Source organism: Rutilus rutilus, assembly GCF_951802725.1.
Source record: "Rutilus rutilus genome assembly, chromosome: 5".
Classification (NCBI taxonomy): domain Eukaryota; kingdom Metazoa; phylum Chordata; class Actinopteri; order Cypriniformes; family Leuciscidae; genus Rutilus; species Rutilus rutilus.
The window spans coordinates 6,617,212-6,689,300 of NC_140213.1; the positions used below are offsets into that span (position 1 = coordinate 6,617,212).

A 72,089-nucleotide genomic window follows, 5' to 3' on the forward strand; every position below is an offset into this window, starting at 1 on the left:
CCTTATATTCTCTTCTACAAAGACACAATTAGGCTGTGCCAATAAGCTGAAAGACCTTTTTTGGTTGTTGTTTCTCTGAGTATGCAACCGGTTGCCGAACAAAGTTGTGTTTAACCGGTTACCTGACCTGACTCTGTAGTAGTTTTACAGAGACGTCAGAACAGCACTGTTTTCGAGAGGAGCAGGGTTACAGCAATAATCACGCTGTGTGGGCTATGAAATACTGTGAATGAAAGCAAAGGCACAAGAGAGAGATAACGAGACTGAGGTACTGAAGGCCGTGAAATACATGCCTCAGTGGAAAGCGCTCTTTATTTACTTTTAACAGGCCTGTAAACTTACTTTCAATGCCCCAACCAGGACACCATAAGCCTGGGCTACTCAAGCCTGTGTTTCCAGCAGTCGACAAGAGAGTCCGGTCAATGTTTAGTCTGTTCTTGCGCTCGGCCAATGGGCAAGTGATACTATCTCATATGCAGAGATATTATATAAATACAAGGACTATCAGGGGCTTTTTGAGATGTTTTTCTTGGTGACCTTCTGTCCTGCAAAACTAATTTGAAACAGAAGCTTCTTCAGACAGTTTCATCTCTTTTTTTTTTTTCCTATGGCCGGCTGTCTCTCTATCCACCCCCAGGGAGCTGCAATTTATGCCCTAGGAATAGGCACAGAGAATGGGGCTGAAACAGGCGCAATGGCCTGGAAGGCTGGAACCGATTGTCCACGGGTTGAGAGGGTCTCTCTGGTGGTGAGTGAGGCTGAGAGAAAGAGAGAAAGCATGGATGAGACCATTACAGAGAGACAGTGGGAGAGAGAGTGAATGGAGATTATTATGAAGACATCAGTCCGGGTCTCCGGTTTCACATCTGCCTAAGATTCCTGCCTCACATCCTGTTGAAGGGAATCTTTCATCGCCAACATGTTCTAACCTCTCGCCTTACACTTCCTCACGCTTAAAACCCTGACAAAAGTACCATGGTAATACCATTTTATAATACTGTGCACCATAATGACTTATTATTGCTTAAAATATTTTCATGTTTAAATGCCATGGTATACGAGTATAGTTATCATACAGTACTATGGTATTTATCAAGATACCATGGTGCTAACACAATACTTTTTACAGGGAAATGTCTATGCAATAAAACATGCTAAAAAATGCAAAAGATAAAAAAGAAACTGAATGTTTTGCAATATGCAGTGGGCTCCAAAAGTCTGAGATCACATTGACAATCTGTAAAAAAAAAAATATATATATATACATATACATACAGTAGTCAAAAATTTGAAGTGGATCAAAACCTTTCATCAAAGTTATACATGAATTTTGAACAATACCCGTTCTTGTCTTAAAACTTTTTTGATCCACTTCAAATGTTGACTACTGTATATTATATTATAATATATATTTCATATATATTATTTAAACCTGGAAGTACACAGGAAATTTTAGGATATTGAAAAAGTTGGATGTAAAATGAAGAAGAAATGTTTTAGATTATGCACTAGGTCACTTATCAAATACTGTAAGCACATTTGTGGCATTTTGTACAGACAGTCAGATGTTCTTGCTTCAATTGCTGCTGTCATTAAAGCAAAAGAGACAAACCAAATACTAAAACATTCTGAAATTTACGTAATATTTGTTCAAACGTTTTCTCAAATTATGTCGCTGTTTTCACTCACACTCTGTGCTGTAACAGTTTTCTGTTTGCGCTTGCAATATGCTATGCATGCATTCATGTCTGTATTCTCAGTCTCTGCAACGCCTGCATGTTTGCATATGTTATTGCTTCTCAACCCCATCCAACGTGCCACATCCCTGTCCAACCAAAACTCTGAGCAACAGGCCTGCAGCATAACACTGAGTAAACACGCATGACATTCACTCAGCAGCTGGGAATACTGCTACCAACGGCACAGACCGGAGCAAGAACCATATTTAATGGGCAAAGAAAACATTTGGTCTCTCTTGGCAAGCGGGGTGTGCAATGCATGAGAAGATGTCTGTTCGTTATGAATATATTTTCATACAGAGATCCGTGATAAAATAATACGATTTCATAAAAAATGTCAAAGTAAATTTTGATCTGCAGATTATATGCTTTACTTGTTTATATATATTTTCATATATTTTACTTATTAATTTATATTTATTTTAATTTATTCCTGTGACGCAAAGCTGAATTTTCAGCATCATTACTCCAGTCTTCAGTGTCACATGATCCTTTAAATTTATTAAAATAGAAAACAATTATTTTAAATTGCAATAATTTTTCACAATATTCCGTTTTTTACTGTAATTTTGATTAAATAAATGTGGCCTTGGTGAGCATAAGTTCTTTCAAAAACATACATTTTTTTAATGTTTCCAAACTTTTGACAGGTACTGTATATAGTTTGTACTAAATTAAATACTTACTAAATACTAAAGTTATTCAATGATGTAGTAAAGCTCTGCTGATTGACAGACGTCACAGTTCAGTGCAGTATTGCGAGTTCCTGAACTCTCTTCCTCCAGTCCTTCACGGAGCGACACGGTTGAGGCCCGATGGAAAAGCCATTGTTTGTTTAACTACTGTTTTATGGAATACCTAGTGACAGGAAGTTCTTAAACAGCAGCAGTTACTATTTATATAGTGTCCCTTTTGGAGTAAATACTCACTAAAATCACCTCCTCCCCCCGTCAACCACACACAGACCCAACGGGACACCCCTGCACTGAGGAATGCACCCATTCACAAGCTGGTGGCCATCTTGAAGGCTTGCCTCTCACTTCCTGTTACCATGACAACACCCAGCCGCCTCCGACGGGTGTGAATGAGGGCCGATAAGCCCTCTCTCTCTGAGTGTGTGAGCAGTAATCCCACTCATGTTCAGCCCATTCAGAGTCACAACCACGACGGTAGCCGTGTCTGCCTCCTTTATTGCTTTTATTAGTTTGCCATTGGTCGGCTGCATGACAGCTAGTAAGTGATGTCATCTAATTACTTCCCTCGTTCTGTGTGCCCTTCGAATGCACCCTCAGGTTAGCTTCATGCAGAGCAGGTGTGTGTAGCGGGTGTCATCAGCTGACGGATGTGATGAAAAGAAGGCAATACTTCAGTTCGAGGGATTAGCGGTTCAGTTAGAAGCGGGAGTCTGAAACAGTATTAGCATATGTGTGTGTGAATGTTTGCCTATGTGATGTGCTCTCTAACCAACCAATTACTTGTTTTTTGCAAATGAATGGAGGATTTCAGAGGTTTTAAGAAGAGTTTGTTAGCATCAGCAAGGGTGTGAATGAGAGTCGGAATGGGATTATATGTATGTGTGTGTGTGTGTGTACAGGTTTCATATTACAAGGAGTAATGCCTGATATCACCTACACTGTAGGTGAGGGAAATGGATTAAAAAGTTTTTTTTTTGTTGAAAAAGTAAAAATGCAGAAAGTTTTCTGTGGTGAATAGGTTTAGGGGTAGGGTTAGTGTAAGGGGACAGAATATACAGTTGGTACAGTATAAAAACCATTATGTCTATGGAGAGTCCCCACAAAGATACAGTAACAAAACAAAGTTGTGTGTGTGTGGTCCAGGTATACCCTACGTTACACTCTCAGAAAATAAAGTACATAATTGTACCTTTAGGGGTACAATGGCTTGTCACTGGGGCTGTACATTCAAGGGTACAATATTGTACCTTAAAATGCTTTTTGACCCTCAAAAAGGTACATATATGTACCTTGAGGTCCAATAATAAGCCCTATGGGGTACGTTAGTGTAGATTGTACCTTGGGGGACAGAAATGGACTCCTTCTGTACCCCTATTTCTGACAGTGTATAGAGACAAAATGTCCCCATAAAGATGGGTAATATCTGAAATCCTTGTCTTTGTGGGGACATTTTTTTGGTTCCCATGAGGAAAACAGCTTATAAATCATACTAAGTGATGTTTTTTGAAAATCTAAAAATGCAGTTTTCTGTGATAGGTAGGTTTAGGGGACAGAATATACAGTTTGTACAGTATAAAATCATTATGTCTATGGAAAGTTACCAAAAAACATGAATACCCAACGTGTGTGTGTTTATGAGCTCCTAATCGAACTCTAATTGGGGGCAAAATGTCTGAAAAATGTCCCCAGAATCTACCGTTCAAAAGTTTGAGGTCTGTAAGATTTTTTTCATCTTAAGTCGCTTATGCTCACTAAGGCTGCATTTATTTGAACAATAATCAGTGTCACATGATCCTTTAGAAGTCATTTTATTATGCTTATTAGGTGCTTAACATTTATTATTATAATCGATGTTGACAACAGTTGTGCTGCTTAATTTTTTGTGGTAGCTGTGATACATTAGCAATATTACATGAAAGTATTAATTTCTTTCAAAAACAGTACAGTAGTGTATATGATTAAAGGAATGTTAATACAAGCTAAGCTTTGTTGACAGAATTGTGACATAATAAATGATGACCCAAACCAAGCAACATTACTATTGTTTAAATTTGGATGTATATCAGAAACATGGTGCATTTAGTTACATTTTATTTTGTGATTTAACTAGAACCGAGGGAAACAAAACTGGACATATCAGAATATGGAACAGATTGACACACAAACTGCCAATATACATAAAGGGCCCTGAACACTGATCCAGATTGTTTTAGCCTAGTTTAAGAACAGTTGACAAGCGAGTGTATGCGTTTATGCTCCTTCCTGTCCCCCACAGCTTATACATACTTCCATGTGTGTATCTCCGCATGTTCTCACACACATGCAGCCGTGCGAATGAGTGTGTTGTGATGTTCTCGGCTATAAATCAGCGGAGAGGTCGACGCTGCGGGACTGAAGGAGACATTACTGAACCCTGTGACTGTTCACTCTCTTTACCTGCTTCCTTCCCCTCCGTTTCCCCTGTTCCACATTCACTCACTCCATCACGGATGAGTCCTGTTGTGTCATCCCTTTCCAGCTTATCTTTAATGATACCCTGTCTACAATATCCATGTAATGTCCTCCAGAGAGGAAAAGACAGCAACATTTTTTTTTTTTTAAAGCTGCCTCATGTATATGTTACACAGTTGCATTCTGGGAAACTTCCTGATCACACAAGAATATGCCTGTGGTTAAAGTTCACATGTGAATTACATGTGTCCTTCACAGAGAATCCCAAAATGAATTGCAACAAGCTCAGTGAAAAAATAAATCCAAGATGGTGGACCAACACACTCTTCTGGCAATTCGTATCTATTTTATGTTTTGGGGAAATTGGTCGCTAATTATGAATTCGTACAATCTCATTTATACGGTTTTGTCAAATCTGCGTACGCCAATTGGGTTTAGGGACATTCAGGCTTACCTTCTTCCTAGAAATCGTACTTTTCAGTACAAATTCATACAAAATCGCTACCTTGTAAAATGATTTTATTGGGTGGACTAAATGAGAGAAATAAGCTTATATTTCATTAAAAACTTTAAGTTTCTATAAAACAGGTCAGTGCAATACGTTTTTATTTTACCCATTTGTATTTGTATTGGTATTAAAGGATTGTGCCTTTAGCTTAGCAACAAGCTAATGCCATAGTCTACTGAAATCAATTCTGTCTCCTACTTGGAGGATTATTTGTGCAGCGCAAAAGTTGCTGCCTATCTATAATGTTCAGATTCTCTAAGTTTATCACAGTGCATTCTGGGATTGCCTTCTCCCTGAGGGTGAGTAGGTGATTGCTTCCTTAAAGTTCGGCCAACACAAGGTAACTTACAACGTAGCATAACTTACAGCTTTTGTGAAGAAGCACACCTATGATGCCTTAAATCGCTGTCTAGGTTTTGAAACAGAACAATTGTTGTTTCTTAACAAAGTGTAGTTGGTCCGAACATAATGATAGGATGAGGGGAGTAAATAGGGCAAACACTCTGCAGGCTCTCCAGGGAAAGAAGTGGGGTTCTGAGTTTGTGTATGTGAATGAATGACTTATGTTTGAGGCCGAAAGAATGTATGCGAGTATGTGTGTGAGAAAGAACAGAGTGCAGAGAGATGAGTGAATAAGTGAGATGTAACATTCTGATGAAATTCCCTGAGAGGCCAGAATGGATAATACAATCTCAGCCACTGATGCACAAACCAGATGGGTGGGGGGTGTTTAAATCCACACACACACACACACACACACACACACACACACACACACACACACACACACACACACACACACACACACACACACACACACACACACACACACACACACACACACACACACACACACACACACACACACACACCTGTCTGAGTTAAGAGATATATGGCGTTCCTGAGGGATATTGGTTACGTATGTTGTACAACAGTAAAGGGAGTTTCTTTACATACTGTACTGCGACTTTTACAAAATATGATATATTATATTATATTATATTATATTATGGTCATATTGCAATTGCAAAGAATTAAACAGGATTTAGACTCACATTTTGTATTTGGAGCAATTAATATGTGTTCAAAAACTAGTACAGTATAATAATATAGCTTTTTATTGTGGGATATAAATTTCTTTATGGGTATATTAGTAAATTAACTCTGTATTATTTTCTGTTTTATTATTATTATTTTTTTTTTTATTTATTTTTTTGTTAATTTAATAACCTTAAAGGGATAGTTCTGTCAAAAAATGAAAGTTTTGTCATTACTTATTCACCTTCATGTTGTTCCAAACAAGTTTTTTTCTTCTGTTGAACACAAAAGAATATATTTGAAAGAATTTTGGTAACCAAACAGTTGATGGACCCCATTGACTTCCATAGTAGGGGAAAAAATAAACAGTTTGGTTACCGATATTCTTTAAAATATCTTCTTTTGTGTTCAACAGGTTCATTTTTGGGTGAACTATCCCTTTAAAACCAGCATGAAATGTACTTTAATACACTTAAAGTCTGGTGCACAATTCATTATTCCAAAAAATATATTTATATTTGTAGTGTTTTATCAAAAAGTACCTTTCTCTGCCTCTTCAATGACTTTCCTTCTTGTCTGATGTCACTTTTGAATCATCCTCATCTGAACCCGTTATATAGTGAACAATTTTAATGATCCAATTTCACAATGCAAAATACCTACATCAGGTTGCAAAAAGGGTTGAACGACATTTTACGTTGATTTTACCCATTTCTGCTGCTGCATTCCACTCTAAAAATGTATATTCAAAGTAACTTTATATTTATATTATTGTGTTTGAAATCCAAACCCGTACAGTAGGATGAGTTATTCCAGACAGGATTTAATAAGCTAACCTTTGACATAAGGACACACATTCCTGTGCGAGGTTGAGGATTCTCGCAGGTTTGATTTAGCTGTGTACTCTGACCTCTGACCCCTGAGTCTAACCCAAAGCCCTGATGGCACTCCTGCTATCTCTAATGACCTTTTGATAGTGGGAGAGGAGGAGAGACAGTGGAGCATCACGGCCCCCGCTGGAAAAGTCAACACTACCCTGTCTTGCTTTGCAGCTCGTAAACACTCTGTTGACAGCGATCAGATCCTGATTATCCCGGGACACACACTCACACGAAGCAAACAATAAACAGGGCCGTGGGTTGAGCACCTGACAGGGATTTGTGATACAGTGGCTAATTTTAAGGTGCTTGAAGTAAGGAGGTCTTAGTTTTGGGTCTGTTTGTGTTTTACAGTTCCACTAAAAAAGCAGGCGTGAATCAAAAAAAAAAGGTTTAGATTATATTTCATTGAAACATAATATTCAAACAAAAAACATAATTCATGAATTGACCATTAATTGGCATAAAATCATTGCAGTACTACAAATACAAACATAATGTATAAACATTTAACATTTTAAGTATACTTCATTGTTTTTTTATTCACATTTAATGAATATGAGATTCATTAGCATTTTGGTAAAATGTGTGTAATTTTCATAAAAAAATACAATAAAATTAGGATACAATTTCTATTTTTAAGCAATTTTTTTCTTCTTTTGATATTGGGGTAAATATGACCTCAAAAGGTTTATTTGCAAATTCAGGGGAGGGGACTTATTACCACAACATTTCTAATTTATTGATTTAAAACAATCTTATAAGTTGCACACATTATTTGATGAGTTCTGTTGACATGTTTATCAGTACATTCATATTTACAAATTTCTGTGTTTTTTTTTTTTTTTTTTTTTAATAGTAACTTAATGAAATTGTCTTGATAACTTTAAAAATCAACCTGTGGATTTTTCTAGTTCCCAGCATGCTTTGCATAGGAGTGGATAAGGAAAATATATATTCAATTTAAGTGTTATTTTATGTGTTTTTAGTAAAGGCAAATTATATTTGAGTTTCTGTTATGTTGATTTTTTTGTGGTTGTCATTGTGCTGAAGAATGGAGCTCATGTTGTGAGTGGCTAATTGAAACTATATTGAGTGTTAAATGCCAGTGACCAATAATATCTTACTTTGTTATCAAATTTGCAAGCAAGTGACAATTGGTATTGCTATGTTAACTGTTTATTTGAACTGATATAGATAAGATAAAGGTTCCAGAGCCAAAACTCAATTATGTGGATAATCAGCTTAAAAAATATTGTGTATATGCTATTAATTATTAAAGGAATAGTTCACCCCAAAATGAAAATTATCCCATAATTTACTCACCCTCAAGCCATCCTAGGTGTACATGACTTTCTTATTTCAGCGAAACACAATCAGACTAATATTAAAAAATATCCTGGCTCTTCCAAGCTTTATAATGGGAGTCAACTTCTCAGTTTAGACTTTTAATAAGTGACTGGTGTTTTGTTTCGCTCTATCCTTCGCGCTTCCGTGTTCGTCAATACATCATGAGTCGGGTCAGAGGTCACTCTTGCACCGGAACTAGACTCGAGTATGGCCGTTACAAGAAGCCAGTGATTATAGTTTATAAAGTTATAAAGTTGGAGCCATATAGATTACTTTTATGATGGATGGATGTGCTTTTTTGGGCTTCAAAATCTAGGGTACCATTCACTCCCATTATAAAACTTGGAAGAGCCAGAATATTCTTTATTATAAAGGTCTTTGCACACTGAGTCCAACATTTTCATATATGCGTTTTTTCGTATTTGTCATTCAGTGGCTCTGACACTGATCTGTCACTGAACTGTCAAAACACCTCTAAAAAGGCTTTCTACGTATGCGAAAGATGCAGAAAATCAAACTCGATCCAAATTATTTTATGATGTATGAAAGTTTCGCAGGCAGTGTGTAAATGTGATTGACACAAAAATTTCGGACGGAACTTTCGGACTCAGTGTGCAAGGACCTTAACTCTGGTTGTGTTTGGCTGAAAGAAGAAAATCGTATAGACATAGGATGGCTTTAGGGTGAGTAAATTATGGGATAATTTTCATGTTTGGGTGAAACTTTTGGAACTTAATGTTCTAAAACATTTGTTTTAGGCTTTAAAAAGTCAGTAAAAAGTCAAAAGGACACCAGACACTAAGATTAGTTCAGAACTCATATTTATGAATAAAATAAAGGCTTTTCAGAAGCGCACATGGCCATCAGAATGGTTACTCATTCTGAACTGACATGTTGGTATGAGAAACCGAGACTGCAGGACCAGAGGGGAATCTCTGTACCGGCTTCACTTCCCAGCATGGCTCCGGCCTCTCTAAGTCTCTCGCTGCTGTGCCTGACCCCCTCCAAACTCTTTTGTATGAAGACCCCTGCTCGCTGTGGACTGCCAGCTTTCTGGCCTTTCACATGAGACTGTGTCAAATTATTCCCCTCGAACTCCCCCTCCTCTGAGCAGTAGCTCTCTCTTTCTCACGTGCACTCACACACTCCCACCAGCGCAAAACACAAAGCCAGAGACAAGGAGGGCAAAAGAGAGGTAATGAACTAGAGGAGGAAAGATCTCCGACCTGAACAGAGAGATGTAACATACATGAGCAGTGTGTGGAAAGGTCTACACTTACTCTCCAGGAGTCTGGTTCATGCTAACAGCTTTGATTTCATTCCAGGACCTGTCGAATCCATGCAGCCCAACACACAGGCCTTTAGAGTCGGCGCAGGGCTCACGGACGGCATGCTGCTCTTGGCTTGGGCTGAGCTTTCTTCCCTGACAAAATCCCATTCAAGAAGACGAAAAGCTCAGAGAGGTGAGAGGAATGGAACTGTTGGGGCAAAGGCCGATAATATGGACTGGAAGAAATGTTGAAATCATGTCCAGAAACACAATGTGTGTGGAAAATTAAAGCTACATTCTTAAAAAGAATGGATCCATTTGGGTGTTTTCGCAGCGATGCCATATAGAAGGACCATTTTTGGTTCCCCAAAGAATCTTTCAGTGAACAGGTATCAAAAGAACTTAGTATGAAGAACATTTGAATAATCTAAAGAATGTTTTTCCCACTATAAAGAACCTTTTGTCCAGTGGAAAGGTTCCATGGATGTTGAAGGTTCCCCAATGAACCATAGATGCCAATAAAGAACCTTTATTTTTAAGAATATTAAACATTAAATGTAAGAAAATATGAGGGTTGTTGTTGGTGGTCATGCAGCTGTTGCCAAGCGGTCAATGGGTGTTCAACTGAGTGGTTCAAAAGAGCCCACCTCAAAATTCTATGCTAAGATAATAATTCCTATAATTATATTATATTCCTATATGGCTCAGTTTTCATTAATATTTGCCCTTTTTATTGTTACCAGGCAAAAAGGCTTATCACTAGGAATTGGTGATACATTTTACTTTTTGATCCAACATCAAGTACTAGCATAAATACCAATACCTGTATAAAATTGTAGAGCATTTGAGTGATTTGTGGGATTAAAATGGGTTATTATGGTCATCAATATTAAAAAGCAAGTACTGACATTACTCCTTTGTTTTCAAAGAGAAACAGAACATATTTAAATAGAAAAAAAGCTCTTTTAAATTGTAATAATATTTTGCAATATTACTGTTTTAGTGTATTTTTGACCAAATAAATGCAGCCTTAGTGAGTATAAGAGACTTTTTTCAAAAATAGAAAAAATAAATCTTGATTATTCTAAACTTTTGACTGGTAGTGTATACTACACAAACCTATGAATAACCAAAAGAAAAAAAGAAGAAGAAAAAAAGTAATATTTAGCTTGGTTATTATTTTCTCTATGACTTTGATAAGCACCAAACTGTTTTGCATGAGCCACTGGAAAAATAGTTCCTTCTGAATGCAGATATGGTTAATTTTTCCCCAGTTCAAAGTTTATAATATGCATTAACATTCAGGTAAAAAAATATATATATATATATATATATTTTATTCATATTTTTATGTGAGGATTGATCTGGCCATCCTTTCAACACTAACAATGTGTGACAAGTTACATCCCAAATGTTAATACTAATAATTCAATCACTATATAGGTATCTGCAAATAATAACAGTGATGCAACCACCACTAACAAGTCTATAAGATTTGATCATTATTTCACAATATGTATTGACAACAGCTGTAAATCTGTTTCAAATAAAAATCAAAAGGGAGAAAAGTGGGGAGCTGGGGGCATGTTGGCATGTCCAGATCCTCTCAAGCAGAATAAAAAGCAGCAGTTGTCAGATAAGAGGGCCTTCACACTCCATCAGCGCGCTCTCTCTCTCTCTCTCTCTCTCTCTCTCTCTCTCTCTCTCTCTCTCTCTCTCTCTCGTCAGGAATATATAGGCTGTTCAGCTTGGCCGAGACCACAAACATTATGTTTCTCTGCAGACCTGGAAGGAACTGAATCACTCCTTCCACTGGAATGGGCTGTCAGAAAGCAGGCGGCACCTGCTGTCCTCCCATCCGGGTGGGCCGTCCCATCACCGGCCTAGTCCAATTATTACATGTGCAAAGATTATTAAGTTATTTACACATGCCCATACACAGAACAAATGACTGTTTCACACACAAGCTCAGGCACACAGCACATTCTGGCTGTACACACACACACCAGTCAGCCACACCTGAACTTCTCCCCACACACACACACACACACACACACACACACACACACACACTCATCTCACAAAATAGTCCCAGCCAAACAACATAAGCTGCGTCCAACCAATGATCCTGAGCCCAAAAAAATGATCCACAGAATGTAGCTACTCAAACAAGGCACATACTCGTTTTAAACAGGCGCTATGAAAGCAAATGCTATGCTGTTCTTAATCCATGTTATGGTCTTTTTAAACTCTGTCCTTTTTTTGTAACTGTCCTTGTTGGTGAATGACTGAGGAATGTGCTCTGTACAAATATATCACATTCTTCCTGAAAACTCCTGCATTGCTGAGGATTATGGAGGCATAAACAGGGACACCACCTGCCAATCGCAACAACATCTGTCTCAGTAGCGCTCAGTAAACGTTCACCTTACACAGGCTTAGAGCAATGGAAAAAATATGAAAGAAATTAATTCAATTAGCTGTAGATGTAAACTAATAGATCAGTGAAATTGTAAAACAATTAGTTGTGTGATAAATATTTATTGTGTCCTGTAAGGACTATTCTGTTCTTCAAGAAACATTTTTAAATGTTAAGGCTTTGTCAAGCCAAACACACTTTTCATGTTAAAAATTACACGTTGCAGGTACGCCGTTTTCTATTCATTTTAATTCTGCTTCTTTAAATAAAATGTGTATTACAATTCTAATTCCTGTTTCATAATGCAAATGAAATTCAGGAATAGAATTGAAGTTTGAAAGACATTCTCAGTTAACTTCAAAAGGGCGCTCAACCCAGACAAACAAACAATTTTTTTTTTTTGTGGAAATAATGATACCATTCAAATATGTGTTAAGATTTAAGATAGAGAGAGAGAGAGAGAGAGAGAGAGAGAGAGAGAGAGATTAATTCATTTATTGCAATAAATTGATCAAAGACATTTATATTGAAAGATTTCTATTTAATAAATACTTTTAAATAAATGCATTTAATAAATGCATATAAATGCTGTTCATTGAACTTTCTATTCATCAAAGAACCCTGAAAAAAAGTTCTATTTGACTATATTTCCACAAAAATGTTAAGCAGTCAAGTGTTTTCAACACTGATAATAAGAAATGTTTCTTGAGTAAATCAGCATATTAGAATAATTTCTGAAGGATCATGTGATTGAAGACTGGAATAATGATGCTGAAAATTCAGCTTTGACATCACAGGAATAAATTACATTTTAAAATATATTCATATAGAAAACAGTTATTTTAATTTGTAATAATATTTTGCAATATTTTACTGTATTTTATGTACTTTACAAAAGTGTAATTTTTTTGTAACAAACCTTATTGCAAAGTGTTACATTTTTTAATAAAATATCCAGTACTGTTTTATTATTTTAGTTAAAACCAAGCATATAAATATCACTAAATTAAATGTAAATAAATACTGAAGTGAAAATAATTCCAGTCTGACAAATGCAAGCTGAGGATGATTGGGGTCATGTTGGGTATGGTGCTAATATTCATTAAAGCGCGCGCGCGCGCGCACACACACACACACACAGAGGCAGTAGAGTAGGGCAACCCCCTGCATACTGAAGCTCTGCCCTGCTGCTGTAGGGCTGGAACATTCCTGCTCTGACGAGCTACAGAGCAATATGATCCCCTCTCTCACTCTCCGTGTGTGTAGAAAAAGACAGTAGTAGTAGAGAGAGAGTAAATGTGTGCAGGGGAAAGAGAAGACAAAGTGAAACAGTTAGACGAGTAGGGTTCACTTACTACGAACTTCACCGGGACCTGAAGGTTTGAGTACGTACTTTGACTTTGACTCGGCTGCGTTCACGCGTCTGTACGTCCTGGACAGAGAGCAACGCAACGGCATATCGTTACTCCTTTTCCCGTTGTTTTGCACTTTGCGCCCGCGTCTAATGGAGGGCCCCGTACGGATCTGCTATCAAGAGAATGTGTTTCATTGCTAGTGTGTCCGGCTGCCCGCAGCTTTTGCCCTCCTGTAAAAGGTAAGAACATTTGGAGAGGCTTCACACACCGCCACAGTGAAGAGACTCTTCCGCTGAAGTGTGTAACAGGTCATGTGTATTCACTCATTTATCCTGCACGAGACGCACTGCAAACACCATAGATGAGGAGAAAGTGTAAAGTGTTAAACATGATTTTTGTTCTGGAATGCATGAAGATCCTTTTTCCCCTCAGAACGTGTAGATGTGAAAACAAAGTTTTACACCAAACTCGACGTCACTGTGAACTGTGTAGATGTCAAAGTGTAATGTATTGGCATAAAGTTCCAAGTGAAAAAGTTTTGTTTTGGCATACATAAACAACCCTCTTTCCATATTGTAAAGAGTCCACAAACAAAGTTTAAAGTGTAGAAATCAAGTTTCAAGAGTTAAAACAAACTATTTGAGTGTTACAGGATGTACAGTAGTGTAGACAGCGTAGAAACAAAGTTGAAAGACTTGAAACAAAGTATTTGAATGTACAGTGTAAATTGTAATTGTAAAGGATGTAGAAACAGAAATGTAAAAAGGGTGCATTAAACAACAAGTTTATAAACAAAGTTGTTAGTGTAATTACAAGTTTACAGAGTGTATGTCTAAAAGATTTTATGTTGGAGTGTAAAGTGTGTTGAAAGTTTCTAGAGTCAGACTGTTCAAACTGTCCCTGTATAAAAGTGGCAAGTGTAAAAAAAACTTTCTATCCCATGAATGAAACCACTTCAGTTTTCCTGAGTTGACTTTAGTTTTTTTTCTGACAGTGACTTTAATCATAACTATAACCGTATGAACACAACATGATGTTCTTGTTGGCCTTGAGAACAGTCAGATTTATCTATGTAAATATGAAACCATAAAACTATTGGAAATGTTTTCCTCTGTGACAAGTGTTTTGTTTGTATTGTTAGTGTGTCCATAAGCACTGGTGTGTCTTCTAGGGAAGGTTTGGCTGTTGAATCCGTAAATAAAACCTTAAACTAATGTGCATAATCACTTAACATAACTGCTTTTTGCTGGCATTCCTCTGAAGTGTCTAAGTTGTCATCCATCTTATGTAATGGATGTATTTGTAATTGTACGTCTTTATTAACATGGAAAGAAGGTCATTTCTTCACCTCTATTGCAGTTTGATTTGAGCAATTTCTTGATGAAAACAAACCCCACAATATGTATTAGTCAGACCCCAAACACTCGGCTCTCTGAAACGAGATACCTGTGAGACAGAACCCATGTTTTTTCTCTTTTTCTTTTTTTCGGGAAAATAAATAGCAGTATAATGAAAGACAATAAAATAGAAAAATTGAATACAGAATTGGTTATTTTAGAGCTGCATTTAAATAAAATAAGTGTCATAAGACCTATTAGTTGAATTTCAGTCCTTGCAGATAAAAGTTTTTTTTTAAACTACACCGCATTGATTGAAATATGCTTAAGATGAAAACATTTTAGTTTTTTTTAAAGAGACAAACTGCTGGAATTTACTCATATTTTAAGGCGTGCCGATAAGTTGGTTAAAAGCGATTTAAGGAAATATGTGGATATTTATAAAAACCTCGCAGCTGAAAGATCAAACTCTCTGTAGAGTTTAAACTAACCCAAATTGATATTAAATGCCTCATAACTGTCACAGTGTAATAGATAGTCTTATATTTGAGGGGTTGTCATATCTTTGGTATATTCATAGGCTTTTGTAGATTATTTAAAAAAAAAAAAGATTGTTTATTTGCATGCTTATGTTTATGATTCCGGGAGCAGATAGAGGTTTGTATCTCTGTATTGTTCCTCCTGTGGGCGTAATGACTCTTTTGATCTTCTGCTTCTAAAGAGGCGTAAATGGATGCCTACATGTGGCATGTGAGTGGCTTTTGTGTGATCAAGAGAGGTTAGGACAACATGACTGCTGGGTAACAAAGCCCTCATGCTTTCTGCTCGGGAGAGAAAGAGGCTGAGAGATCGTCTCAAGATACCAACACAATAAAAGATTTAAAAAGTGCTTCCCAGGAAAAGGCAAGTGTTATGAATGATCATAAGAATGTGATTTTTGATTATTTTCGCTACATTCACAGCCTTTTACCTAACCATACATTTATCTGAAAAAATGCTGTGTAGTTACGTTGCGGTATTTTATGGGACATGTGAAAGGCGTAGAGAATTATGGGATGAGAGATTGTAGGACAGCGGAGTGAACTTTTATCATGTCTTTATTTTTGTCCAGGCAGGAATGTCGAGCTTGGTCGCATATAATCTAACTTGTTCTCTTTCACCTGTTGGCTCTCATTTTTTTTCTCGACGATCTTCTCAGAATAAAGTATGTCGAGAAAGACAGCTATGCTGATGGGTTAAACATATGCTTATCATCTCATCATAAACATAATCACTACACAATTAAAATCTCACTTTGCACAGTTGGAACTGTCTAAATGGTTTCCTGTCGCTCTAGTTAGAGATAAAACAATGTTTAGAGTTCATAACCACAAATATATACAGCTTGAGTTGTTGTGTGTTATATGTATTGCTGTGGTAGAAAGTTTAGTTTTGTTGTTTCGGTCATATTTTTGGTTTGCTCTCAATTCCCATGTGACTGTACAGTTCAGGATGTCACTTTCCCTTCATATTGGGAAGTAGCCTAGTTTTTGCTTTTTCTGTTATCAAAGCGAGTAGAAACGTAATGACTTTTTCAGTATCTTGACAGTGGCTCGGCTGTCTTCAAAACAGTAACTTTTACAGTACTTTTTTCTTTAACGAGTAGCGTTTAATTTTCATTAAATTGCTATGTGTTTGAATTGCACACATAGCTTTAGAGCCGAGTGAGCTGAAATAATCAAACATCATAAAGCATTAGAAATTGATTGATTCATTCTAGGGAATCAGTTTGTTCACATAGTAATGTAAATGAACCCATTTAATTTGATACCTTTTTTCTTTTAACTTTTTTTTTTCACTCTGTTCGAGAAACCCCTTATTGGTTTGTTGCCAGAAAAATACAGTTCTGATAAATTATTGTATATTCATATAGTTATAAAAGATAATGCCTATGTATCTACAAGTATTTGAATATACCATGGAGATGTTTCACCATCCCTCTTATTTATTTTTCATCAGCTTAAAAAGAGAAGGATGAAAAGGAAGTTTTCCGGTCCTCTTCTCTCTGTCACATTTGATAGTGTTTATTAAGCTCCCACATCTCAGATGAGATCTCCTTTTTCTGCCTGGTACTAGAATGATGCCCGTATGCCATCACTGTTTCAAACGGACTTTTCTTACATAGGGGCTGCACTTAGAATCTGGAAGAGTTGATGTTCCAGAAAGCAGAATATATTCCTGAATATTTCTCATTGACGCTTTGGGCCACAGGTGGGCACCTTCAGAGAACCCATGCTCAGAGACTCTCAATCTGAGTTTTGCCCTGGAGGGGGGAACGAAAAAGCATTTCCTGTTAACTCATCCACTCATTCTTCAGTTGGAGGATTACTAGTTTCGAAGGTCATTCTTTTTTCCCACAACTTAGCATTTATCTTGCTAGATAATTTGAAGTACTCGTCTTCAGTTGCTTTTGCTTTCCCGTTTTGTTCCTTTTCGCATTTGTAGTCAAAGCCCTCTTAGCTTCCTAATTAAAGTCTCCCTGTGGTGAAAATCAAGCTTTTAATGTTATGTGTCTATGTGGTGTTTTTAATTTGCTTTAAGACAAACCATGTGCAAATTCATAAGCACACACCATTGCTGGGTATTTTCTCCTTAAAACTGCAGTGAACCAAAGACAGTGTCAAAAATCGCTGGTGTTTTTGACGTCACAAACTACTTTGTAACCAATCACGTCAACGTGCGATCGTCAACGAGTGGATCTCTGAGCTGGTGTGAGTGAGTGGAGGCGGGGCTAATTTGCATATTCATAGAACCGCATATACTAAATGAGGCAAGGGTGTAGAGTTACATTCAAGCTATTTTAAGACATGAATCATTTTTGTTTTCAAAGAAAAAACTTTTAAATATGTCATTTTGGTGATCAAAGATGAGTTTTAAGGGATTACGTTTTTGACTACAGGGGGACTTTAAATGGCTTGATGACATTTTGTGATTGTAAAGTCATGACCCATCAGTGTTCCTTCACTAATTATGAGCATTTATAAATCATTAGAAGGGCATCGGTTATCCAGTGCAGACTGGAGCTAAACGCTGCAGTTCTATTTAGAGCGCAAGAATAATGTTTGGCCGTTTAGAGAGTTCTGGGTAATGATAAACACATGGGGCTGTTGAAAAGGTATGCTAATTGGCCAATTTGAATGTAAGCATGTGTAATGATTCGGACCTAGTGATGGACTTTCCAGTCATTCTGGTGGTCTGTCGTATTTTGTCGCAGTTTATGAGTTGAAAACTCTGCTTTAGATCAATACACGGGCAAGCACAAACCTTGTCTCTGGTAAGGACTGTGGTTAATGTGAAAGATCAGACTGGGAAGGGAGAAGCTGGCTAGTTTTCATAAAAGTGGATTGAGCAATTTAAAATAAGTTTTCTGCTATTTTTTTTTTAGGTCCATCTGTGTATGTTTGGGCTGTGGACAGGATAGAATGTAAATGCACATTAAAAATGAGTGATGAATGTGTTTGAGTAGCTTTAAGCGGCAGTCCGGGCGTGTTGGCGTGGGAGACTTGAACGAAAGAGAGAAAGTTGGAGAGTCAGTTAGGGGGCACTCAGTATTCAGAGAGTCATCCTCTACTCAGCCTCTGTTGCCCAACAGATGTTAGGCAGCTTTTTTTACCCCCACCCTGGGTAGGGAGGGGATGAAAGTGATTTCGTAGGGTTATGTGGTTTGGTTTGAAGGTTTATTTAGCTTTGGGCCATGAACTTTGCTCTCAGCGTCATTCCGAGATTAGCTATTGGCCATAGATGGTGAAATGAAATGATTTCGTTTTATATAGCCTAGGTGATCTAACTTGTTAACATTTGTAACCAAAATACACTGTTGCTTAATTTTACGAAGGTCAATGTGAGTAATGTATATGATGGATTTTCAATATATTGCCCTGCCCTCATTCCTTGCAGACAGGACAAATGTGGTCATACGGTGTGGCAAGCATACCGTCACACTGCATACTTAATCAGCCTCATTCTGATTAGAGGAACCACCAAACAAATTTGAGGTTATTTTTAATTGCGACGTGACGTCTGACTTCAAATAGGATAAAGGATATTTCATAGAGTTGGAAGATTTCATGATGGTACATTTCACCTACCATAACTGTAGTGATACTGAGTTGGTCCACCACCCGGAATAATTGCCTTTAATCCCTGAAGTCCAGGTCTCATTAGTTCGGGTTAGCTGACAGCCGCCATCCTTTTTCAAGAGCCATAGGAACTGGAGAAGGATTACGGCTGGCTGCTAAAGCTTTGCTGATGTGATTTAAGGCCCTGGTAGCGGTGATGGATACCGTCCAGCAGCTATGTACATCGGGTGAATGGTATATCTCACAGGTTTTGCCTCTCGCTCAACAGATTGTAACAGATTAGAGCAAATTTTGCTCTAAAAAGATGATCCTAACACAATGGAATTCACTAGACGGAGACGCCAAGGTCGTCTCCCACTGGTCTGAGGCAACAATAAGAATTTGTTTCTTGTGATTCATTGCCCATCATAGTTTTAACGTCCTTGGAGTTAAATTTTCCTTAAATTTTACGCATCATTAGTTGGCATACTAAACAGAAAAGCTGTACCTTCTGCTCACCTATGAGCTAGATATCAAAATATTTTTTCTCTTCAGCTTTGTCATTACAACTTTGCGTCACTGCAAATACAAAACGAACACAATTACGACTTTAAATGAGAGCAAAGAAAAAGTTAATGACGGACACGGTCTATTAAAATAGTTTAGCTTTCAGAGCTAAACATGACTAAACATGTTTTTCATTAAAGAATGTGTATATTTTCACTAATCTAATTTTATTTGATCAGATTGTTCAGTTTCTTACATTGCTTTAACAACTTTCTCCTTTACAAAAGGGCACAGTTCTGTTTTGTTTAAGAAACCACTTGTCTTTTCAGATTAGTTTGACAGGTATTTCTAAATAGAAAAAAGTCATAAATTCAAAATAAGCACGTTTGATATTTATAAAATTTGTTCATTTGTTTATTTATTTTGGACACTTGTTGCGAAGAATGCATTTCTCATCATTATTTAACTATGCACCAATCAACTTTCCCAATATTTGGGACAATTAGAGAATACTCACACGTGGCAATGTTTGAGATGAATTTCTAAACTGTTCACAGGAGAGCCCTGACCTTGTGCAGAATGTAGGAGGGGTTTTCTGCATCCTCAGCACCTTCCTGTTTTTAAGATTATTTTCTCGGCGACTTCCTGACCTGACCCTTCTTCACCAGCTCCTGTTCTCAGTCCAGCCCCGCGAGCAGTCAGAACCCTTTCTTGATTTTCTTTCAACTTGTTTAGTACCAGCCCAGCTACACCGCAGCTTTCTATTTCAAACACTGCAGCCCATAAGCGACATCTGACATGGGTTTTCTCTACAGCTCAAGCCAGGCAACAGATCAGCAGGACTATATTAAGGCAAAAGCGGCCGTGGCTGGCTCCCCCCTTGCTCCTGACAAACAGACTGTTTGTTTGGAAGGTCTGCATAACTGGCAGATCAGAGCCTAAGGCACTGTGGGTACTACTACTACTGTAGTTGCCTGTGGTTGCAAGTGCCATTTTGAGCTTCGCAATGCGGGAAGAGGCAGCCCCTCTGGGGAACAGAGTTAAACGGTCATTTATAGTCTTTTCCAACTGCTTCAGGAAACAGGAATTAATTACAGGGGTTAGCCCAAAGAAGGCCCTGCATTGTTACGCCTCTGACCCATCTATTTAGTACAGCCCAGATTAGATTAAGATGCAGAATGGTAGATGCATAATATTTATGATTCTGAGACATCATCCATTTGTACTCTGAATGAGGCCTTTTATAAGCTTTCCCCATCTGCTGAAACCAATGTGCCACTACTGTCCTCCCAGTAGTCGGAAGGTGTATTGCAAATGTACCGAATGCAAGCTGTATTATTATTATTATTATTTTTTAATGAAGGTTATGTTATTGGCACCAACTGATGCCACTGTCCAGAATCTGCTCACACCTCCAGGTTAAGAGAACGGCTGAAGCCCCACATGACTGAGAGTTTAACAATCTGACATGAAGCCAGTGATAGCAATCCAGAGAAGCATGTTTGTTGAACTCGCACCACACAATTTGTTTTGTTATTTTGGAAGCGCTAGAAAACATGACCCCTTGGCTTGCAGAGGACTACAAGACAAGCCAGATAAACATTTAGACAACCTAAATAGATTCAGTCAGAGGCGGTGTTTGGAGTAGATATTTATTTCAGAGCTCTCAAGCTTGTACATACAAGGCAGAGAGTTGGCCTTATGATTTTGGGGGGGTTTCAACACACTCAGAAAGAATAATTCAGTTTTCACAGCCTCTTAGATCTTATTTGTTTTTGTTCCAGGAGGATAATTTTTCAATTTGGAAAAAGCAATGGTAGAAAAGGCACAGTTCTATACCCTTAGCCTAATCAAATATCTGTGATGAATCTTGGTACAATTACCGATATATTAAAGCTGATAGATAATGTATTATTCCTTTCAGCTGAGACACTTCAGATGCGCACTGTTCATCATGATGGTTTTGAATATCTTGAAATATTATTGGAATCACTTTGAAAAGGAAAATACAGTTAAGTTTAACATGTGCAGCGCAAGTCTGTCATATAGGCTACATACAATTATAATGAAAACACTTCTGTAAAAGAATGTTGTGAATTCTTTGTTCGCCCGTGTTTTAGCGAAATGTTTCGGGAAGAACGCATTCACACCTTCATGACTAGTACAAGTTGGCTTGTGCATTCACACCCTTTTTGTGCAGATTTAAGTTGTAATATTAAATTTATGTTGTATAATTATCGGATTAATCTCACATAGAGATAATCTCACATAACTTTAAGTTAATAAGTTAATTAACTCGGTAGTAAAGAGCTCCAGTTTACCGGTGGGATCATTTTAGATTCAGCAAACAGCAATGCACATTAATAACTATGGACATGTAGGGGCATACATTATAAAGAGAACAATATTTTAATAAAACGTTGCAAGTTCTTTGGGTTTAGTTGCCGCGTTTCAGCACTTTGTTTTGCGCATCCACAAAACTAGCACGTAATTAGTTCACTTGTGCATTCGCGTCATTTTGTGCAGATATAAGTTGTAATATTATGTTAATGTTGCATAATTATCTGATTAATCTTATATAGGTTTCGATGAGTTAATTAACCCGCTAACATAGCGCTTCAGCTTCATCGCTTGCAACTCAAACAGCAGTGCCGTTATTTGAAACAGTAATAGTAATTTGAGATGTTTCTTTTTCAAGAACAAAAAAAAGGATTGATGCATTATTAATAATAACTAGCACCTTTTTTGCATATTATTTTCATAAACCATATGGTTTAATTAAAATCTTATTCATTTTAATTAACCATGGCACATGCAATTTTATTTTTTTATACGTGTAGTCCAATGACTTTTGAAGAAATTTGACCATCAGAGTGTAAAATTCATTAAAAAAATTAAGTAATCTTACTCTGGTTCACTATAGGCTACTGCTGTATATGCTTGATTTATGTTGAAGTGCTTGGGACATGGCTTTTAATGGTGAGACTTTTGCTTTTGTAATCAAGCTCTCAAAAAAATATATTAAAATTTGGATTTAGATTTATCGGCCAATATATCAGTTATCGGCTTAAAAAAATAAAGAATTATCGGTTGTTGTTATCGGCCAAAATGTTCATGTTGGTGCATCCATTCCCTTGTGAGTTTACAGTATGTCTACTTATGAATTTTATCTCTTACAGTCTTGGGTCTTGAGCCATCATGAATGTTAGGGTGACGTTCCTGATTTTCCAGTGATGATTTCAAGTCCTGCTGTCGCCTTGTTTTTGTTTTGTGCATGCTCTGAATTGCAGCTTCTAATATATGTCCCTGCCCTGTGAGTGCTTTTGGTACAAGGCCAAAGACCTATCGTCGGGATACTGAGCAGGACCTGTTATGGATGGAGAGGTGATGGAATCCAGGAGGGCGAGGGAGTACTGAATCTAAGCAGAGAGAGAGAGAGAGAGAGAGAGAGAGCTAGGAGAGCAGAGATATGCAGACATTAGATGGAAAACCACTAGCTGCCTCCAACTTTTCTGCAGCCTTTGTCCTGTTGAAAATTGAAGTCTGTCTTTAAATTTGCAAGACATTTAAATTTGCAAAAGAGTATACAGAGAATGCAGTACAGTCCATATTCAAACCTGCATTTCCCACATGCGCAACCACAGCTCAACATGTATGGAACATGTGCAGATAACTAGGCCACAGGTCTGACATGTTACTCTTTTCTCAATGCAAAGCTTTTGGAATTTGAGTGCTTGGCATCTACTGGAGAAGTCATCTAATGCTCTGCTGACTCTAACCTCCACACATACACACTTGCTCTCATCCTCCACTGCTTACCTGATGAATCAGACACTCTTGGCACAGCCTGCCTATCAACTTTGTCTGTCAGCATACCCTCTGGGCAGACAGAACCGCTGTCTCTCCTGTCTCTAACATTCCACCTCTCTATTAGAATTACCCTTCCTGTGTGCAAACGTCCCCTCGAGGGTTCTGAGTAGCTGTGAACTCAGCTGGAAGGATATTCTTTAGCTCCCACAATTCTGTGGGTGTTGTTAGCTATGTGTGTTGCTTTGCCACAGTTTTGGCTGTGGCCTTGTGTGGTGGGATACCCTGAGATCCATTTCCAGTGTCCGAGACGACCCTATTGAGTTTCAGTCCTCTGCCTAATCCCTGTTGTTGAAAACCTTGGGAAACAGCCCCCCTTACCTCTGCACCCCTCCTCCCTCACCACCTCCCTTTCCACACTACCTCCCCCTTCTATTCCCAGGCAAACAAGACGCCACAGAACAAACTCCAATTAAGAGGGTTCTTCTGTACTGTACTGAGGCTAAGGGTCTCCCTCCCACCCCGTCTCACCGGGTGATCTGTGTGCAGAGTGTTTGTGACCAAGGCCAAGCAGCCCGAGGCAGGAATTAGCACTGTCTCCCTGGTCTGAGGCCTGGCACTCATGGGAAGAAGGCGGAGGTAGACAGGGTTGTTGCTTCTGAAACCCCCCCGGGAGGAGAGAGGAGGGAAGGAGATGTGTGTTCTTGGTAAACAGTGCTTTGTTAGAGGTGACTGTCTGATCCCTGGGGCCTCTGTTCTCATTCCTCTCTTCTATCCTCCCATCTTTCCTTTCTCTGTTAACCACACCACGGTCTCCCAGGCTGTGCCCTGTCACCCCGCGAGTATCTCACCCCAAGGTCGTCCGCACTTTGTAGACTCTGATGCGATTTCCTGTCAGCAGAGAAAATTTGTGTTTTATGGCTGGGGCCTGCGAAGTAGCATCAAACTCCTGACGTAATGGCTCTACACACATACATGCTGACCCACTCTTTTACAACGCTAAAGAGAACAGCTGAAAGTTAACCTCTGTTTGCCTTTTCTTTGGCACTGCAGCCTTTTAATGATGGGCACTGCCTAACTAGTCTGATTCCCATCTCTGTTCACTGTAAAAGAAAGAGCAATTGCTCCAATTTTAACGCTTAGTACCTTACAGATGTCTCTGATTCTCTCTCCTGTTCCTCTTCCTCTCTCTCTCTTTTTTTTAATAATGTCTGCTCCCTTTAATCACTGCTCAGTTCAGAGGCCCATTTTTTCCATTCATTAGTCCCATCTGCATGGCCTGGAGCTGCCCTCATTCCTGCCACTTGAACCAATAGTAGCCTGTTTTTAGCCCCACTCGGGCCATCCATACTGTGCCTTGTTTCCCACACCCACTTTCAGTCTCTCAGTCCTTCTCCATCTCCTGACCTATCTTGCTTGCCAGGTCTCTCTGATTGCACCAAGTCAAGACATTGTAATGTCAGTTGACTGGGAGGATTACAAGCAAGGTTCACATAGTATGAGTTTGTCTGTCAGGCATTATCTGGGGGGAATGAGCTGAGGTTTGGCAAGTATTCACCTCCTGATGAATCCCTTTTTTCCCCACTGGCCCTCCCTTCCTCACAGCCCTGTTCTTCCTGTCTCCCTTCTTTTTTTTCTTTCTCTCACTGTTGAGGGGCTTACTTCATTCATTCTCACCTCTCTTTTTGTGTCATATTTTTCTTATTTTATTTTTGTAACCTCTGTGCTGCTTTATTTGTTCTCCTTCACCCCTCTCTCTCTCTCTGTGGAATGTTTGGAGAGTGACTCCTCTGTCAGTGTTTGTGGGGGGCAAGTGTGGACAGGTTTAGGATATGGCAGAGTATCAACCTCACCACATAGGGTCAGATCAGACTATCAGAAAAGATATTCACTCACTCTTGTGTTCTTCTCCTGCTTTCATGGTGTCTTCTGTTGTCTGTCTTTCGGTCTCTTTCTCATTATGGTGCCCCTCATGTTTTTGCTGCTTTGTGTGTTCTATTTTTGGTTATTTCCTGTAGTCCCTAATGACAATAGCCATACCATTTATTTTTTTGTTTCTTAAGACAAGCATTTGTGTTCCATTTTGTTAGTCTTCCACTGCTAGCTTTCTTTGTTTCCTTGCGGTGATGTTCAGGCCTCCAGTTTTGTTCCAGTCGTGACCTGTTCTTTAGAGCCTTGTGGGGTCTTTTGTCCATGTTTATTCAATATGACAGGAATCTGGGCAGAGGACACATCGAGCACTGCCTGCAGAGAACGACTCATCTATTCCCGTTAACACCTTTTTTTTTATAGGACTGCAGGTGCCACTTCCCGCCCCCTTTACACATACACACACACCTAGGATTTTGTCAGAATGTTTATATTCCTTGCTGTCATCCTGTGTCATTTTCTGCTTACACTGCATCCATCTTCCTGCAAGAGTACCCAGCATTCCAGCAGACTGTTATTCCAGAGGCTATGTGTTACATACAGATATGAGGGTATCAGAGCCACCTTTTATTTTCAGGTATGCTATACTACACTTGAAATAATGTCTGGAATAGTCTTGGTAAAACTGTAGAAAATATCATTTTTAAAGACAGATGCTTTTAGACATCCTAAGGAGATGAATCTGTCCTTTGGCTCATCTCAGGTATGACCCTGGACTTACTCCCTCATTCCAGAGAGAAAACAGAAAGGAAAAACAGTTTTTGCTCTGACAACTGATAAGGATAGATTTACGATCATCAACTGCCTGTGGGTTTGCTGAACTGCTTTTGGATCAAGCTCTCTGGAAGCCTCTCAGAAAAGCACTCAGTGTGTGTGAAACTTCCCTTCTGGCTTGAGAAAGTCCTGACTCGAGTTTGTAAATGCAAAAACAGAATGCATAGAGGCATGTATGAGAGGTCTTCCACAACTTTTGGAGACCCTAGGGAAGCAAACTGACCAGAGATCTGTCCCTGTAAATCAAATACCCCTACTGACCAGCATATGTTGCATTTTGGGATGGGATGGGATGCTGGAGGGCTATTGTCCCCACTAGGCTTGATATCTAGCTTGAGAAAATACTTTGTTTATCAACCAGCTTCACAACCTAGAGAAAACGGCATGCTCTTGCCCACTAGCTTGCCAAATAGCCAACCAGCCTCAACCGACATGGCAATTCATGCTAGTCTTAGCTCGTCTCTTTTCAGCACAAAGACTCTGGACATCAGTTGTGTATGATTTACTACCAGTAACACTACCAATATCCTTAAATCTTCAGTAAATTGTTTAATAGAGCTAATCAAGAAGCTAACAAGAAGATTTCTTGTCTGTTAGTGTTTCAGTAGAGGGCTGCTGGAAAATCAAGCCAAACTTATCTTCTGATGGTGTAATGATATGGTTTCTAGTTGGTCAAAGCTGGTAATTTATGGTTATTAGCTGTTCCATACTTTTAGGCAGGTTCTTCCAGCAAGGAATAGATGGCCAAGAGTAAAGCTTTCTTCGTAATAGGTTAAAGAACTGCATTAGCAAGCATTCTTGCTCGAGTCATCAGTAAAGTGATATTACATAAATAGGTTAATATTTGTAATTCCCTCTGTTTGTTAGCCCCTTGCTTCCTTCTGCAATGTTTTCCCTTTGCCCTTAATCTTCTCTTTTGATGTGGCCTGTATGATGGATATCTTCAGCAGGTATAGGGGACTTCCCTTCCCTTCTGCTATCAGACATGTCTCGGCACTCCGTTACCCTCTCTGTCTCTGTCTCTCTCTCTCTCTGTCTTTCTCTCTCTCTATACTTATATCTCTGTTATTGAAGGCTCTAGACTGATCTAATTCCCTGCTTGTCTCTCTTGCCTGCATTTAGTTGTAGCTGCCTGTCTCTCTCTCTCTGATGGAGGACAGCAGATATCCTACAAAGTGTCTCTCTGCCCTGAGCCTAGCACATACAGGCGGATGTCAAAAGAAAGGCACAAAGATAAAACATAGGAATGATGCTTGTGTTTCCTCGTCATGCCAGATCTGTTGCAGAGATAGCAAGAGGCACAGCGGTACTCAGATATCTCGATCCAGGGTTATACTCACCCCTCCAAGGGTACATACCATCACCTTCTAAGCATACACTCGTACACATGGGGCGATGGTGCCCATCTTTGTCTGTGTGTTTCATTTAAGGCTGTCGCTATTGTTGTAATTATATATTATTATTCTGGGAGTGAAAAGATTGTTTCCACTGATGGCATAGGGGCACTGCAGAGGGCTTGTTGGGACTCATGGACAAGGACACGCTTCACTTAGAATCCTTGGGCTGAAGAACCATGTACACACACGTTTATAGCACTTCATACACATTTACTCTTGAGATCTGCTTAATTTAGACTAACTTTTGTAAAGTTTCTATGAAATTTGTGTAGATTACAGAAGTGTGTAGATTTATTTAAGGCCTGTCTGTCTTTCTCCCCTCTTGCCTGTCGTGGTGTATTTTATGTTTGTCAAGTGCAGACACACTCCCCTTTTCTCACCCTGTTTTTTGGGGTGACCCCAAGGGGTGGGGCTATGACTGGCAGACACCCGCTGACTTTCTGCTCTCCGGTGACCCTTGACCTCTGGTTTAGAGGGGGCGTGAGCGGGAGGCTGGGAGAGTTTATTATTTCCTGTGTTTCCTACTTCTTCTTCCTCTGAGTGGCCCCGTGGGGGGCGGGGGAGATGATATGTATGTATGTATATGTTTGATGCTTTGGTTTTCAGGTCACATTGTAGCTAAAATGCATGTTGGGAAGGTAGATTCATTCATAATGCAACATTAACTAGATTTTTACATCCAACACTCATCCAAAGCCTGCGTCACAATGTTAAGGTGTTGTGGGTAGTTGACAAGGCGTTGCAGTGTGGTTGCTAATATGTTCTTGTGTTTTTTAGCACAATGCAATTAGGTGTTTGGGGTGCTATGAATGATTGATAGGGAATTGTTATGTGGATTGTAGGGTGTTATGAGTGGTTCCCAGGTGGTTGACAAAAGAGCCCACTCCCTAGTTTGGTCTCAAGATATAGCCCAACTCGTGCTTCAGTCTAAGTTTTGGGGATTTTTTTATTTTATTTTGCTCTTTTTATTGTTTAATTAATAGGACGCTTATTCTCAGCAGTGTGCATAATTCGAGCTATCGTGTCTTTAGCACACTATAAGAAATAGTAGCTAATAATGATGCTCGTCATAGCAAGCACTGTTAAAGAAAAATGGTGAAGAGAAATAAGCAAGACAGGAGAAGGTATTAGTACGCTTGAGTGTGAGTAAATTTGAGCGTGTGTGTCCTGTCACAGACCTGTTCAGCTCTAGTGGTCTCACCCAGACATCACTCCTTTAATTTGACCCAGTCGAGTGGCCTGTCCTTTGGGGTGATGTTGGGCTGGGCACAGAGCCCCATGGCACCCACAGTATGAATATCACAGCTGGGTGGCCATTGTCCGCCAGCCCCTGGCCCAAACTACACTCACAGACCAGGAGCCTGTGATCAAAGGCCCTCCGGATTAACGCAGCCCAGATACAGAGGACCGGCTCTAGGGGTGGGATGGGTTCAAAAGCAAAGAAGAATGCTCCTAATTACACTCCTTTCACTCCTTTCCGTGTCTCACCCTTTGGGTGCTCCCCTTGTCTTCCTTTTAGGGCGTTTGAGATTGTGAGTGTGTGAATGCCATGTGTAGACTCTTCAGGCTACAGTGAGTCTGTGAGAAAGCAGTGCACTGTGACAGGATAGTGATATTAAGAGTAGACCACAAGCAGATCCCTTAAATGCAGTCCATCAGAGATGAGCAGAAATGAAGGGGGCAAAAGAGAGGAAGGGAGAAGATGGATTGTAGGTTGAGGACGGGTGGGGGGCATAGAGGTTCAGGAATTTCTGTTTCATCAGAGAAGCACTTTGTGGGAATGGGTCATAGATCAGCAGAAAGAAATTTCTCATCGGGGGAAGTCTGTGTGAGATAATGGCTTGTATAAGGGGATGTGTCATAAAGATTATTAACAGTATTGTTTAGGATTAACTGTAAAATGTTTGGTGTTGTTATTCCTACAAGCTGAATCTCTCAGCCAGCTACAGATGAAAGATGAAAACAGTGCTACTCGATATCTGTATAAAGAGTAGGCCTATATGTGGGTAGCTTTAATTATTGGTGCTTACCATTTACTACCATTTACCAATTATTGGTGCTTACAATTTGTGCTACAGTCATGAATGTTACATTAATTTGTGTTTCTTTTTTAAGATACGTGTGCTATGACCTTTCTAAGTGATCAGACTTGCGTTTTTCATCTGGTGAATGATAATATTCTAAAAAAAAATCTGTATTATGAAGATTTTCCTCCACAATCAACAAAATGTAGCAAAATTCTACACATTCTATGTTTGGCTAGTGACTGCCTTTGTTGTCATTAACCATGTTTAGCCTTTTCAGTCATCGTATTGGCCATGAATGTTTTTTTCATATTTCTGCTTTGTCTTTATGCATTTCAGGTGTGGAGTGTGTGTGGAGGGGGTGTGTGTTAGGCCCCAGGTTAGTGCACAGAGGTGAAACAGCGTCATGGAGGACGGTGGCCTGAGATTATTGTCCGCTGTGCTGTGTGTGTGCCATACCCTCCTCCTCAACTGCCCATGTGAGTAACACACACACACAAAAAAAAAAACCTTAGCACACACCTATGTCGATCAATTGGAATTGAAACCATGTACAATGGTCCAAACTAGTCTTCTCAGCTGGTTTGAAGGAATGATAATTATGGATTATAGTCTGTTGATCTATTTCCTTTCTTTTCTTTCTCTGTCTGTCTTCTTCAGCTGTTCTGTCTCTCTCTTTTCGTGTGGAGCCTCTCTCTGTGGTTCAGAAGCAAGGCGGAGCGGTCCATCTGCATTGCACGGCGCGTCCAGCTACAGCCAGACTCAGCTGGCTATTTCAGGGTCGACCATTAGACCCCGGCCACCAGTCTGGAGTGGAACTTAGTCCAGGCTCCCTCTCACTGCCATCCCTCCAACCGGCTTTCACGGGCTCCTACCAGTGCATGGCTCACTCCGAGACAGACTCCATCATCAGCCACCATGCACGAGTGCTCATTGCAGGTAGGCGCATATAATCACACTCATAGTATGCTGACAAATACACTCTCAGTGCAGCTGTAAGAGCAACACTCCTACAAGAATGCACTTCAAAGAGGTTGCTGGTGAAGAAAGACAGGAAGTATCAGAAGGCTGATTTCTCGAGCCATTAACACTGTTAGAATGGCCAACCATAGATGAGTGTTGGAAGGGAAGGAAATGGGTCTTTCTTTTCAGTCTGGCACTTTTCCAGACACCTCTTCAGCAGTATCCTTAATGAGCCCAGGGTTTTCCTGTGTCGTACTGAGAACTGATGCCGGGAAGGGCGACCTATCGGACGCAACCCCTCTGCGTTCGACCCAGGGTCTGATCAGGGTTGCAGATAAGGCTGCATTATTCAGTGGAAAGCACATGTTCTCTGCCAATCACAATCCAATATAAACACCTCATTGACAGAAGGTCTTTGTGTGAAGTGCTGCTGCTATGAATGGATATACCAGTTTATTACACAGTTCTCACAAATGTTTGATTATGATTGGTCAGTTGCCACATTTTTGGTTAGATATTTTGTATAATGATTGTTGAACTTAATAATTTACCATCTGTGCTAGTTTCCTGTCTCTCATACAACGCCACAGCTTCCTCCTTCTACTTAAAATCAATATTTTGTTCATTGTTGTTCATGTTCATTTATTGGTTTACTTCATAGGTAGTCATCTAAAAAGCAGGATAATGTTCAATCAGCTGGTCATCTCGCAAAATAAACCCCTTCAGAGTTCTTTTACACATTGCTGTGAAGTGATTGAGTACTCTTACGGTTTCTTCATTCAGATATTGAGGAGTTTGCGGAGACCCATCGGAGATCATTTACTGTAAATAAGGGAGACACTGCTGTTATTGAATGCCCACTTCCTCGCAGCAATCCGCCTGCTCTGCCACGCTACCGGATACGGGGGAAATGGCTGGAACAGTCTACAGGTACAGATGAGACGGCCTCAAATGCCAAACCCTTCAGAAGCACATGAAGATACAATTGAACAATTCGAAAGTTTGTTTCTTTTGTCTATTTTTCAGATGAGTATTTAATCCTGCCCTCCGGGAACCTTCAGATTGTGTCAGTGTCTTCAGAACATCAGGGCATGTATAAGTGTGGTGCTTATAATCCTCTAACCCGAGAGACTCAAGTAGAAGCTCATGGCACTAAACTCATAGTCAAAGGTTGGTTGAGCAAACTCTATTAGTTTTTTCTCTAGGTATCACAAAGTTTTGAGAGTTTAACATCTGATTTCCCACATAGTTCATTGTTTTTATAAATTATGATGCTGTAAAAATAAGCAGCTATATATTCTGAATGTTTTTGTTTTCTGGGTGTGTACTGTAAATTTAAATTGTTTGTAATATATCTGAAAGAATGAAGAATTATGGATTTAGTAGAACAATCTTGCAAATATGATGGGAAGATAAAACGATTGCATTCTTTCTTTCATGTAGATTCAGAAGGCTCTTCACCTGTAAGGATTGTCTATCCCATCACCCCTCGCAATCTTACAGTGGACCAGTCTGGATCTCTGACCCTAGAGTGTGTCGTATCAGGAAGTCTTTCTTCAAAAGTCAAATGGTTTAAAGATGGGGCGGAACTTTCAATGAGCTCCAAATGGATGTTGTTGCATAGAAACCTGGTGTTGAATGACGTTCAACTGAGTGATGGAGGACATTATTGCTGCTCTGTTCTGACTGACCGTGGAGCTGTGGTCAGCTTCAACTACACTGTGAATGTGCATGGTAAAGAAATATTATTAATATCCCGTCATGTTACCAAGGTTTAGGGTAGCTTAGTCCATGTAGTTCAGGTTCCTCTCAAGTTCCTCAACCATTTTATTGCTCACTGCATGAAGGTTTTCCAATTTCCAAGTCAGAATTTCAAATTTCCTACTTGGAAAATATGCAATAAAATGAGACATTTTATGAGACACGGTCATATTTGCTCAGTAATAAAACCTGTTTTGCAAATGTTTGTACAACTGCGCAACAAATGGAAGCATTGCCATTTTGTTTCTTTATACATCATTTCCAAACAATGAACAGCAGAATGATCGGATGACGGTAATATTTAGAAGAAATATCCCACATTCCATCATTAATAGTTCATGTGGAGTATTATTTCATTATGTGTATAATAAATCCAGCACGCTTCTCCTCTTTACAGCACAAGTAAGCATCCTGCGAGGTTTGTCAGATCAGGCTGTGACTGTGGGCTCCTTTGTGAGATTTACCTGTGCTGCCAGTGGTAGTCCAACCCCCAAAATCACATGGCTCCACAACTCTGCCCCTCTCTCGTCGTTACCCCACCTTCAAATCTCTGGCCTCTCCCTTCATATATCTTCAGTGACGGTTCAAGATCAGGGAATCTACCAGTGCCTGTTTGACAATGGCATTAGCTCTGCACAATCGGCAGGAAGACTCAGTGTTCAATCAGGTAAGACGATGCTCCACTGCACTCTATAGCAACTACCCAGAACACCCTAGCAAAACCTTCTGTTCTACCCAGAACACCCGTGAATGACACAATTTCACGTGCTTCAGTAATTTATTTGCGTTAAATGATTTTGAATTAATCTAATGTGTTAACTTTGACAGTCTAAATATATTATATTATATTATATTATATTATATTATATTATATTATATTATATTATATTATATTATATTATATTATATTTATATACACACACACACACACACACACACACACACACACACACACACACACACACACACACACACACACACACACACACACACACACACACACATTTAAAACAGTGTTTTACCAGCAGAAGATACAGGTTTACCATACAGTGAGTTGGGACAGTATATCCTTCCAGCAGGGCAGAGAGTTTAGCTGGAGTTTGGTTGGAGAAGGGGGAGTTGGGGTGTGTGTATTTGGCTGGCAATGAGAAGGCTGTGAGAGCGAGCTTTGTGCGTGCTGTTGGGGATAAGCTCTTGGACAGCGGAATGTAAGGAGTAACTACACAAGGTTATGACGAGGACCAGACCACCCAGCTGTCAACATCACACACAACTAGCCCTATATTTATTAATACACATCTCTCTCACACACAGCCCTACCCTGACCTCCTCTGAGGCTGTTCCTCAGCCTTGTTTTGTGTCTCCAAACATGATTGATAAGCTTAGAGATATGCAGACTTCAGAATAGATAAAATATGAAGGAGGTCTTTTCCAAATGTTGGCTCGTATCACTTTTTTCCTGGCTCAGCTACAAGAGTGATTTATTTTGCACTGATAAAATTCAGGTCAGTGTAAAAGCAGAGTTGTTTATGTTTAACGGCAAGATTTGAGATAGATATGTAATCCGTAGGCTGCTGGAAAAGGAATAAACAGCATTAGACGTGATCCACTATTTTGCGAAGGATGCTGATTGGACTTATGTTCTTAAAGACCCCATGAAATGTCTTGACGTGTGCTGTTTAATTTCCTGTTCTTGACATGGTTTAATTTCCTCGTTGTTTTATAGGCTTTAGTTTGTCACAACCATTGACAATGCTATTCCTATAGTCTTTCCTATTCAAAGGCAGACAGAGGGGCATGATCAATCTAGAGAGCATTTGTTTGGACAGAAATGTGTATATGCCCCAGTGAACAAGATGAGTCATCAATATTTTTCATTTGTTTTCCTAGTAGATAATTAAATCAATTTTAAGGCCTCCAATAAGCCTTCCTGGTGAGTTACATTTACATTTACATTTACATTTAGTCATTTAGCAGACGCTTTTATCCAAAGCGACTTACAAATTAGGACTAAATAAAGCGAGTCATCATGAAGAGGCAAAAACAACAACAACGCAAGAAGTGCTCAGAATACAAAGTTCAGGCATTATTCAGAGTAGCATAAGTCTGATAAGTGATGTTTCAAAGGATTTTTTTTTTAATTTTTTTTTTTTTTTTTTTTATGAGGTTAAGTGCTCACGGAAGAGATGGGTTTTCAGCTGTTTTTTGAATGTTGCCAGTGATTCTGCATTCCGGATGAGGCCGGGGAGAGCGTTCCACCAGCATGGAGCTGTGAATGAGAATGTTCTGGAAAGTGATTTTGTGGCTCTCTGTGATGGAACCACGAGACGTCGCTCGTTGATCGATCGTAGGCGTCTGGTAGGGATGTAGACTCGTAGGAGTGAGTGAAAATAGTAGGGAGCTGAGCCTGTGATAGATCTGTAAGCAAGCGTCAATGCCTTGAATTTGATGCGAGCAGCGAGAGGTAGCCAGTGCAGAGAGATGAACAGAGGAGTGACGTGGGCCCTCTTGGGCTCGTTGAAGACAAGACGAGCTGCAGCATTTTGGATCATCTGTAGAGGTTTTGTTGCACATGCTGGAAGTCCGGCCAAAAGAGCATTACAGTAGTCAAGCCTAGAAATGACCAGGGCCTGGACCAGAAGTTGTGTTGCATGCTCAGTTAGGAAAGGCCTGATCTTCCTGATGTTGTGCAGTGCAAACCTGCATGATCGAGCTGTCTTTGAAATGTGATCTGTGAAGGACAGCTGGTCATCAAGCGTTACTCCGAGATTTCTGACCGACCTTGATGGGGTGATTGATGATGACTCTAGCTGGATGGTGAAGTCGTGTTGTATAGACGGATTGGCAGGGAGGATGAGAAGCTCAGTCTTTGCCAGGTTGAGCTGCAGGTGATGTTCCTTCATCCATGTGGAGATGTCCGCCAGACAGCTTGAGACCCGTGCAGCTACTGTGGGATCATCTGGTTGAAACGAGAGGAAGAGCTGTGTGTCATCAGCATAGCAGTGGTAGGAGAAGCCGTGTGCCTGTATGATGAGTTGGGATGATGTACAGCCCGAGCGCAGTCTGAGGCCTGACTGTTCCTCTCAAACTCGCTTTCTGTGTCTCTGTCTCTCCCTTGTAATGTTTATATTGTACCCTGTGCGCCAATCATTAATGATCGTGCACATGTGAGTCACAAAGGAGAAAGACCTACTGTACAGAAAAAGAGACAAGATCAAAGCATCAGAACAATATTTACTGTATCTTGCTTTCATTAGTGGTATTTGCTAAGGCACGCATCACTATTACTATTGCTCATACTTACGGTTAGGGTTTTGAACAAACCCGTAACTTAAGTAAGTATAACTTAAGATTTGGCTCCAGTACTGTTTGTGCTATGGAAATGAGTACCTCATATCGACTGGTAGATGAAAAAGGTTGAAAAAAAAAAAGACTGTGGGCCAGTCCTAATACCCACACTTGCAGTCTTTGCACTTGACCACTTGTTTACATACATGTAGCATTTAGGCCCAAGTGTTCAAGTAGTTGTAAATACCACATGTGTGTAGAACTTTTGTGGAGCTAGTGTGCATTAAGGGCACTGAGCCTCTGTATTGTCTGACCTAGGACAGTCTTGCACACATGCTCTTTCAAGTGGCCTCAGCCGCAACTCTGGGCATTGGGACAGGCCCATAGACTTATTTTGAAGGAGGAACAAGAGTCAGACCAGAATACCATGACTTGGAGGTGAGCTCTGTACTCGTGCCAGTAAGCAGCTACACAATGTCCCAGCAGCAACCATGCAGATCGCCCTAGCACAGGGGTGGGCAAACTCATTCCTGGAGGGCCACTGTCCTGCAGAGTTTAGCTCCATCTCTAATCAAACACATCTGAACAAGCTGTTCAATGTCTTCAGGATAACTAGAAGGCTATAGGCAGGTGAGTTTTATCAGGGTTAGAGCTAAACTTCGCAGGACAGTGGCCCTCAAGGACTGAGTTTGCCAATCCCTGCCCTAGCAACAGCCTGGCAACCTCAAACTGAGTCCTAGCATTGTTAGTATTACTCAAATTCTGTTCATTCTTTTTAAATGCCAGGTGTAAGACAGTGGCTTACCCTTAAATTATTCAGGGCTTGCCCTATGGCTCAAACAGGACATGATTGGAAGGTGGGTATGTTGAGCTGGTGTATTCTCTCTGGTATTTTAATGGCAGATGGGTGGAATGTGTGGTGGCTGGCTGCAGGCCCAGTTGGAGCTCTAGTGTTACTGACTCTGAGGCTGTTTGTTTTGTAAGGTAAACCAGTGCCACACACCAAACAACTGAGAATGAGAGACCCCAAGAACCAGCAACAAACCTCACCTCTCCTACAACTGCTTTTCAGCTGTTTGGCTGGGAATATTCAGTTGCTATCTGATTCTTACTCCGCAGTGACTTGGATATTGTAATGTGTATTGTGTATACAACATGTGCAGTGCACGGCTACTCAAACATAAAAGAAATCCACACGTGTGCAAGTTTATGTCATCTTTCACTAAATCCAAGTTCACAAAAATTCTGTTCAGATGATCGACTGCCAAGCCAGTGTCAGAAACTAATGTTGCTTCTAAATAGCATGGATTACCAAGTGGACAATTCTGGTGGGGTTTAAGAAAATAACTAAATGAATAATAGAATGTTATTAAACATTCCTTCGCAGCTTTTTTATTTTAATGCCAAAGTTGAAAATGTAAATGTTTCTAGTCTTGCATATTGCAAAGTACTATAGCTGTGTTTAACAATTATATATATACAGTACAGTACTGTGCTAATACTTGAAAGGTAAATTGGTAACACTTTTAATTAGGGCTGTCAAAAGATTAATTGCGATTCGCATCCAAAATAAAAGTTTGTGTTTACATAATATATGTGTGTGTACTGTGTATAATTATTTTGTATATATCAATACACACACATGCATGTATATATTTAAGAAATATTTGCATACATATACTGTATATATTTATATATAATTTATATTATATATAAATATAATTTTTTTTGTATATAAATTACACATTTTTCTTAAATATATACAAGCATGTGTGTGTATTGATATATACAAAATAATTATACACAGTACACACACATATATTATGTAAACACAAACTTTTATTTTGGATGCGATTAATCGCGATTAATCTTTTGACAGCCCTACTTTTAATGTGATGTAGTTACACGTTACATTGTATTCACTATAGTAATAACAGAAAATTATGCTGAAGTTCAAGCAACTAACCTAACCCTAACCATAACCTTACCCTATAAGTAGTAAGTAGTTAATTGATATTACATTTTTATTCCTCTACAGAACCACAGTCTAGTTCCATGTCTGGAGTTCCAATGGAGACGCAGCCTTCTGTCCTCCCTATCCAGAGTGATGAGGGTGATGAACTGTTCCTCTCCATGGGCGAGGAGGGGCTTGGAGAAACTATAGGACAGCCCACTGAGAGAATCAACGACAAACCTACGCCAGAAGCACCAATCATAATCAGCCCACCGCAAACGCACAAACCCAACATGTATGATCTGGAGTGGCGAGCAGGTCGGGACTGGGGCATCCCTATCAATGCATACTTTGTAAAATACCGCAAGGTAAGAAATCACAAAGTACGCTCATATATTTTCCGTTATTAATGTTTTACTGATGTACTTCTTAAGAGGGGCACAAAATGTAGGCTATTATTACCCCGTCAAGAATGACTGAATCTCGCTCCACCCTCTTCTTTTTCCTTGACGTTAGTTATAAGGTCAGATTTATAGCTATTAGATTTGAGAATGAGCACATACTCATAACAACGCCCTGTGCCGTTTATTGCAAAGTCAGTGCTAACACAATTCAGCAGTCTTTGCCAGCCAAGAGCGTTTTGGTAAGAAGTTGGTCATTTCCTCTTTAAAAGCCTGTGTTTTCTTCAATAATAAGCTCCCTTGACTAATAAAACTGCTCTGGTTCTTTTCAAGATTGCATTGGCAGCGCTTGTCACATTGGCTCAGGAATAAATGACATAGCTTGTGCTCTCAGGAATAGTTGAGTGGGTTTATCTTTTGTTATGATTCAGAGTAGGACAACAAGAAAGAAGTTACTGTTCTTTGTTGAACTTTATGTGCAGTATGTGCAAAGTCAAACACAGAATATGAGGGTTGAAACGAAACGGCCATGTGCTTGAGATCTCTGCATACGGTAAGACTGTTCCCTGATTGTGCATGTGCTGTATTCCCCTGTAGGTGGACGACATGGGGAATGTGGTGGGGAACTGGCACACAGTGCGGGTGCCAGGCAGTGAGAAGTCTCTGCCCCTGTCTGAGCTGGAGCCATCCAGCCTGTATGAGGTTCTGATGGTGGCCCGCAGCGCCGCAGGAGAGGGTCAGCCCGCCATGCTGACCTTCCGCACTGGAAAGGGTGAGAACATATATACATAGTACTTTGCAAAAAAAAAAATATAATACTGTGTAAAAGTCTTGGGCATGTTAGTACAGTAGTAGTTTCACCAAAATATTTTCACACTGCCTGGCCAAAAAATAAAAATAAAATTCTGTTTTGATTTAAATAAGCAAATGCTTAAGAGTCTATGATTGGATCATTATTGCAGTGATTATTATGTTTCTAGCATGTTAAATGTTTGGCAACAGTTCATCTAACACGAATTTATGGAGTGTGTAGCTTTTCATTTCTTAAACCACCATGTAGGAAGACACATCATGGCCATATTCCAGGATGACAATGCCAAGATTTATCAGGCTGGAATTTACGAAAGAATATTTAGGAGGGAGCATGAAGAATCATTTTCACACATGAATCGGCACCTCTAAGTCAAGACCTTAAATTCATTGAAATTCATTGGGATGTGCTGGAGGAGACTTTACAGAGGGCTTGACTCTTGCATTGTCAATACAAGATCTTGACCAAAAATCGATGCACCTCTTGATGGAAAAAATGTTGTGATGTTATTTACATCAAGAGATGCAATTTTTGGTCATTATTTTTCTTCATTTGAAAGAAATTAATATATTGATTAAATTTATCAAAAGTGACAGTAAAGATGTTACTTTTATTTCAAATAAATGTATTATTATTAAAAAATAGTTTTTTATCGTTCATTGATAATAATAAGATAATTTATTAATAATAGATTTCTTGCTTACCAAATAGGCATATTAGAATGATTTCTGAAGGATCATGTGGCACGTGATTTTTTGCCATTACAGGAATAAATGACAAAATATATTAAACTAGAAAACAGTTATTTTAATTTTCACAGTCAAAATGTTACTGTTTTTACTTTATTTCTAAGCAAATAAATGTAGCCTTAGTGAGCATAAGATACTTCATTAAGAATTATATTATTAATCTTAATGATCATGCTGTATCAGCATTAGGAATCAAATTGATTTTTTTTCTTTCTTTCTCTCCCTCTCAGAGAGAACTTCCCCCAATAAGAATCCCTCCAAGGCTCCAATTGTGTCTCTTCCAGAGAAAGTGCCGGAAGATAAAACCACTAACACTTATTATGGAGTGGTTATACATGACAGAGGTAAGAGGACATCCCAAAACCATATTGCACCACTTCTGCTTACTAATTATCAGTGATATACTTAAATAAATTAAAATCCTGTCATGTGTCCTCTGCAGACATGCCTATGCTGCTTTTCCCCCATATAGTGGAAACATATTGTGACCAGGGTCTGTTAAGCTCCAAAAAAGACAAAAAAACACTACAAATTTAGTCTACACAACCTTTTTATTTTATTTTGAGTCTTCTGAAGCCATAACATAGCCTTATGGTCACAATAGAGTGGTGCAGGGATGACAACACAACCCGGAAGACTAATTCTTCCCTCGATCCCTCGAGATTTTCCTATGGGCTTTTTATTTATTTTTATTTATGAGTAAAATAAAGCCTGTGGTAACCATAACTAGACGCTACTTTGACGTTTTGTTCTACATCGTAATTTACACCCATACTGGAAACGCAAATTTTGAACGTTTTGTTTCTTTGTGAAAATGTATGTTGATTATAAGTAACTAGATAAGAACGTTTGGGCTGTGAGTGTGTGCAGTTTACGTTGTAGAACAAGTTAAGGTAAGTTTATCACTGGCTTTGTTTTACTTCTAAAATGAAAACCACCATTATAAAACCCCATAGGAAAGTCTTTCGGGTTTTGACTTCATCCCGGCACAACTCTGTAATAAGAGTGCATAAAAGTTGTTCAGAATTTCTTCTTTTGTGTTCCATTACAAAATACGACATAAGAGCAAGTAAACGATGACAGAATCATTTTGGGTGAAGTATTCTTAGATTGTGTGTGTGTGTGTGTGTGTACACATTTAAATCCTAATGGGTTTGGGCCCACTGTTATTTGCCACATAAATTTTGCTCTGTCTTTCTCTCTTTGCTTGCGTCTCTGTGTCTATGGCTCAGAGCCCATTCAGTAAGTACTCAATTGACTCTGGCATGCTGTGGATCTGTTATGTGTGTTGGTTTATTTTATCTTCGTCTGCTCTTTTGGTCTTTTCACTGATTGGATGTTAAGGTCACATTTTGCACTTGACATAAAAGCTTTTTTTTTTTTTTGGGAAAACAGAATAATTAGGGTTTAGATTGCATTTACTTTTTACTAACTTCTGATTGGTTGGTTTCATCCCTAAGTTCCCGAGGCCCCAGATCGCCCAACTATCTCTATGGCAACAGAAAGCTCCGTCTATGTCACATGGATCCCACGAGCCAATGGTGGCTCTCCAATCACGGCCTTTCGAGTGGAGTACAGGAAACAAGGCCGCAGTGGCGACTGGATCGTGGCGGCCGATAATATCTCACCACTTAAACTGTCTGTGGAAGTGCGTAACCTGGAACCAGGTGAGGGGAAAATTTGTGAAAACTTGGAAAACTGATTCCCAGACCTAATTAATATTATTTTAAAGTACTACATTTATAGTTTATAATAACAATTGTTAATTAAATATTGTTATTCATATTTATTATAGTTTTATCTAATTATTTTAATGATAATAATAATATAATAATATTACGGTAAGTATTAAAAAGTATAATACTAGTTATACTTTTTTTATTGACTAAAGAATTAAAATCTATGTGTGTTTGTAAATCCTGTTACATGCACTTGAAAATGTGAAAACCTGAGAAAAAAATTTTCATAAAAGAAAGTGGTTTACTGGGGAAATAAATGTATGATGGGCTTAATAAATCTTTTCATGACAGGTTCCACATACCGTTTCCGTGTCATTGCCATGAATAACTATGGTGAAAGCCCCGCTAGCGCCACCTCCAGGCCGTACCAGGTCTCCTCGTCGAATCCACCCGTCTCGAACCGTCCGGTCGCTGGCCCTCACATCTCTTCCACTGATGCTGTCAGTGATACTCAGATAATGTTACGCTGGACTGTGAGTATACTTGTAAGCAACCACACGAATGCATTAAAATCACATTCTGTAACTGCCAAATAATCTAAAATTACTCAAATTCATTAGCTCTGACACACAACCTGAGCTGCCCATCTAGCTTTTAATGCAGCGCATCATAAAGTCCAATGCTGACACAAAGGCTTTTACTAACAGTAGGCAACAAAATATGCAACTGTTTTGGCTAAAATAAAGGCAGCTGCCTATAGAGGCGGTAGACAGCGAGGCAGCTCATTAGGTTTTGGAACAGTTTCTGTCAGGCACTCAATAACTCATCACTGAATAAACTGAGAGTTTTTCTATCATTCTATGCTTCTGTATGTTTATTATTAGCACATTAATCTTTAAAAGCGCCTCGCCACTTGTACAAACAAATGTTGTTTCTGTTTCGGGCCTGTTGAAGGAATAACGCTGAACCACACATTAGCAGCTCAGGGCTTTAAACTAGCGTGTGTGTTAATGGCTTAGACATATGCCTTTTATATCTAATGGCCAAATTTAATTATACTCACATTTCACGCTTAATTCGAAAATGAGAGTGTAAAAACTGTCCAGAACTAACCACATAACAATCCTCCCCGGTTTGTTCTTCTCTGCTGTGCCAGTTGTGCCGAAGTGTTTTTCAGCACGTTAGCAGAGTTTTTGTGCGTGCACTTAAAAATGATCCAAAATAAATTTGAGCAAGTACATAACCAGCCAGTGTTCAAAACTATCTGCTTGCCTTAGCGCGATTCAAAACGGTAAGCTTGTAATAATGTTTTTAATTCCAGTGCTACTGGTGGAATTCCGCGGGGAAATTCGAGCATATCTTTGCATCATTACGTCACATCTGTAGGATGTTGGCGGTGGAGATTTATAGCCTTTTCTCACAGCACTTGATATAAACTTCTCAATTATGATGGCGGATCCAGAAAGGTTCAAACGACAATTACTAGTGACAACTGGAGATTCACCCGTTGTAAAATGTGAAAGACTTCGGACTTCGAAATTCAATCTGTTCATCATTTATACCAAACGTGTCTCTTCAGAAAACTTGGACTAAGAAACTTGGACATCGTTTTGTGAATTAGGTCAATGGATTCTTTAAAAGGATCAAAGAATTGTATTTACTAATGGGACATTGCCTCTGACCGCTCCATTTTGATATTTTTAAGGTGCTTTTTTTGTAGCGTTCTTTCCCATTCACTTTCATTGTATGTAAGAGAGCACCATGACAATCAGCAAAACATCTCCTTTTCAGTTCCTTGAAAGAAATAGTCATGTATGGAACGGGATGAGGGTAAATAAATAAAAACAGAAATATATTTTTTTTGATAAACTAACTCTAAAATGTTAGCTAGCCAATCATAACAAATGTCATTGACGTCTAGAAGTCTTAAAGGTACAGTAGCCAAAAAAATGATAATTCTAAGGGTCAGAAGTAGGGTCTCTTTTAGTAAAAATGGATGTCTTGATTCTAGTTAACCTTTAGTTAAGTTCTGATTTTTGATGGCATAATTGTTAGCGAGTGTATAATAAGGAAACAAAAAATATATAATTTGCTTTTTCTTTCACTCTCTTTCATAGTACACTCCCTCCAGCAATAACAACACCCCAATCCAGGGATTCTACATCTACTATCGGCCAACAGACAGCGACAATGACAGTGATTATAAGAGAGATGTGGTGGAAGGTGAGATCATGGTGTCTGTCTTTGCTCCGTTGTTGCTCTTATTACACGGCTACTTTCACAATAAATAAATAAATGTGCATGAAATATTGAAATTTCATTATGTGAGAAGACTCTGCAAAAAAGATACGAGGGACATGAAACAAACACAGCTGTAGAGTGCATAGTGCCCGCCCACTTTTTCAGCAGCGTTTGTTCTGGAAGTATTTTTTCCATTCATTTTTCCCATTGGGATAAAAAAAAAAAAAAGTATTTGTCAAAGTGTTACAAGCCATGAACCAAACCAACCAGCAATGAGGTGAATCACAACATTAATAACTTTTATTTGAAGCAACAAAAAATAATAAGTGATAATCGGACAAAAAGACAAAGGTGTATTTATAATATAAAATATATAACTATATATAACTATTCATTTAAAGTGGTTGATTATATCTAAATCTATAAACAATATATTTTAAGTTTATTGAAAACTATTCCTATATATATACACACACACACACACATATTTAAGTATTTCGAGAGCATAGGGAGGTTAACTCGAAAACTTATTTCACAGTGCTTCATGGGAGTGGGCGGAGCTAAAGAGCTCTTTTGGCTTAATTTGCTCCCTGCGACTCTCTGATTGGTGGAATTTTTTGCACAGCATAATGGATGATATAGTTTTTCACCATAAATTGTACTGTTAAACATGATTAATTTTAAAATAAGTTGAAATAATGTGGACAGATTGCTTGCACAAAAGCCTATACCATCGATTAGCAACCCCTGACCTCAAATGTCTGACTTACAAATCCCTGTGGAGTTTTTCCTTTTGAAAACTGATTGCTACGATCTGTGGGAAATCCGTTGCGTGGGACAATGGTCAGTTGTACAGTTTAGTAGTCATAACACACAAATATTTGACAGATAAGTGCTACGATTGACCAATCAGAATGAAGCATTCCAGAGAGCCGTGCAGTATGAGTTTTTAATGTATATTCTGTCTCAGACGGGGAGGGACAAGGAAAGCGTAATCTGTTGATTGATGTGTAGTGAGTCCTGCGCTCAGAGTAATGAGTCGGTGTAAAATGTGTTTTTAATAAATGGCTGCCGCACTAATGGGCCTGAACTGAAACCCAACACTGACCGTTCAGAGAAGGATTCGAGTTTCTGAGAGGAATGTTAACTGCCTCGCCTCTCCTCCGCCTCCTATTTTTACTTTTTGCACCTTTTCTCTCTATTCACATTGGCCCCTCAAACCTCTCCAAACAACAAGCGGTCAGAAACACGCTGGGCAGAAAAGATGACCTCATAAGTCTCAGCTTTTACAGAAGTATCTCAGCAGTGTGTTGTATAGATTGTTGGTCTTAAAGTTAATGTGAAATGTTGTTTGCAATCCATTTTGCTTACATCATCTGAAAGTTCTCAGCATTCTACGTTATCAAAACTGAAAATACAACTCACAATCATGTATACAATCTACTACATGCCCTCTGTCATTTGATGGATAGTTAATACTTTTTTTAGCAAGAAAAGGCTTTTTAGTATAATTCTAAATATGTTTAATATGTTTGTGTGTGTGTGTATAAAATATATATCTATATATCTATATCTATATCTATCTATCTATCTATCTATCTATCTATCTATCTATCTATCTATATATCTATATATCTATATATATATATATATATATGAGTGAGTGAGTGAGTCTTTTTGACCGATTCATCAAAATCGGTTCACTAGAGTCATTTGTTTCTGAATCAGACTTAACTCGCTGTGATGTATTTTTATTTTTGTGAACAGCCACCAAAGACAATGCACAAGAAGACACTTTTATTTATTGTATTGTTTTTAGGTACTTTATTAATTCAGACTGCAAACTCTCAATTTATATATAATTTATTTTGTCATGTTACAGTTGTTTTTGCCAAAACACTGGTGTGTATTATGTGTGCAAGGGAAAAAACTGCATCAAACAGCCTGTGATGCTTTTCTCATGTATGTGTCTGTCTGTAAGTGTTTGTTTTGTGTTTTTCTCTTCCATTGTGCAGTACAGCAGCTGTTCGTTTAGTGTACAGTATGCCTTCACTGTTAAAAAGAGAAGTGAGCTACACAAATAAAATATTGTGGAACAAACTGTAATTAGAGAGCTGGCTCTCAGCATACATGTGTGAGAGGCTGCGGCGAGCGGCTGCTACGATCTGTGTGTGTGTATGTGTGTGTGTACGTACGCAGGGCCCTGAGTGTGTTCAGTGGGAATACTGGAGCCAGGCCAGAACAAACGTTAAGCTGCCTTATAAGGAGCCTGTCTGCAGCAAAGCAACTGTCTGAATCCTTCTGGGACACTGTGAGAATGAGAGTGCGAGAGTGTGTGTGTGTGCAAGAGAAAAATGAGATTGAGCAAATGAATTGTGGTTTGGAGAGAACAACACATGCTTTGAGAAAAGCCTTCTCATTCAATAGTCACTCTCATTGCCTTCCTTTTCCCGCCTCCTCCCCCAGGCTTCAAATTCTTGCATATGATTGGTCAACTCCAACCTGAGACGTCCTACGACATCAAGATGCAGTGCTTTAACGACGGTGGCGAGAGCGAATACAGTAACGTAATGATCTGCGAGACCAAAGGTGAGAGGCTGAAGTACTGTCACAGGAATGCTATACTTAACATGTAGACAGGAACCCATAAAGCCCCTGTGGTAATGACAGAGGAAAGCGAGCTATCGTTTTATTAGTAGCTAGACAAAGAGAGACATTGTGCTGCGTCTACTTGACATCATTCACTGATAACTGCCCTTAATGCAACGCTGTTGAAATCAAACCAGAGCGTCATTCACAGCCAGAGCAAATAAAAATCATGGAGTGCAAACAGACCGGCTGCTACCACAAACTTTAGGACTGACAACAGATGCATTGTTATATGCCAGCACTTGCTAGTGGTGCTTTATTATTGCTTATACTTGGGGTCAGAGATTTGGACAAACCTCTAATCCTAAGTATTAAAGCATTAGTATTAAATGGTACAGAATTTATCCCACCCCATTAGTTCTACAGACATGAATGGTACATCAAATCGTGCAGCTTATTGAGGAGAGATGCACTGTTCTAAGCGATTGGCTCAAGATCGTTCACCTTGCGCACAATAAATGGGAGGAAAAGTAATCCATAGAGTAGAATATTACAGAGACTTGGGGTGGGCTTTCTTGTGATTTAGAAACCACTGATAACACTATAGAAATAATATAGTAAATGTGCTAAAGCTCACTCCAAATACTCTAGCAACCACCTAAAACACCTTAGAATCTGCATAGGAAAGTGCTAAAATCACTTGAAACACTAGACCTTATGCGCCAGAGAAACAAGCGCACAGCCATCTTCAGATTATTGTCTTTGAACTTCCTTTTTTTGCGCTAGCTCTGTGTATCTCTATGGCATCGCTGTTGAAGAGTAATTAGCTGGTGAAGTGGATTTACTTTATTTTAGAGTTAATGAAAGTTATCATGAGCATTGTAATGTTTGAAGCGGATGTCATAACAAATGTCAGTAGACCGGCAAGGCCGACAAGCACTGCAAAGGGGCGGGCCTACATCATGTCTACAGCAGGTTAGCAATGACCTACTTTGATCTGAAGCAAAATTGGACAAAAAGACAAAGGTACAAGACTGTCCACTTTACAGCTTTAATGAGAGAAAGATCGACAATCCATTTAAGCATTGCAAATGATATAATTCAATTAGAAATGATTAAAAAAACAACAACTATTGATTAAAAGGTGTTAATTATGTATATAGAAACAGCATATTTTATGCATACAAATATTTGAGTAGTTTGAGAGCATTGGGAAACTGATTCTTCATCATTCACAGTGCTTCATGGGAGTGGGCAGAGCTAAAAAGTTCTTTTAACTCGATTTGCTTCACCCGAAATCGCGTACTGTCTCAAAAATATGTTTTATATCGGATCCGCCATGTTGTTACTGTCACATGACCTACCAGCTTCAGTTGCGTCGCTTCAGTGCCATTCACAAATCCTCTCCCGTGGCACACTTCTTTAAAAAATAAGTTTTCGTTGAAGTACACACATACTTTGTTGCAGATGAAATTCACATCACACGCACTATGTGCCAACTGTAACGTATGGGTAAAAAACTAAGTATACCTTGGGATTTTAGTATTGTGACTTTTGACTGGGTAAGCACCATTTCCTATATATATATATATATATATATATATATAAACACTATAAAAACGAAATCACTAACCAATAAATGTAGAGCTTGTGCTATATTCTCTTGAAAGACATGTTTCATCCCCTCAAACTCACTTTGTTCTCTTTCTTTCCCTCCAGCCCGTCAACTTCCAGGTGTGCCCAGCCAGCGCCCCATAACCCCTCCAGGGTTTTCCCCTGCAGATACACCCAGCCAGCCGGGCGGCCTGCTCTACCTGATCGTGGGATGTGTTCTGGGCGTCATGGTGCTCATTCTGCTGGTCTTCATCGTCATGTGCTTGTGGAGAAACCGTCAGCAGAACAGTCTTCATAGTATGTGCCACATTTCCTGTTTACTTCCTAGGTTTTGTGCTTTTTGGGGCCACTGTGTACTTAGTGATTACTAAGAAAACTATTGAATTGCCATCATTGTAGTGTCCAAAAATCATTACAATATTTTGTTTCCTCATAATGTATATTTTTTATGGTGGAACATGTTACTTTAAGTATCAATTTCTTTTGCTGCTACCTTTATTATTTTATTTAGATATGTAGTAATGAGGCCAGCCGCGCTGTGTTGTTTTAGTTTATGCGGTATTTCTGTAAGGTTAAGAGAGTTTATGCTGTGTCAATAATGTCTTAATGAAATTGAGTTAGAGTCCACCTACTGATCCAGGCCTGGTTTTCATTGCCTCTCCTCGACTGCCGGCCCTTTGAAGTTTTCTTTCTTTCTCTCTTTTTTCCTCTTTTCCACTCTCAATGAGATTGAGTAACAGAGTAAACAGTGCTGGCCACAGCGGTGTGTATAAGTAGTAACACAGACACACCTCCCCCTGAAATAGGCCACAAATGGGCCTGCTAACTTTCATCACACACACTCCAGTTCGCTGCTAGTCGGTTTGGCAAAAGAGTTATGTTTCATATTCGTGCGTTGTTTCTTCAGCATTTTCTGTGTTATAATTTTCAATGTTGAAACAGTTGTGCTGCCTAATATTTTTGTGGAAACCGTGGTAATTTTTGATGAATAGAAATTTTGATCAATTAAATGCATCCTTGTTGAATTAAATTATTAAATTATTAAAAAATATATATATCTTTTGAAGGGTCGTGTATAATAATTACAGAAGAATTTGCTAATATTTTTAGATGGAGTTTAGCTTGTCACACATGTCAACTACCCATTAAAAATGTACTAACGTAAAAATATTCTGTGTAGAATACGACCCTCCAAGTTACCTGTACCAGTCTGCAGAGATGAACGGTCATGTTCTGGAATATTCCACACTGCCTGGCTCCAGCCATGTGAATGGAAGCGTGCACACGGGCTGTGGACACACCGCTCCCATGATGCCCCAGGCCTGCCATCACCTCCACCACAAATTGCCCAATGGTCTGGCTCTGCTGAACGGATCAGGAGCCCTGTACCCTCCCGGGCATCCTCACGCACACGACGCCTCTCTGCCCCACAACACCATGGAGTACGATCACCCACACCCTCATCACCTTCGTAATGTGAGTAATAGTTTGTGCATGTGCGGTTGTATTTATTTTCTGGCAATCGAGTAGAAGATACGTGCCTGACATTTTGGTTCCCATATGGCATACAGTTTTCGTGTCATAGCTGTCACTATATTGTGGAATGCTGTATTGACCAATCAGCATCCAGAAGCACTAAAAAAACCTTTTATAATGTGTACATACCGTATAGTGTGTACATGGTATAGTGCAGTAAATTCATATTTAATTGTCTTTTACTTTGTGCATGTATGTTCATGGTTGTCTAAATTGACCTCTAACAAATTAATTTAATCAAATTAAGTTTGATTAGATGCATAACCTTTGAAAGTGTTTTCTCCTCCCTTCTGAAAGTTAATATGTGTATATATACTGTATATTTGGAATAAATAAGATTTTTAATGTTTTTGAAAGTAGTTTCTTATGCTCACCCAGGCTGAATTTTATTTTATCAGAAATACAGTAGAAACTGTAATATTGTGAAACATTATTACAATTTAAAATCTCTGTAACACTTTAAAATAAGGTATCATTTGTTAACATTAGTTAATGCATTAATATGAACTAACAGTGAGCAATATTTTTGTAGTAAATAAAAATAGGTCTGTTAATTTTTTGTTCTTAGTTAATTCACTAATGTTAACAAATACAATGTTGGATTTTAAAAATGTATTAGTAAATGTTGTAATAGATATTAACTAAGATTAAAAAATATGTAGAAATATTGTTCATTGTTAGTTCATGTGAACTAATATAGGTAACCAATTAAACCATATTGTAGTGTTACCAAAATCACTGTTGTCCAATTTAATTTTCTTTTTAAAATATATTTTAAAATGTAATTTATTCCTGTGATGGCAAAACTACAATTTCAGCATCATTACTCCAGTCTTCAGTGTCACATGATCCTTCAGAAATCATTTTAATATGCTGATTATTATTGGTACTCATTTAATAATAGATCTTTGTTAATTGTCATAATATTTAATAATATAATATAGTATGTCAGTCAAGTATAGTCATCTATAGCGGTCCATCTACTCTACTTTTCCTATAGCATAGCATAGCATAGCATTGTGAGACTGAAAGTACAGACATGTCATGTATAAGTGTAGTGTTTGAGTAATGAGAAATGAAATCTGACTTTTGTTGTTTGTTGTGGCAGGGAGGGGGAATATACACTGCTCTGCCCCAGAACGATTCGTCGGACTGCATGAGCTGTCAAAACTTCTGCAACAACAACAGGTGAGAGAGAGGGAAATGCAATACTTGAAAAGTCAAGCCCAGTAGCTTGTTAATGTTTGGTGTTTACATGCCTGCAGAATTATGTTTTGCGCTGCACGCCTCCAGTCAGCAAACCAATCATCTGTTCCATCTGGTTCTCATTTCACCCCTGACCTGAGCTTATTCTCTTCTGGGCTAAACACACACACACACACACACACACACACACGCATGGCAACTCCTCTCGTCGAGGCTTGTTTGTGTACTCTAGTGTGTCCGGCAGTAACAGTTTACACTGAACGCACCCTCGCTACAGCCTTAATGAGCGGAGTGTTTATTTAGCCGCGGCCGACGGGGGAGCAGAGGGAAATCCTTCTGAATGGAGCTGATATCAGCGCACTAACTGTGTGCATCTGTGCACACTTTATATCCATGATTACTTCTCGAGTGCATGTGTATTTATACTCGCAGGTATTGTTTGTTTATGTGTTTATGTCTACGTATGTGTGTGTTGAAGCCTCTCTGTCTTATCAGCATGTGCAAACACACAGAGACACAGGCTGTTGAGTCTGGTCAGGCAGCGTAGAGACTTGCGGAAATAAATCTGTGATCTCAGATGCAATCAGAGTTTGAATACAGCAGAGATGCTTGTTGCAGCTGGTGCACAGGCTCAAGCTGTACTGTAAGGAAGACATTCATAGAAAAATTAAAATGCCGTCGTTTAAAAATCCTCTTACCAAACCTGTATGATTTTCTTCCGTGAAACATAAAAAGAGAAATTTTGAAGAATGCTCATGCTGCTCTTTTGCATACAACTAAAGTATATTGTGACAAGAGCTGTCAAACTCCACCAAAAGCACCTTTGAAATATAATAAAGGTAGGTATGCATGATTAAAGTCAATTATTTGTTTACAATTACCATATTTTGACATTAAATGACCTTTGCTGTCATCAAATAATTCATCTTTAAAAGACTTTAATAACTTTAACTTTAATAACACTGTTAAATGTAATCTTTGCAAAAATATAAAAGGCAATTAAAAAAATGAAACGCTTAAAATGCAAATATAAATTTTTTATACTGTGCATTATAATGTTGTGATGCCTAAATTCCTAAATTTACTCCTGTGAAGTATTTTAAACAATTGATTTTAGTTTTTTGTGTTTTGATTTGAATTTATTTACACAATATATTACAGAATTTGAATATTGCTCATTTGTTGGTTATTGGTCATAACATAAAAATAATAGTTTTAATATGTTAAGATGCGTCACACTATGTTTGACACCAGTCTGTTAAAACCATTAAAAAATTGTTACTCGAAATGAAATAAATGTTCAAATAAAATAAAAATCGGTAAAAACAATGTATTTTATTTCTTGTAGTTTGCCAAGGAAGCATTTGTCATTTTCATTTAATCTTACCTTGATGTACTAAAATAACTATAACTAAAACTGAAATAAAAATGTATATAGACAGAAAAAAAAATATAATAGTATCTCTATGATACTAAAATAACACTGTTTCTCACACACACACACAATATTTTTTAATTCAGAAGACTTGAAATATAGCACATAAGTCATATGCACTACTTTCATGGTGCTTTTTGATCAAAATTATGTCCATGCAAGATTTGAGTAGAAATGCTTCAAAATTGGCAAGAGGACATACATTTATAGATTTGTTTTCATAGGAATATCTGGAAAATGTCTAGATTTAAGTTTGGTTCAAGAAAGTCAAAGTGTGCAGTGCAGTGGCCATCATTTATGTCTTGCGTTTGTGTTTTGTGGACAGGTGTTACACGAAAACCAATGGCACTTTCTCGGGCGGCACTCTCCCCCTAATGCACCGCGTGGCGGCGCGCCAACCCGACGGGCTCGAAATGATGCCCCTCAACCCCGTTTTGTCTCGCTGCCATGGACGTGACAGCCCACAGCTCAACAGCTCCCAGGAGAGAGATTCAGCCGAAGTGGCGGAGGAGGGCAAGACTCCACCCCTTTCCCAGAATTCCCCTTGTCTGCCTGTGGAAACAAAGTCCACCCTCGAGCAGCAGAGAGGTGAGAGAGTTTCAGCGCTATAAAGAGCTCTCTGATTCACTCCACACTCCCTCTGAATGAGGAAAGTCAGTGTTTCCTCTTGCTGTTCAGGAAATTACTGCATTGGCAAACTGTAAATTACCCATCATGCAATATTATTTTACCTGACTAGACTGCTGCATACTGGAGCTGGTGCATAAATCTTGTCTATCTATTTGTGTGTAACAGGAGTTCAGCCCGCGCATGAAGACTCCGAGGGTCCCGTGGTGTGTTGGGAACGGCTGGGACTGCCTGATCTGGACTGTAAGGATAAAACAGCCTGGATCTCTACTGGAAGCTTGACTGGAGATTTCATCCAGCCTACAGTGCAGGAGATCTGAACATATCAAACGTGCATACACTCTAAACACAAGAAAGAGTACGAGAGAAATTGGGAACAGGAACATGGACACATTAAAAAAAAAAGGAAATGGCCAGTGATGGAATGGTCAGAGACATTGTGTGATTTGAAGTGGACACCAAACTGACTGCTTCCAGAGCTGGAGAAGACTGACGAGGGAAAGCAAGATGGAAATAAATAGAACGAAAAGAAAGAATCAAGAGACTTTTGTGCAAGGATGGTGGAAAACTCAAAGGCTGAAACGATCCCATTTGTGGGAGGACTTTTAAAAGTAAAAGCAAAAACTCTTTAGATGACTTATTTATTTTTTTGTAGTAGTAAAATATTATTTCATATGAATGTATCTGTTGTAAGAAAAAAAAGTTTGTCTTTTATATTATTTATGCTTTTTTTTTTTTTTTTTTTTTGGATGAGAAACTTATTTTTTGTTCTTTATTTGTCTTTATATTTTTTTGTTTGTTCCACACAGTGTGGAGTTTAGCCATTGTATGTGTAAAGTTTTGTTATAATATAAAGAGAAGATTAAGTATTATGTCTATCTATATCCTTCTCTAATGTGTTAATGCTCTACCTTACTATAGGGCTCTCAAACTACCGAAAATGGATGAATAATAACAGATTTATATGGCCCCTCAAAGTGGCTTACTGCACCCCTAAAGCACATATGGAAATGCACAGTTGGAACCTAGAAAGGTTCCATGCAAGCATAAAATTTGATCGCTTTACTATAATCGATAAAGCAGCCTGAGGGATATTAGAAATATCTACTAAAGTGTCCGGCAATCGCAACAGCTCTTTGAAGTTTTCCGGAGTCAATCCCGCAGCCTCCCAGCCACACCTCCTATCCATGCCTCTTTGTTAACCATAAACAAACTTCAGTGCTTGAATGACCTTTGACCCTCCCAGAATGTGTTGAAGGGCGCTGGTCGTGTTCACATCACGTGAGTGTTTTTGTTTGGTTGCTTAGTGGAGCTCTTCACTGTGGTCTCCTCCTTTCAGCTTCAGATGTGGTTTGTACTGAAGTTGACTGTCTACATAAGCAGACTGCCAAAGGGTGGATGGTGCATTGTCATGTTTTGCGGTCTTTTAACAGCTGATTTCAGGCAGCCACTGATGGATGGTTGGATTAGGAAGATGTTTTCATCATCATTTTTTATTTATTTTTTATATATACAAGAAGAGAGATGTACTATGAAAACATACCGTAATTTTTCAGATACTCCCTCATCCATAAAGAGTATTTACAGAAACAAAGCTTCAAAAATGTACTTTTTGCATTGACTTTTTGGCATCAACTAGATTTAAAAACACATTTCCATCATGCACATCAAGGACACCTATTTGGTGTGTACTGAAGGTGAAGTGATAAGGAGGAAGTTGGACCTAGACACTAGATCCCTCAAGGAAAAACCATGATGAAAGAAATTAATTATATATCCCATGTGACTCCAGGCTACACCCTTCCTGTAAAAGCACATAGAAAGTCAAATGCAAACACTCAGAATGTGGTGAGACCATTGGCATTAGTGTGTGTTCGAATAAGTGGCAATGTCAGTGTGGCAATTTGAAGATTTTTTTTGGTTTGCTGATATAAAGTATATCCACTAACTTAGTTAACATTTTTTGTGTATTAATGCAAAAGTTATATTATGCATGATTGTCAAGAATGTGTTGCTTTTCACTATTTCCACAAGGGGCAGTATAGCAGGAATTAGCACTAATCATCTGTTTTATGGACCGTTTTTGCTGTTGTCATGGCAGAGCAACAGTTTGGAGAGAACCTTGCTGAACAAGTCAATGTTTATAGATGCGTACATAGATATTAATGCAGACATTTGAATGTTACTTTTTCACAGTGCTGAGGTTTCTTACTGCCAGTGCCAGATGAACGCAAGAATACACATCAAGTATGTTTAACCAGGCCATGTGTTGACCGAGCGGTTGTGTTTGCATGAACATTGATAGAAAAGAATGATTGCACCCACAACTTGCACTCATTCAATGTATTGTTGAAACTGTTTTAATTAAGATTTACATTTCACAGCAAATTCTAATGTTATTAACGACAACACTAGACTACATATGCATCTGCTTAAATGTGCTATCGCTTGTTTCTGCGTCTTCTTCATATTTGATCAGGAGATTCAGTACTCTTTCAGAAGATGCGTCATCATAGCGCATAGTGTCATAGCGCCCCCCTACCATATACTGTAACAGTGAAATTGCGGAAAGCGTTGTCTCATAAAGGGGGACATTTCCGTCAATGGCAGGGAAAGAGTTAATTAATCGTTGATGTTCCTATCGTAACTTGGAAATAAGCTAAATGCTCTAAAATGCAGATAAGGGGATAATGGTATGTGACCTAACTTTATATTCATGAGTTAACCCTTTGTCATGTCATGACATCATAACTTGTCCACTCATGACTGACATATTGAACTTTTGTATGTTTTAGCCTAGGCTGGTTAGAGTGGTTAACAGAGCTGGCAGCTTTTAGTCTCTCACTCCTTGGTAAACCCCTTCTCTATCCTTCCATTATAGTGCCAACAGACATCCAGGCCTGCTGGATTGTTCCCCCAAACCCTCTGACACCATGAAGCTTCCATCTGTCATTTTTGGTTGGAAAGAAAAATGTAGATGGAGGAAAGAGAAGAGGTCTTACTGTTTCCAGATTGTGGCAAACCGTTTAGTGCACAATCCAGGCCACTTCAAGCTGGTTTCTTGAATTCTGGCTGAGCTTGACAGTGTCTGGAAATTAAAATATCCCTTCTGCTCCACTGGGCTTCAGCCGGAAAACCAAAGTCAGGATCTAAACAACAGGCATAGGTAGGCCCAGAAATCTGAGTCGTATCAGATCGCACAAATGATATCGAAGCTTATCCTCCTGGACCTGTGAATTTGCTTTAATATGGTGAAGATGACTTTTAGAGTGGTGTCCTGTATAGCTTGAGTAGAAGAAGATGCAAGCAACATCAAGGTCATGGGTTCAATTCCCAGGGAATCCAAGAACTGAATGCAACGTAAATCATTTTGGATAAAAGTGGGCAAGAGAATCAGAACTGGTGATTCTAAAACCAATTGGTTCATTAATCATGTCAGTCATATCCAACTCTTGGTGATTCTATACACAAGAGACTATCCATGAATTTTCTTGGTGATGATTTTTTTTGGGGGGTAGGTCACCAGGTTTTCCCCAACCCCTCCCTATTACATGGCTTGAGACTCACACATACACACGCATTCACACCTACGAGCAATTTAATGCCTCCAGTTCACCTATACTGCATGTTTTTGGATTGGTGGGGAAACCGGAGCATCCGGAGGAAAAGGTCTTCCAAGGACCAAGGACCTTCTTGCTGTGAGGCAACATTGCTACCCACTGAGCCACTTTGCCGCCAACCATTTGATACTAAAACCATTTGATACTCTCCTGCAGGGATGGGCAACTTTGGTCCTGGAAGGCCACTGTCCTGCAGAGTTTCGTTCCATCTTTAAAAAACCACAACTGTCTATGCAGGACTGTGGTCATCCAGGACTGAAGTTGCCCATCACTGTTCAACTTCGAAAGAGTCCAGAAACAATGGATGAGAAAAGGACACTGAAAAAGAATAGGGTGACTATGACAGAGAGAGAGAAAGTAGAAGGAATGTTGACAGAGGTCTCAGGTCGTTTGATGAGATGAAGATAAGTTTGAGGACCTCCTGATAAAGACCTGCTTCTGTCTGAAGTCGCTCTTTACTTGCCCTGCCTCCACCCTGTCCTTCTGCCTCCTGCACCGCACTCAGAACCCTTATTAAGGGCACCATGGGAACAAATGTACCCATTGTCCAACCCAAAAATTCCTCCCCCAGTTTCTGAGTGGACCTGTTAGCGCCCTCTCCAACCCCCTCCTCCGCCCACCATTCTTCGCCTGTCACTTTGGCACACCCTGAATGAATGTAACACTCATGAATTAGGCTGTGTTTCTTTCTCTTTTCTTGTCTCTTGTTCTGAGAGTGGCCTGATTTGACTCAGCTTCCAAGCCGTTTATCCATGAGAGGTTACAAAACCGCACAAAGACTCTGGGACTCTGGCCCTGCCCCAGCCCTCTATTATTTTAGGCAAATTTCAGCCCCATAATCAGTGTTGAACAAATAAACTACCATTTTCTTGACCATGATCTCCACGGTCAACAGGAAATGTATGCATGACTTATCATGTCAGCTGATGATTGGGTTGTTATTTCATATGGGGCTTAAATTATGTATGGCTATCACTATATTTCTGTTGTGTGGAAGGGATAAAGGTCAGACCTGCTTTACACTTCTGCGTTCCACGTGTCTGTTCTCCAGTTCATAATTAGACCAATAATGACAAATCACTTATACATGCTGACAGGACCAGCCGTTACCTCAGGCAATCTTCACAACATTTTCCAGTCCCAACTGACGCTGTGTGAAAGTCAATTCTATTATTTTTCTCACTTTGTATTGGTGGGAGAAAGAGCATATCTTTCAGTATTATTGCTTAGTGTCATTTTGCCAAGTATGATATAATTGTTTATCCTGGAACAATATTAATATCAACTAATCATGTCTTTCCAAACCTGTATTACTTTTTTCTTCTGTGAAAAAGAAAAGGAGCTAACTTAATGAATATCTGGTAGGATGAATTCCATACAGTGGCAGTACCTTGTGACTTTCTTTAACACATAATAAAGCGTGTGGTTTGGTGATACTTTTCAAGTGCTTCAATTGGTTTTGGTAAAAAAATAAACAACCCAATATGTCAGCAAATTTAACAAGAACACTATGGCAGTTACCATTGCTTTACTAAATGCCAGTTAGTGCTTCACACTCCAGTCCAGGAGGTGGCAGAAATGCACTCCTCTTTCTGCAGTCTTCTTTTTCTGCCATCAGCTTGTTTGGCACCAAAACTTATTGGATTATGTAAAAAATGACCAGCTAGTTCTAAGTACTTTTGCGCTGACTAACTTGGGTGCTTTTTTGAAATGGTAAAGTGAATCACAGTGTACTGCAACTTTATTGAATTTACCCAACCGGATATAACCGGCGTATCAACCTATCATTTCCTTCTGATTATGGGTTAGGGTTAAGGTTAGGGTTGCGGTTTTGCAATAGAGTTGGCCTATGTTTGCTGATTCAGGACCATCTTCTACAGTACCTTGCAAAATCACATTCATCAATATGGTGAGTCAAATAAGAGGAAGCAAAAATATTCAAAGAGCAATAAGAACACAAATTTGTTGTTTATAATCTGTTGACATATCATTTTGGATGTGTTTCAATTGTAGTGCAATCCTGTTGCTTTAGTTTAGCACTTGCCAAGGCTGAATTCCCCATCATAAAAATAACTGAGTTATGTGACCAATATTTATATCGGTACTTCTGGTTTTCTGACTGATCTATTGCAGCATGGAAGCCCAGACATGGTGGTTTATGGCTCCATAACTCAAGGCCAAAAGTTGTTTATTTCCCACACTAAGGAATAGTTATTTTCCTGGTGGTGTCCTACAAACAAAATATTTAGCAACACAGATATTCACAGACAGATATGACTGTGTTATTGGCACCTCGGATTGAAGTGCCAATAACTATTGAATTCCAATGCTATTGAAACTTGGAGGACAGCTGTGTATGTGGTGGAGTCAGTCGGATGTGGGTGTTTAGGCCTTGGATTTTAGGTCAGTAGAAAAAAAGATGTTTTGGTTGAAATGAAATCAACACAGCAATGAACAGCATTTTATTCGTATTTAAAACTCATTTAATGTACGTGAATATGTCACTCTTAGGGAGTTGCCTCTAAGTCTAACTGAATTGCAATGAATTACCTTCACACAAATATTGTATGCTGTCACAAAATACGGTATATTGTCCACTATAGAAAACTGTGATTAGTTACATTCTACTGTTCTTGTTCGTTAAACTGCCCCTCAATCACTCTCTGGGGGCGGGGACCCTGACCCCCTGGATCTCTCTTCCTCATCCTGCAGATGCAGCTGGGTGTAGTAAAACGTAACCTTAGGCGGTTCATCCATATCGTATAAGGCCTGGCAGGTGTAGACCCCCTCGGCCTCATCTGAGACCCCCTCGATCACCAGAGTAGTTGTGTTGGTGAGCAGGGAAATCTCTCCCAGGGTGCTGGCTAAGGCCAGGAGTTTGGTCCCCTGTCCGTGGTTGTAGGCCAGAGGCTCATTTCTCTCTGTGCCTGGCCTGGAGAAGACCCAGATGAACAGGGTGGGCATATGGGATCCACAATAAAGGTGCACAGTGCTGTTTACTGTCGCCTGCACCTCTTGCCTGATGTACTCGATTTCATCAGGGTCAGGGATATCTAGACCTAAGCACACACAAACACAGTCTTAACTGTAAACTTGTCAGTAAAATTACAGAAATCATATACAAAAGTTGTCCTAAAGTTTTGGACCCAGCACTTTTAACAAATATAATTAAATATAAAATGATGCACGCTCACATGAGATAAAGTGAAAAAATCTCCTTAAGGTGAATCACCCTTTAATTGGGTTCACCAAATTGAGATTTATATGAACAGCCTACTTGTTTTATTATTATCGGACACTTTAATTGTTAAAGGGATTGTTCACTTTGAAATTAAAATTTTTAAAGGGCATCCAAGATGTAGGTGTCTTTGTTTCCGCAGTAGTTTCAATTTTGATAGTTTTAGGTCAAACCGTTCTTGTATGTCAGTCATATAATGCAGGTCTATGGTCACCACCTCAAAGAGCATGCACAGAGAAGTCCAAATTAAACAAGTACACATTGATGGCCTAAGACACGAAACGAGCGGTTTGTGTGAGAAAACGAACAGTATTTATATCGTTTTTACCTCTTGTACACAACCACGTCCAAGTGATCTGAGGGCGCGCGCGCTTCCTGGTGTGTGACGTGTGCGCGTTCTGGCTTAGTCTGCGCAAGCGCCGGAAAGCGCTTGGTTGTGTACAAGAGGTATAAACTATATAAATACTGTTCATTTTCTCACACAAACCGCTCGTTTCGTGTCTTAGGCCATCAATGTGTACTTACGATGGGGAATTGTTTAATTTGGACTTCTCTGTGCATGCTCTTTGAGGTGGTGACCATAGACCTGCATTATATGACTGACAGACAAGAACGGTTTGACCTAAAAATATCAAAATTGAAACTACCGCAGAAACAAAGACACCTACATCTTGGATGCCCTTGAGGTAAGCTAAAACATACCAAAATTTAATTTCAAAGTTAACTATCCCTTTAATAATAGGTGACAAATGCAACTATGAAAATGATATTTTTGCATTGGCAGTGCTAACCTAAAATTTGAGAAAACCTAAAAAGTGCAAGCCCTGTTGTATCGGTCAGCAAAACAAAATGAACACCATCACAGATGTTAGTGCAATATATAATATAATATTACATGATGGACATAAATGACAGTCTCCCTCATTTTACCAGGTTTGCAACTATTTAAAAATTGCTGAAAAAAAATGGCTGAATGTGCATTACCTTTATCAAATTAGGATTACATAAATGCTCTAAACTAAAATCTGTGAATAATCCAAACTAAAACCTGTGATGTTCTAATTGGCTCAGTTTGGTTTCATCGTTAACAACAATCTCCCCAAGCAAATATTATTGCATTAATAACTAAAAGGCATAAACAGAACACCCAGTTCTGCGTTCCAATATTTATGACTCCACTTCAAACACGAACACTCTCTCCTCTTGCATTGTTTCAAGAACGTTCTTGAAACACAAACCAAAAGCAGACATTATCCTCCATCATTGCTGCTCCTTACCGTGTACAAAAACCAAGAGGAAGCAACAGAGCAGGAGGCAGAATCGTGCGATCCCCATGGTGCCACAAACTTCAGGAAATGCTGAAAGCAGACCTACAGACGACAGCAGGCATTTGGACAGTTTCTCTTCTGTCCCATCTAAACCAGAACCTTCCAATGAAGAGACTACTGGGACTCAGGTAACTGACAGAGTACTTCATCTCAGTTACTTTAAATAATTTATTAGTGAGTCACACTGCCAATGTTCGCATGGTTTCTTTCATTCTCTGCTGGTAGAGTGGGGTATAGAGTGTCTGGTGTTGACACTGCATCATTCATTATTGAGCAGGTTGAGGGACAGGACTGCTACCCGTTCAAATAAGTTCAAGTTCAGAGGAGTTCCGTGAGAAAAACACCACACACTATTTACTTTGGTTGCTGGGTAACAATTTACATTTGTCAAGATAAATGATTTAAAAGCCTGAATGTTTAGACCAAAGATAGATAGATAGATAGATTATTAAACTGTTCTCTAAGAAAGAAATTGTTATTTTAACCCTTGTGCATCAATTAAAAAAAGTTACACATATAGATCCATAGATGTCCAAAACTGTCATAAAAATATGTAAGCTTGGGAGCACAGACTTAAGTCTGGTCTCATTTTAAAGAAGACCCTTGGCAGATTATTGATAAAGTAAAAACGTTTTAAAAAGTTAAACAAAAAAGTTATAGAGGTTTAAGTTTAAGAAAATGATTTATGAACATTATTTTATATAAAAAAAAATATATATTTTATGAAACATGTTGAACTCCAAAATTGCAAGAAAATCAAAAACATAAATCTATATAAGCTGTGTTCCAAATTTGAGGTTAATATCAAAAAAAAAAAAAAGAAGCTTTCAGTTAGATTGTGTTTGGGCCTTAGATGCCAGCAAAGCTCCACTGGGTTTTTTCTTGGAGTTTTTCTCTTTCAAATATTACACGCATACACATACACGTTTTTTTTATTACACACATACAATCCATACTCTGACATCCATACCAACACACCCACACAATTATAGCTGCATAATTTATCCAATTGGCTCTATAATATGCAGAAGCAGAAAGCAAAAACACTAAGCAAAAAAACGAATAAAGTGAGTATTTGGCATATAGGCCAAACTTGAGAAAATGGCATCATTTGGTAAAAAATGCAGTTGTTTTTTAATTTTGAAGCCTTGCCAACAGAATGAAAGCCTATTAGCAAAGACTGCATCATTTTATAGTTAAATGGCCCTGGGATTATACACTCACCTAAAGGATTATTAGGACCACCATAATACTGTGTTGGACCCCCTTTCGCCTTCAGAACTGCCTTAATTCTACGTGGCATTGATTCAACAAGGTGCTGAAAGCATTCTTTAGAAATGTTGGCCCATATTGATAGGATAGCATCTTGCAGTTGATGGAGATTTGTGGGATGCACATCCAGGGCACGAAGCTCCCGTTCCACCACATCCCAAAGATGCTCTATTGGGTTGAGATCTGGTGACTGTGGGGGCCATTTTAGTACAGTGAACTCATTGTCATGTTCAAGAAACCAATTTGAAATGATTCAAGCTTTGTGACATGGTGCATTATCCTGCTGGAAGTAGCCATCAGAGGATGGGTACATGGTGGTCATAAAGGGATGGACATGGTCAGAAACAATGCTCAGGTAGGCCGTGGAATTTAAACGATGCCCAATTGGCACTAAGGGGCCTAAAGTGTGCCAAGAAAACATCCCCCACACCATTACACCACCACCACCAGCCTGCACAGTGGTAACAAGGCATGATGGATCCATGTTCTCATTCTGTTTACGCCAAATTCTGACTCTACCATCTGAATGTCTCAACATAAATCGAGACTCATCAGACCAGGCAACATTTTTCCAGTCTTCAACTGTCCAATTTTGGTGAGCTCGTGCAAATTGTAGCCTCTTTTTCCTATTTGTAGTGGAGATGAGTGGTACCCGGTGGGGTCTTCTGCTGTTGTAGCCCATCCGCCTCAAGGTTGTGCGTGTTGTGGCTTCACAAATGCTTTGCTGCATACCTCGGTTGTAACGAGTGGTTATTTCAGTCAAAGTTGCTCTTCTATCAGCTTGAATCAGTCGGCCCATTCTCCTCTGACCTCTAGCATCAACAAGGCATTTTCGCCCACAGGACTGCCGCATACTGGATGTTTTTCCCTTTTCACACCATTCTTTGTAAACCCTAGAAATGGTTGTGCGTGAAAATCCCAGTAACTGAGCAGACTGTGAAATACTCAGACCGGCCCGTCTGGCACCAACAACCATGCCACGCTCAAAATTGCTTAAATCACCTTTCTTTCCCATTCTGACATTCAGTTTGGAGTTCAGGAGATTGTCTTGACCAGGACCACACCCCTAAATGCATTGAAGCAACTGCCATGTGATTGGTTGATTAGATAATTGCATTAATGAGAAATTGAACAGGTGTTCCTAATAATCCTTTAGGTGAGTGTAAATTGCAGTTTTAATGGGTTTCAATGGGGACATTTTGTCCTTAAGGTCCAGAGTGGAACTATTTTGTGTAACTACACTCTTCAGAAAAATGGTTGTAAACAGTACCAAATTAGGGTTCTTCGGCTTGTAACAATAGCAGAAGCCTTTTTGGTGCTAAATCGAACTCTTTTTATAAGGTTCCATAAAGAACCATGCTTTGAAAGTGCTATATAGAACCTTAATGGTGTTATAAATAACCTTTTCAACAATATTTATTTTCATAACTATAAGTATATTATCTTCATATTATTAATATATATTTTTTTAATAAATTATGTATTAATATTGTTTTTGTTTTGTAGCACTCTATCTGTCTGGTCTTATATCTTGTTGCCTCTGTTTGGGTTTTTCTTGTATGTTCTTGTTCATGTACTTTTATTTTTTATTGACATAATGCAAAAATGACAGTGCTCTAATAACAGTTGTTAGCTGAATACATGAATAAATAACAATTGACACTGAACACGATATAGATGTAATGAAGACCAAGTTCCAGTGAAATATCTTCACAATCCCCTATGATGTCTTTACGTCCTTCATTATGTGTGTATTCTGAGTGGCAGTTTCTCTCTGCAGATGATGAGGTTATGATACGGAACAGCATCTGACATACACGATTGAGTTTATAGTTACATTGTGTCTCTTCCATTTGATTATGTAAAAACAATTATGTTCATGAATGCCAAAATTAGCAAAAATGGACAGTATGAGCCCTTTGCCATGTTAACAGGAAAAAGTGATATAAAGTCATGGTATAGCTTTAATGTTTTTTTGTGACTGGGTATGTTTAGGCATAAAGTCATAATTAAAAAAAATCAAACAATACATAAATTCTATATCTCTGTTACATACTTTGTGGAGAAGAGAAGATGAGTAGGCTATCCTTAACTGAACAGAGCTGCTCACACTGCATGTTCTGTTAAACTAAAAGAGAAAAAGACATTATTGTTAGGAAATGATTGTTAAAAGTTATAATTTATAGACATTTTAAGAAAGAAATAATTTACCTGTTGAGAGTAGGCCTATGTTGACGGTCTGTGTAGTTACTGTAGTTGTACAGCTGAACTCCAGAAAATCAGTAATGAGGAGGCTTTGACAGTTACAGATTTGAAAAACAAAAAGGCGGGAATAAAGAACCCTAAACTCTAACACAAAGAACCATTTCAGCATATAAAGGGTTCTTCAGGACGATACGGTACTAAATAGAACTGTTACTACATGTAAAGAACCTTTAAAGAACCATATTTTTGTGTAGTGTAAAATAGATTTATTAAAAGAAAATGAAAAATTTATAAAATTCCAATAAAAATACACACGTGCCAAAATGTATGTATAGTTGGCATTAACACAGGCAAAATAATAATAATAAAAAAAAAACATTAAAAAATACAAAACCTGTTCACTGAAAGGTTCTTTGGGGAACCAAAAATGGTTCTTCTATTGCATTGCTATGAAAACCCAATTTTGGAACTTTTATTTTTAAGAGTAACTTTTGATTACGTAACTAATTTAACTAACTAATTCCTTCAATTTTAGTCATGACATGTTTATATCAGTTTTTGCGGAGATATGCTAAAATCGGTTGATTTGCACATATTGTATTGAATAAAATGTTCTTTGGCAGGAACGCCACAATTCTGCAAGTTTACAGACAAAAGCAACCCCTGCCATTTTATTACAGCAGATGCTGCATCACACAACGACAATGATGAAAGGTAGATAAAAGGCAGAGATCCCAAAGCGGAGTTGATTTGTGATGAGTAGGATGAGCGGGCCTGCTTCGGATGGGGCGGACTGGCTGACCAAATTCCTTACCGGTGAAACACATCCCTTATTAAAGCAGTCTGAGACTGCGGAGGCCAGACACATCTGCTCCGGCAGACCTACAGCCCTGGGAGAGAAAGAGAGAGAGGGAGAGAGAGGCTGGAAAATGTGAGCAGTAAAAAAACAAAATGTTTTGGGGGTGTTTTTTTTTCTCAAGAGGGGGGAATGGCAATGAGAGAAGATAGGATTGGAGAGATTGGAGGGGAAGGTACAAGTCTCTGGGTCTTATCTGAGGCCTGTTTGCTAGGTAAAAGCTTTCAGGTGTGGCGCTCTTTCAACACAGATCCGGCTGTGCCTGGTAGGGGGGTTGGCGGCACTGTAGAGTGAGGCCCGAATCCCTATGAGGAGCACAGGTCTTTAAAAAAAAAAAAAAAAAAAAAAACCTAGTTGGCTACACAAAGTTTCATGGTACAATGATGGTATCAAATCGTACAACCATGCAGGTTTTTTGTACATAGATAATTTGTTCTTAACCTCGTTCTAATGTTGATGAATTCTGAGTATTCTAAATAAATACATAAAAGCATGTAAATTATGCAAGATCCTCGAGCAATGCCAAAAGTGGCGTTGAACACAAGTTCAAACGCAATAAACGCAGCTGTACACACACACACGTGTCTGCGTCTTTATGCAGATTTACCTCGCAGCTTGAGCTATAACACACTCTTTTACTGATGGGCCTACATATGATGAAATATATTTAAGATCTATATTTATGTTTAAAATTTCATCTTAACATGTTTTCAAGGCCACCAAGAGTATGGGATTTTTGCGTACGGTTGGTTTAATTTGTTCCTCCATTTTTTCCAAAATGTTCGTACACAAATTCGAGCACACGCATGAGACCCAGTGATTTTATGAATACTATGGTAGGCCTACTGGAAGATTGCTATATTCACATACCATTGATATTTACTTTAAGGTACCTCAAAATGCCATTGTATTACTATGGTAGAAATTGTACGTGTTTAAAATTGATGCAATGTACTAAGATAAAGTCAGCAAGACAGATGGCACAATCTCTGCCATTGATTTCCTTTTCAGTGATCATATAATGATTTCACCGTCTGGCCTCAGCTAAAAGGATTGCGTCAGGATCTGTTTACACTGACTCAAGAATGCCGTATCAGGATCAGATGGTGTTTGTGCTGTAGTTGTTGAGTATGTGCAGATACTGTGTGTGTCATTAATGTCTCAGGCTGAGCTCTGTGTAGTTAATAATGTGCTGCGCTGCACAATCTCCCTCTGTGTTCTTCAATATGTAACCTGGCATTTCCTCGCCTAGCCGAGAGCTCAGTGTGTTTTCTCCTTCTTTCTTGTATCCCACAGTACTTTCATTTGGGTTTGCAGTGTGCATTCACACATCTCCTCTCCTTTTCTCTCATCTCGTCTGCACTTTCTTTTTTGATTCAGGCTTTTAAACAAGGAAATCGTTTTTTTGTCTCGTCTCTTCTAAATTTTTTCCCTCTCCTCTCCTCTCGCCTCATCTCGTCTTTTCTCCTCTTGTACCTTGTTTTCTCATTCTCTCTCCTTTCCCCTCATCTCATTTATTCTCCTCAACTCATGTCAATTCTCATATTGTCTAATATCACCTCCCTCTTCTCTCCTCACGTCTCAACTCATTGGCATTGCTTCATCTTGTTTCTGCTCTTCTCATCTCATGTTTTCTCCTCTTGTCTCTTCTCATCTATTCTTTCCATTCCTCTTCATTCTCCCATCCTGTCTCCCTCTCACTTCTCATCTTGTCTCCTTTCTCATATTCTCTTATCTTGTCTACTCTCCTCTCTTTTCTCATCAACCTCATCGTCTCTTTTCCCCCCTCTTGTCTCATTTTTCTCTTCTTTTCTCGTCTCATCTATTCTCCTCTTCTCATATTTTCTCCTCTTATTCTGATATTGTCTAATCTCACATGGTTTTCCTGTTCTCTCCTCACTTCTCTGATCTCCTCTTGTCTTGTCTAGTTTCTTCTCATATTGTATCACCTCTTGTCTGGTTTCTTCTCCTCTAGTCTCTTCTTCTCTGCTTGTCATCTCATTTTGTTTTATATATTCTCCTCTTGTCTTGTCTCGATTGCCTCATTTTGCTTCTCTTGTATCATCTTGACTTGACATGTTTTCTCCTCTTGTCTCATCTCATCGATTCTTTTTTCTCTCGCATCTAACCATGCCTCGTCTCCTCCTCTCCTCATTCTCAACTTGTCTCATCTAATCTTGTCTTTTCCTTTTCTATTGTCTTCCATTCTCATATCATCTAGTCTCACCTTGCCTCCCTCTTCTCTCCTACTTCTCGACTGATCTTGTCTTCTTTCTTCTCCTATTGTCTCATATTACATTTCCTCCTTTGGTCTTGTTTCCTCTCCTCTTTTTGTTTCTTCTCTCCACTTGTCTCTTCTTCCCTTGTCTCATTTTTATTCAAATCTATTCTCAAATTGTCTTGTCTCCTTCTGTCTCACCTCACGTCATCTCCCTCTTCTCTCATCTGATATTGTCTCCTCTCTTCTCATATTGTTTTATCTCTCGTAGTTGCAGTCACCAGCTGTTCTCTGGTTCGGTCGTCTTGGCCCAGTGTTTGAGGTTAGGGACAGATGACAGAAATACAGGCACGATGAGAAAATAGACGTGGACGGCACAGCAAAGGCAGAAAAAAAATAGCACGAATTTTCATAACTTGTAGCCACAGAAGGATTACAGAGGAGCCTGATGGGACTTTCCAGCAGCATCAGATTAATCCAGACTAGCTTCGGGGAGAGTGGCGGACAGACCCTGCTTTATTCATTCCTAATTCTGTCATTACCGTAGCTGCTGACAGCTTTGTGTTTCGTTCTTAATGACACACAAACCACATTTTCCCAGGCTCCACGCTCAAAGTTAGAGTATATTGCGTAATATCTTTGGCTGTCACATCAAGGGCGATACCGTTATGTCTTCTCACAGGTCCTCTCAGCCTCCTAATGATGGAGAGGGGCTTGTGGCCTGTCAACAAAGTGTGTCAGGCTCTGAATGGATGAGCTTAACTGCTTCTCAAAGTGCCGTGGATGTTTTTGTGGCTCTGCCAAGCGGTGGACACACTAGAGTGAGTTTTACAGGTCAGCTGACCTGCCACAGAGGGAGCGAGAGACCCGTGACACAGCGAGCCCGGCCTGTGTGCGTACATGCGCAAACCACAAAACCCCGGAGACGTTTGCTTATGTTTCGGTGGAGCGGCTGTGAAGCGGAACGCAGGTTCACGTCAGGGATCGTGCACGATGTGTGTGTAAGAGAAGGGGCGGTCCAGCTGACCTAGAAAGAGCCAGATGGGGAAAAAGCACCACAGAGGCCTTCTGCAAACAACATGTGGAAAGGCTTTGGCTTCTAATGTAGCGTGGAGTGTTTATATACTTCATGCAGACCGCTCTACTGTCCATCAGAGAGAAGAAGCCTCGGAGCTCGCAATCACGCCCGCGGTCGAGTGGCCGAGACGACCTCATCTTCTGCTTCCTGCTTCCTCTTAATCTTCCCGACCCCCAGTCGGAGAAAAAGACTCCCTCAGGGCCGTTTGCCTCAGCGGCTCCGCTTCAGCTGTTCAGCGTGCGGAAGTGCTTACCCACAATCCTCCCTGAGCAGGTGGCCCTTAACAGGCCTCTTTGTTTTCCTGTGTCTTGCCAAAAGAAGCTGAAGGAGAAGCTTGTGAAAATTAATTTCTTCCCCCACCCCGTTGGTTCACATCTTGGCGCTCTGCTCTTGGCTCTTGCCGGCACAAATGTATATGAAGCATTCACAGGCTCCAAAATAGGATTTCCTGCACTTGTGTGATGTCATATTTCTCAGGGTCCAAGGAAAAACGAGAAGCTCAATTTGTGCTCTTTGGCGAAACGCAAAGCAGATCCGTAGGGATGTGGGCATAAACGAGCGTGGCCGGTTTACTTAATCTTCAATGCACTTTTTGTAAAATTCTCATTGACCCCTTTGTGATCCCTCAAGATGGGAAGAGTTTTACAATTCCTCCTTCGGTCAGTAGGAAAATATGGTATCTTTCAGTAAATGACTTCCTGAACTTTCTCTGATGTCTATCTCGTATCTCGTCAGCTCAGTGGCTCTGTTTTGCTCCCAGAGCTGCTTGTTTCGGTCTCAGAGCCAGTGAGCAATTATGTGCAATTGGCCTTTACAATCCAGTGCTGCTTCTGATGATCTCATGGATAAATGCCATTGGGATAAAGAGAGGAGATTAGGCTTCACATTGAAATCTGAAGGATAGCTGGACGGAACGGCCTTCAAAGAGATCAGGCTGGTGCTGTCCTCTCAACACCTGGGTAGATAACTGATGAAGGACACCATAAGGAGACATCAAGGACAAAGCTAAGAACAACTGGCACAGGACTGCAGCGACTAGGCAATGTGCATTCTTCCAAAGATACGAACAGGAATATTTCAGGCTTAAATACATCTGTGGCATGCTGTCGATTATTGCAGAAAATAATTTGCATTTGCATTTACAATGGAAGCATATGGGTAAAGTATACAGAAGCATGATTTAATGTTTAAAATAACAAAACTGTCAGTTTGTGCCTGATTCAATGCATGCATTTATGTGCGCATGAAGAGCTATTTTTATTTATTCTTAATCAGAAATAATTAATACATTTTTAGAGTAATTCGTTTTTCAACTTACAATAGTGTAAATTTTTATGCTTAACAAAGCAGTATTCATTTGATCAAAAATACAGTAAAAATAGTCATCTATTGTGAAATATTATTCAAATTTAAAAATAAATGTTTTATATTTTAACACATTTTAAAATTTACATTATTCCTGTGTTGGCAAAGCTGAAATTTCATCAGCCCTTACTTCAAAGACAAGAAACACTTCTTATTATTATCATTATTGAAAACAGTTGCGTTGCTTAATATTTTTGCGTAAGTCGTGACGTCACTGATTAATTTAATGCGTCTTTGCTGAATAAAAGTATTCCTTCTTTAACAAAAATGTGTCCAAACTTTTGAATGCTACATGTTTCTGAGGCCACTGTGAGGATGTGATTGTTATATATGTAACCATATTAAAAATTTTGAATAATTTTTGTGCAAACATAATTCATGAGGAAACATCTGTACGCAGATTTTATGCAGAAATATCCATGTACACATGGTTCGTAAATGAGACCCACTATTTCAACACTTTTTAGCATGTACAATCAAATTGTTTACAACCTTGTCTGTGGACATGCAAAAAAGTTACATGCAAAATTTGAAATTGTGCCAAAAGCATAAGGATACAAACGTTGTCCACTGTGTCTGTGTTTTGTATTTGCTTTCTGATTTTCCTTTAAAATATCTAAAAAATATATTCAATACTTGAGAAGCAACACTGCAAAGTTATCTTAACTAGATATAAAACTAGTTTTCAGAAAATATATCTTAAACATCAGTTGTTTTACTGCACTCTATACTGCTTTTTTCACTTTTTTTTTTAAGTATAAAGAACTGTAGTTAAAAACGTGATACATTTTTAAAATAATTTTTACATGATTTGCAAAACAACCCAAAACGTACAATATTTCTGAAATAATTTATATTCTATTTCAGTAGTGAATTTTGAAGGTAAAAGGCTATAGACGTTGCTTTATTGGATTTGTAGCTTTGGAACGGTTTTGTTCAGAATATCCATCTTGCCATTGAACATGTCTATAAGTTTTACCACATTTGCTAATATTCGAGGAGAGAACTGTTCACGTCAGTTTTTCAGGCTGCATACATTTCATCACACACACACACACACACACAACACACTCCAACGCCAACGGAACTGCCCTGGAAAGCCACCATCACAACATTTTTTCTCTCAATGGAAAGCAGACCACATCGCTAACCATGACAGTGTTTGAAATGTACAAGGATAATATGCTTTCTTAACACTTAGGAGAGCAAACAAACATTGGTGAACAAACAAACAGACGAGTAAACAAATTATCCTCAGGAATGCTGCTCAAGAACACAGCCACAAAGAAGAAAGGACATTTTCACTTTTTCTCTCACTTTCGCTCTTCCCATCTGTCTGAGGTTAGAGGTACTCATTTACAGACCTGTTGCTTTATGCAGTTTTTTTTTGTGGGAGTCAAAGACATTATAGCATTACATTTTCTGAAAAACAAACTTGAACCCTGTTGTGCCTTCTCCATCTGGAAACGGTAGAGGGCTTGTCTGAAAGATAAAAACGATATGAATCGCTTCTGGCAACGCAAACAGACAATCTGGGATCAATTACAGGGACAGCGTTCTGAAAGTGAAAAGGAGGGGGTAGGAACCAAGAACTTAGTGCTGCAGTTTCGTCCACACACACAACGATGACTGCTAATGCTATCTGTGACCTGTAGCATAAATAGTGTGTCTATAAAGTCTGGCTGTGGATTGGCTGATCTTTGGGTAGTTGCGATCCCTCCCCGCGGTACCAGTCCTCGTAATGGATTTCTGCAGAGAGTTTTAAAATGAGACATCACAGGCCAGCTGCACTAGTTTGTAGGATCGTTCTTGCTATTTTTCGGTGTCTCGTCGTCCATTTTATAATATGTCCCAGCTAATTCATGCCCGATTTACCCCTTTCGACATTCTGGGGGAAAAGAGCGTCCAGGGCATCGGTCGGTTCCGATGTTCGGCTCAGATAATCTGGTAATGTGTGGTGTTTACAGATCAAATCTTAAACCTCCCGATCTGCTCGCGGACGTATCCGGGCTGCCCAGACAATATCAAACATGTTTGATATTTAGGATTTTAAATTGGGATGATTACAACTATGATTACATCAGTACTTCCACAATAGCCAATGAGAGACAAGTCTACAAGGAGACGGAAGTGACGGAACTTTTGAAATGGCGACCGCGAAACAACAAGCAGCTGTACGGGTCCGGTGGACAATGGAGATGTTGCTGGTTGAAATGTGGCAACAACACGACTGCCTTTATATAATATCTACAGGAAGTTGCCACGCCACAGTATCCATTTTGTTTACATCCGCTTCCCCGTGAGATCACGTGAGGTGCTAAAACTGCCATGATAATCTTAAGAATATCTTGTAGTGTGTGATGAGCCTCGATTTTCAAATCTTGCAGTGTGTGCAGGTTTGAGATTTGAAAGAAGAAAATCTGTGAGGATTCTCCTTATGTGCGTGATGCAAACAGATTTCACAATCGGATTAGATTTTA

At 39.1% G+C, this 72,089-nt stretch overlaps 1 protein-coding gene across 1 annotated transcript; it reads left to right on the forward strand.

Moving 5' to 3' along the window:
• Positions 1 to 13,487: 13,487 nt before the first annotated feature.
• cdon (cell adhesion associated, oncogene regulated) lies at positions 13,488 to 53,306 on the forward strand. The gene is made up of 19 exons (XM_084409163.1): positions 13,488 to 13,942; positions 29,915 to 30,054; positions 30,236 to 30,514; positions 31,322 to 31,468; positions 31,565 to 31,708; positions 31,982 to 32,272; positions 32,697 to 32,966; positions 37,626 to 37,909; positions 38,540 to 38,714; positions 39,733 to 39,846; positions 40,963 to 41,169; positions 41,533 to 41,714; positions 43,299 to 43,404; positions 45,889 to 46,011; positions 47,731 to 47,922; positions 48,806 to 49,101; positions 50,270 to 50,349; positions 52,128 to 52,390; positions 52,598 to 53,306. The coding sequence occupies exons 2-19, from the start codon at positions 29,982 to 29,984 to the stop codon at positions 52,747 to 52,749; spliced, it is 3,378 nt and encodes a 1,125-aa protein (XP_084265289.1). The 5' UTR covers positions 13,488 to 13,942; positions 29,915 to 29,981; the 3' UTR covers positions 52,750 to 53,306.
• The last annotated feature ends 18,783 nt before the right edge of the window (positions 53,307 to 72,089 follow it).

What these genes read in the sequence shown, in the direction of transcription:
- cdon (XM_084409163.1), top strand. Translation starts at nt 29,982, where the DNA reads ATGGAGGACGGTGGCCTGAGATTATTGTCCGCTGTGCTGTGTGTGTGC. An exon ending in CTACACTGTGAATGTGCATG is followed by an intron (nt 32,273 to 32,696) that starts GTAAAGAAATAT and finishes TCCTCTTTACAG; the next exon opens with CACAAGTAAGCATCCTGCGA. An exon ending in AGATAATGTTACGCTGGACT is followed by an intron (nt 41,715 to 43,298) that starts GTGAGTATACTT and finishes TCTCTTTCATAG; the next exon opens with TACACTCCCTCCAGCAATAA.